Source organism: Lonchura striata, chromosome 1A (genome assembly GCF_050655825.1).
Source record: "Lonchura striata isolate lonStrDom1 chromosome 1A, ASM5065582v1, whole genome shotgun sequence".
Taxonomy (NCBI): domain Eukaryota; kingdom Metazoa; phylum Chordata; class Aves; order Passeriformes; family Estrildidae; genus Lonchura; species Lonchura striata.
The window spans coordinates 30,948,904-31,012,126 of NC_140741.1; the positions used below are offsets into that span (position 1 = coordinate 30,948,904).

At 33.7% G+C, this 63,223-nt stretch overlaps 1 long non-coding RNA gene across 1 annotated transcript; it reads left to right on the forward strand.

The window, feature by feature from the left end:
* The first annotated feature begins 18,397 nt into the window (after nt 1-18,397).
* On the forward strand, nt 18,398-39,213 carry LOC146763427 (uncharacterized). Its single transcript, XR_014952069.1, has 3 exons — nt 18,398-30,702; nt 32,313-32,350; nt 32,757-39,213. It is a non-coding gene; the product is annotated as an uncharacterized LOC146763427 (long non-coding RNA).
* The last annotated feature ends 24,010 nt before the right edge of the window (nt 39,214-63,223 follow it).

The window sequence follows — 63,223 nt, forward strand, 5'->3', positions numbered from 1 at the left end:
CTCATACAGAAATCTTCAGATGAACCTCTGGGTTCACAGTTCTTACTAAGACTGCAAACAGCCCAGCTGAAATAGAGCTTAAATAATACTACTGTTGTGGCTGCTCTCCTAGAAAAGAGCAATGAATTTTGCAGTGCTAAGACTAATAATCATAAAGACAGTCTACATACTTATACCTGCTACAAGCCATAGCTCCAGAGATCTACAGGACTTAAAAAACTAAATCATCATTTGGTGCATAATTAGTCAAGGATGTATTACATTTTAGTCTAAAAATAATTTTATATCACAATAATCATTATCTAGAAAGAGGGAAAGAGAGAGCAAAACTCATGAGAAAAATATTACTAATGAAACTTTATGCACCACTGAAGGCTTCTCATTATTACAGTTATGAAGGTGATATAAAAATAGAAATAGAATGGAATAGATTTTATCTCTGCTGATGGATATGTCACTAAATTAATAATAGTGCTAAAACTAGGAATAATGTTTTTTGAAAAAATTTGCTATATAGCTAAGCATGTGTGTAAAATCAGTAACAATTTCATTAATAGCTATTTAATCCAAATACTTATATATTATGATTACTTCATCAACTAATGCTTCATAAAGATAGTAAACAATCAGTTTTTCTACATGCTTAAGTACAAAATATTCTGCTGTAGCAGTAAAATGATTTTACTGCCTAAATGCTTTTCTACATTTTTGATATGAGCTGTGTTTGTTAAATCTCTTGCTTGATTCTAAGAAATCACTTTTAATATGGCATTAGAAAGAGAAACAATTTATCTATTAATTAGTGAAACTCCAGTATTTTCCATTAAAAGTTTTGAGCTCTCTTGCTAAATTAATAGATGAGATTAATAAAAGCTACTGAAACAATGCCATTTCTACCTGATTTGAAAAAGCAAAATTAGAGAATAAAACAGCTTAAAGGCTAATTTCAATATTTTCTCAGCACTTCTGTTTTTCATTTTGAACTATTGCTTCATTTAGAAGTTCTGTGAGAATTATAAGCAAGAAAGGAAAACATTACAAAAAAAATCTTGTTCTGGGAAAAAAAGATTTAATTATATACAAACCAAAATATTTTCAGGTTTTAACTTCATTTGGAAAATGAAAACATTTTTCACTTTTGCCTGAAAATGTTTGAAATTCAAGACCTTCAGCAAATCAGATGGAAATAAATTCAGCTATACCTCCACTGATATGCTACCTTTTTCTAACATAGCTTTCTTTTAAGATAAAATGTAGAATTATGACTTTAGCTGAGATTGTTTTTGCCGTAAAATGAGGTGTACTAAAGTTACTCAACTGTCCCTCTACAGCCACATAATTTAATAGAAGGATGTGTTATTGAAAGAGGAAATTTAGGAGAGGAAGACTGACAAAAAAAAGTTTATATTCCTTGGTCATGATGTGAAATTCTTATGGTAGTTTCTTGGACAGTGTGAGGAAGAACTGAGTTTAGAAACCTCTCATCCTACGTATCTTCAAGATGAAAAGCAAGGATGATCAAACCTCAGTTTCATATGTATTTTTGTAACTCACCTACATTTAAAAACTAGAAAACTATTACTTTTTTTACATGGGTTGGATAGTTTTAGAAATGAGCCAGAAGATTATTACAAACTGTATTGTCAAATTGCATAATATAATACAAATTATCTTTATACTTACATTGATTAAAGAGAGTACATCTATCACATTCTTCTTTTCAAATACATTGTTAAACCTTTGTAAAAAGTTTAGAATTCCAATTTTAGTCAAATCTATTAAATCCACCGAACATTTATTTTTCAGCTGTTATGAAAAGAAACATATTACATTTTCTGAGGTAGCCCACCAGTAGCCCACAACTCAGGGGTAAACCAACTTATGGGGGACCTTGTAGGAGGGAACAATGGAACAAACCATTTAACTACAGCTTAACAAAATAAACAAGAACCACAACAGTTTTCTACTTGACTTACTCATTTGAGCTTTAATTTGACAGTAACATTAAAAAAAAAAAAAAAGCTGCATTTCATTTTCCAAAATTATTTTTCCTAATGAAGATATCAACATATTTTATATTTTTTAATGACTGAAGTCATTGATGGAATATCCTTAAGACTGCACAGCTGAGTAATTACCTATGGTATAAATATTCTGAAATTCAATTCAATCACGTTTTATTTGTCCACAGGGAAAAAAAAGACAACAAAACAAAACACAAGAAAGTGGATGAAAACAGGTGCTGTTCATATTCCACTGGTAAAGCAGAGTGTTTTAACATTGAAAAGTTTTGTAGGTCTACTCCTTAAATTAATGATGTCTACAATTTGAAGCAATGATTGTCATTGCAATGCCTATGAAATATCAGAGTCAAGCTAAGAAGAAAGTGCTCTCAAGAGCACGGCTCAAAGAGTGCATAGGAAGAACTATTCCAGCCCCTTGCTCTTAATCTGGGACATGCATATGCTAGTGACAGGTAGATTCTTCAACAAATGTGTTGATCTCCCTATTGTTTTAAACAGCAGAGAAACACAAAACATTTTTCTCACCCTTTTAACCCTGAGGATAATTTTTTACATCCAGGTTTCTTATGTAGATCTTATCTTTCCTTGTTAAACAATTTACAGTATCATAATACTGTAACAGTGAGACTATTTGCCTGAGGATCTTCTACAGCTTGAAAGATTTTAAAGGAATTTTTCCAAAATTATTATCATCATATTCTCTTCAAAGTCCTAGCTCTTTACAAAGAAAATAGTTATCATCCCAAGGTACATGCACTGGAATGATTTAAGGAACTATATTATAAAAACATAAACTACAAAACATTGCTTCATACACTGTGACTATTCCATCTGACTCAGGCATCTAGATGAAAACCTTTAAATGAATTAAATTAGTCTTAGAATCTAAAATACCCAGTGGTGCCAATGGCAAAGTCATTCAAAAATACCTTTTAACCACTGTTTTTCTCTCTGCTTTTTACCCTTTAATAATAACAGCAGTAATCATATACATGCAAAGGTATCAACTGATTATTATTTCAGATAATAAAAATAATGCAAGAACTTGAATATCAAGCTGTCCCTTTTAGGAGAAAAAGTGAAAACAGTTAAGTGACAGTATCTGAAAGCTGATAATTCCAATTTGCTTTGGACTTGGGGGGGTAGAGCAATGTGTCTTTTTCAACCATACCGCTCATCATAATCAGAGGAAGATATAGGTATCTGGGATTTTTTACCTGTCTATACTTAGAATTTGCTGCACAACAACAGATAATTTCTTTAAAAATCCTGAATTGTTACAGTCTTGCAATAGGGGAATTTTTTATACAAGTAATTGAATACTGTGAGCTAAATTCTCAGTCACTGTCTAGATGGTGAAAGTTTCCTTTGCAAGGGTTCTTACAGTGGTGTGCTCAGCTGGATTGGGTGAGATTCCCCACTCTGCTGTTCTGCTCAGTTCTCAATTCTCCTAATCTCAAATTCTCCTAACCAGCTGGTTTGTACTCATACACGAGCACTCTGGCTCAGACACAATCTGTCCCCCTGCTGTTGATTTAAACCACATACAAACAAGCTAACTATGCTAATCCTATGCAAAAGCTTGTCTTGACCATTTTTTATTTGTAAAGGTCTTATCTATGTAGGATTTGGTCAGTCCTGCAGCAATAACCTTTCTAGGAGTCCTCAGAAAGTCCAGTTTTTTCCACAGAATTTAAATCAACACATTGAAATATATAATTCAGTGTAAACAATTCAGGTTCTGCCTGAGGAAATCTTCAAGTCAGTCCAGAATTCCTACCTGGAGAACTCTTGCACCAGCTAATCCAATGCTTTGTTGCAAGGCAGCCAGCATTTCTGCCTCCTCGTGGGGCAGTCCATCACTCATCATCCCTATCTTGTCTGTGCAGATGAGTGACTAATGAATTTGTGGATCACCTGGGGAATCAATGGCCTGAGTGCAGCAGATGTGTGCACATAGCCCCAGCCCTGATAACCAGCCGCATCGCTTTTACAACATGACCAACTGAAATTTAACTTTCATGTCTCCTAAACTCCATGATTCTTAGCACAAATACTATTAGAATTTCAAGTTACACTGGTAAAATAAAAAACTTTACTTATTTTTCCTTACAATAATGAAACCAATTTTCTTAAACACCTTTTAAAAATTTAAAGAGGACCTCCAAAATAAACTGCTTAAAAATTACATTTGTATTTCCAAATTCCTGTTTAGGAAATAAAATTTCCTATTCCAAATTTCCTGTTTAGGAAAATTCTAAGTTATTTCTAGTTCATGAGCATCTGAGTGCATTTGATGCCCACACTATTAGGGTTTCAACCCATTAACCATCTTTAATTTCAAAACCACTTTGGTTGATTAATTTTCTCCTTCAGGCTACCTCAGATATCTTGCTCAGTTTCAGCCTTTTCTGGTTGCATCACTGTAGACATCTAGAATATAGGCACCTCAAAGTACATTTCGTTTAACTTCCTTTTTTTTCCTGAGCAGTACTAATCTGCACAGTCTAGCGCGTGGTCCTCCACTTATTCCACGGGTCACACATCCCCATTATCTCAATCCCTTCTCTACTTTTAACATGGTAATTTGCATTTATTCCTTTGACAAACCCTTGCCATGTGCTGCTTACCTTCACTGGCAATTGTCTAAGCCACCTTTCTCTCTCTAGTTCTGTGAATCTTTAATTGTCTTTATTCTAACCTTTATATTGCAAAATGTATAATTCTTTTTTTTGCCAGTATAGCATTTCTTTTTGTAAAAGATGACTTTGGTTCAGGTTTAACCTGATATTCCTTTCCCACTCCCAGATCTATAATGTGTTTCTTTAGTTCAGGAATTATTTATTAAAGATTTTTATCAAACTGTTTATTTATACTAACTTGTGTTAAATTATTGTGTACATTAACTCGATGATTTGAATGGCTGAAAGATCATTCAGATAATGAAAGTATTCCTGATAAAAGTCAGCTGGATTGTCTTTGGGGACTAGTTGGCATTTTTTTGGGTAAGAGAAGGTTATTTAACTTTTGTTCATCTGAAATCAGAAAAAAGAGAGGGAAGGGAAGGGAAGGGAAGGGAAGGGAAGGGAAGGGAAGGGAAGGGAAGGGAAGGGAAGGGAAGGGAAGGGAAGGGAAGGGAAGGGAAGGGAAGGGAAGGGAAGGGAAGGGAAGGGAAAGGCATATTTATCTTTTTAGATCCCTGACATTGATACTGTTTTAATCTTAGGGTTAAATTTAGAATGGAGGAATTTAATGTTATTTGTACATTTAATTTTTAAACTATTTATCATTTTCATGAAAATATTCTGCAACAGTCTATACTGTAAGCTGTACAGAAAATTAATAAAGATCCTTAGTGCCTGTGATATAATTTGAAAAAATACATAAGTGAATAAATATGTTTACCTTGACATTAAATTAAATTTTGTGTAACATCTTGCATCACATTTTATTTTTTGGCATTTTTGTTAATCCCAACTGGCTTCTTAACAGATTGAAACTTTTCATTATACAGAAATCCATTAAGTTAGTATTACACAATTTTGACAATTATAGCTATTTTCTCCATGACATGTGCCGCTCACTCCTATTAATATGTAGTTAAGCAAGTACTAAGTGGATATTATATTTTTGTATGAAGTATACAAACACTTAGAATCATTTGTGAATGTTGTCTTTGGAGGATGCTATTTTATTTTCTATTTTAAATTTCATTTAAATTATAAGTGTCTTTATGATCTATTCTCATACTGTCTGTAAAGCAAAATGGAGCCTTCTGAAGAGTTCCTTCTCAATTCTTGGGGATTTGCATCAGTCTTCTGAAAAATCATATAAAAAAAATGACCGTTATTCAGCCAAAATTCCCCTTAAAATGGTCATTGATGTTAATTAGTTTCAGTTTTGACTTGAGTATTCATTCAGGCTTTAATGGATGTTTTTATCTGAAGATTTGGTAAAAGGTGGAACGTTATCCTTGATCATATTTTTCCCTGACTTCAGATTACAGAGGATTTAGGTCTTGTAGTTTGATGTTCAACTTTCCCTCGCTGTATTGCAAAGACATGAAATCTTTGATGGTGGCATATGGTAGGAAGGACAGCAAATTCTGATTGAAAAGAAGAAAATGTACCCATATTTCCAAAAAAAACCCGAGTGCCATCTATTTTGTGCCTGTTAGTTTGTTGGGACTTTTTAAAATTTGCTATAGGAAAATTTTGCTGCTGTTTCCATATTTAACTTATATATGTCTGGTTTGTTTAGACAAGATGTTCCTAGAAGAAATTGTATTTTATTGCCTCCAGTACAACTCAGTGTCTAGTATAATGAATGCATCTTTCACTTCACCTGGGTTTGCCCTTTGCTGCAACAGCAAACCTCTTACTCTGTGAATCCCACTGTAGTAACTCTGTTTTGTTACAGGTCATGGATCTTCAACCATGCTTTTAAAGGCTGGGTAAGAGCATGCTGCATTGTGATGATAAACTACACCTGAGAGGAGTACTTCATGAGATTCTGCCTTAAACCTCCCCTTTCTTCTGCCTGGATATATCCTGCTGACAATTTTTTTCTCTGACAACAACATAGAATAGAAATGGTGCTTGATGTAGTGAGGAAAAGCAGAGCAGGTTATGTGTTTGTATTCGTTGTGATGTGACATCCTGGGATTTCTGCTCCATAGGAGAGGTATGCTATGCTGGCTCTGGATCATGTGCAGATCTAGGATCACCCACACCTCTAACATATGACTGCCACGACCCTCCCAACACATCTGACAGCAACGTGAACAGAAACCAAAAAGGTCCCTTCTTCCTGATTTTTAAATTAAGTATCAGGATTAGGACATGCTGATAATAAATGATACTACCTACTTGAATATTGATGGGAAAATGTCACCAGTCCAATAATTGTATGCAGTGCCATTGTGATGAGCTTTTTGATACAGAAAATTAAGAATGGAAAAGTAGACGATTCTTGTAGATAGGAGAAAAAAATTATGGTGGAGAACTCTATCATGAAAAGCATTTGTGGTTCTTAAAAAGGAAAAGACAGCTGATAATGGCAAGAATAGAATAACAATTTTTTTTATTATTATTATTTCAGATGAGAGAATAAATGTGGTTATTTTATAAGTGCAACATATAGATAATATAATATTATTAGTGATATTATTATTAATAAATAATAATATATAATAATATTACTGATAATATTAACAATAGTATTTCAGTAAATATTACTGTTATCTTGTGAGACTTCAGCTACTTTGTGAATCACTTGGCTCAAGAGTCTTAACTTTCTGCAAGTAGTTTAATTTTCTAAATTGACATTATAACAAGTGATGAATGACTGATACCTTTGTTGAGAGACTGTACAGAAGCTTATCTAATATTCTGCTTACTCTTTTCAATCAAAATGTTTTGAATTTTCCATTGAGGCCAAGGAGGAAGCTGTTCTTTCTGATAAGTGTAGCAACACATATTTATCTTTTTTTTTTTAACATTATATTGAAAAGTTGCATACCTTCCCACCAACTATGACATGAAAGAAGATCTACAATAGCTGATTCCCAGCTGTTTCAGTATTTTTTTTTTTTTTTTTTTTTTTTTTTTTGTTTCAGGCACTGTATGACCTGGTCCTTGCCTCACACTATGCAGTTTCATAACAATTTCAATAAGATATTTTTATACAAAGTTTTTATTTTCTGATGGTGTTTTTATCCAACCAGATTTTTAGATTCAAGTCATATTTATTTCTGTGTTCAGCCTTATTACAATACCATATCTTAATGAAAAAGTTAAGAGGCTTGATTATAAATAATTAAGTAATGAGGCAGCACAAATTTCTCTTTTTTAAATGTTCATAAATAATATTTAATTGTTAGAAAAGATACTTAGCTTCTTTGAGTTTTAACTGATTTCTCTTTGCTGTTTTTCTAGAATCAAGCACCTTCTTCACAAATGTGAGAGTAAATTAGCTGTGAGGTAAGAATAGGAAACTCCATCTTTCATTCCAGAATTGGTGGAGTGTGCAGCTGAGAGTGCCAGGCTTGCCAAATGCAAGTGTCAGCCTCGTAGTCTTTAATATGGAAAAGGGTGATATAGGAAGAAGAAGGGAGGATTTGTTTTCAGCTCTTCTCTATGCATTTTAGTCCTAAACAGTTTCATATAAGATGAATAAACCATTTTTATAGTCTGACTAGAATGAGTAACATATCCAAAAGGTACATTAAGTGTCCTTGATTCATGTAAGCTTGATGAAAGTGATTTAGTACTGAAGTGCTCAGTTGTAAAATCTGTTTTTCCTGAGCCAATGATTAAAGTAAAGAATTTAGTGTCTAAAGCATTTACTATGTACAAATTATATATATAACAGTATTGCAAATGCTGCAGGGAAACCTCTATTATTAATGCAAGACCTTATGGATCTTATTTTGTTGTACTCATTGAATCATTGAAAAAAATACCTCTGTCCTTAAAAATACATTATTATTTATGGGATTGTCTTACACAGCTATCTTTAAATTCCTCTCTTTACACTCTTCACTTTTTTCTAACAAATATGTCTGCTTTTCTGTTTGTATTTTATTTCATCTTCTTTTTTTTGTATTTGTATAATATTTTCATTGCTACTGGCACTGTTCTTTTACTACAGTCTTTTTCTTATTTAAGCACTAGAGAAGACAGGGATTATGCCTAAGAGCTGTTTCAGTTTTTACTTGCCTATTCAGATAAGGATTCACTCCTTTCACTGAAGTGAGTTGGCATATAAATACAGTATCCCCACCACACTCTTGACTCTAGTATGAGACAGGATTGAAAAAAGAGAAACGAATAAGAGGCACTAAAAGAGCCTATCATTCCCAGTACTCCTGAGAATGTCACTTCAAAGCTACATCACTACAGCTGCTCTTTGGAATCCACCAGTGAGTGCATGGACTTCTATATGTCCAAATCAGCTCCTGATTAACAGAGAAAAAAATTATTTATCAGGCACTCTTTCAGTTACATAGCAAAAACATCTGCTTAGTGTCATGAGTAAGAAATTACTGAGGGTGTCAGTAAATGATCAAATCTACTCTGAATTATTTTTTACCTCTACTGTCAGAGAGAATCACTTACTACAGTGATTTTTCAATGGACGAAAGGATAATTTGGCTGGTGAGTTTGTAACTAAATAAGTCCATAATTTCAAAGACTGTAAGCCACTTTAATAAGCAACACTCTGACTCATGTTGTAAGAATATCTAGTAAATGGATACAACATTTTCAGGAATGAGATTGTTCACACAATAAAAATATTTCTTGAAAAATTTCAGTTTATAAATGAGATAAACTTTGGGAGATCTCTCAATAATATACTATATTTAGGTTAAATTCATGAGGAGATTTTTTTATTCACCCATTTAAAATATAAAAATGTGAATTTTTGTTAAAAAGAACAAAGTTCACAGGAATTTATTTTGATAGATGCCATTTTCACTCTCACAAGTTAGCAACAAAACCTTTGAGTTTTTTGCAGTGACTTTTTAGCCACCAGTCAGTGGCTTGTTCCCTGGAAAACCTCAGGCATGTCTGATTTGAGAAGAACAGTTTACTTTAATCTGATGAGTAGCACTAGCTGTGCTCCATGGAAAAGTCCCTAGATATGTGTTTAACTTCAGGTTTCAGAAATACTTTATGTAGTCTGAAAGCACAAAGTTTAAAGCATTGTGACTTCAGAAAAAAATTACAACAAAATTTAATAATATAAAGTATCCATTATCTATGATATAAAATAATGTATAATATATTAATCAGTCATTAAGTAATTATTATTAATCATGGTATCATAGAATGATCTGGGTTGAAAGGGAGCTTAAAATTATCTAGTTCCAAAGCCCCTGCCATGGGTGGGAATTCTAGTAATCTACTGATGTATTAAGTATACTTTAATACATTTTACTAATTAATCAAATATTTTCTTAATTTATATTTATTCTATGTTAATAGAAAATAATTATATAATTTGATAAAACAATTTGCTATATAATATATATAATTTTCTTAGCATAAAATAACATTCCATTTCTATATAGAATAGTATATATATTATATATATTATACCAGATTCTTCTATATGAAATATTATTAATTAATGCAGGGGAGGAACTAGAAGCTTTGATCCACTCTGAGAGCTATGACACCATTGACATAAGCAAAACAAAATGGGATGAATTCTGCAACTGGTGTGCTGTGATGGACAGTCACAGGCTCCTCAGGAGGGACAAGCAAGGCAGAGGAGGTGCAGAATTCAAGTGAGGGATTTGATTGTGTGGGGCTCACAACTGGTGATGACAGCTGAGAGACTTTGTGTAAGGATAAAGGGAAAAGACAATAAAGTCTGCCTGGTCCTTGCCTGTATGGGTGACTTTTATGTCCCAGATGTCAACTGGGAACATCATACTTTTGTAACAAACAGGTCCAGGAAATCCCTGAAATATGCTGAAAAGAAGTTTTTAGTGCAGCTGCTAAGAGAACCAGCTGGAAAGGATTTGTCCTAGATTTATTGTTTGCAAACAGAGAGGGACTCATGGGTTAAAATGGGTGGACACCTGGATCACAAAGATCATGAGGTAGTTGAGCTTGAAATCATGGGTGAGAGGAAAAAGTTTTGCCAAAAACTTTCACCCTAGGTGTGGGCAGAGATGACTTTGGGCTGCTAAAGGAACTAGTTAGTAAGGTCCCTGGTTATCAACCTTCGAAGTTATTGATGTCTATAAATGATTGTTACTTTTTAAGAGACATCTGTTAGGAGTTTGGGAGAAGACAATCCCAAAGTGTCAGAGGTCAATGAAAAAGGGCAGGAGCCCAGCTTGGCTGAACAAGGGTCTTCTTCTTGAACTTAGGTGGAAAAGGAAACTGTATGGACATTTGAAGTAAGAACAGGCAGGGCAGAAGGAATGCAGTGATATTTTTCACAACTATTGGGAGATAATTTGTATGGCTACTGCTTGGTTAGAATTCTCTTGTCCTGTGAAGGGCAGAAAGGGTTGTTAAAAATATTAACAGCGAAAGTTACAAAGTAAAACTATATGTAAAGAAAAACTAACAAAATAAGTAAAGATTTTAGCATAACCTATTTAAACCTGCCCCAGTTCCTGTAACAGTTATTTGCCTAATTTTTCAACTGTGTGGCCTGATATACAAATGGTCCCAGTAGAAAACATGTTGGACAGCAGCTGCATCTCTGTCATTTACAGGGGGAGATGAGTGGACTGTGTCCAAAACGCTATTATGCAGCTGCAACAAAGTGGGGTTGGCTATTTAATAGCATGACATGTGAGTGCTCATTTTCATATTTTCCTTTTGGTATGTTACTCTTCCCATGAGATAACTGACTTCACTCTCCAACAATTCCCAATACTCGAGTAACTATACCATTTCACTATTTGGTGTAAATGACAACTGATAGTAATTATAATCAGATAATCAGTGAAAATGAAAATAGTGAGATAAATACACTGTATTGAAATGTTTATCATGCAACTTTAATTTAAAATATCATTTGTAGGAGACAATATTTTATTTCAAATTTTATTTTCTACAATTTTGATCTGATTGTTTTATTTATGTCAGGTTATGATTTTACATTCTTTCTGGACAGTGTCAATCAGCATTGTGGTCACTTAAACATTATGAAAATAATCATGTGCTAGTAGGTAAAGGAAGTTCAACTTTTTATTACTTTTCTGATACAATTGGCACTTAGAACCACAGGGAATTATATGCTATAGAACATTATTTTCTTAAAGTGCAATTTTCTCAGCTTCTGTGTTGTACTTTTTGATTTCAAATAAAATTTTTTCTCTAAATATGTACAATATTTATGTAGTGAAAACACCTCAGAAGTCAACATCTCAGATGCTATTCTGTGTTTACAGCTGTATCAACAGATGGACTTACTTTTAACTTAATCCTTAATGTCACATACCATAATTATCTAATGTAAATCTGAATAGTGGATCACTGTACTATTCTATGTCACCTCAAAATCTGAGTATGTGATACATAAATACATGAGTTTGATCCATATCCTAATTCCTCAGCCTGACAACTTTTGACTTTGTGTTGTAAGCCACCCATGAAACTCAAACATTCATCAGAAGTCCATTATCTGCTATTCTACAATCTTATTTTCCTTCTTTCTAGACCTTCTTTATCTTCTTTTTATTTATATAGCTCCCAAATGGACAGAATCAGTTATGTAACCTGTTTCATCTCAGAATTCCTTAAGGAAATTCAGAATGCTTTAAATAACATCTATCTTATTAGTATTAAAATTAATATTATTAAATTAATAAACATTAATAATGAACTCATAAACCTCATAAACTAGGCATAATATTAAAAGAGGTGAAGTATGAAATATTTTGAAAGGATGATTTTATGTTAATGTTTATATTGTCAGCAATCCACTCATTACAATATTGTTGAGGGTTTTAATATGATTCTTCCAAGCTGGCTGTTAAATTACTTGATTACTTTTTCTAAATCATCAAACACTTCTTTAGAGAAAATTCCACTGTATCAAGACAAGAGATATTAATAATCTGAGATATGATACATACCTGGAACCCATGAGATTAATACTTAATACTATATAATCAGGTAAAGCTGAGTCATCCATACCCAAGGTGAGAGCCCTAGATGCAGAATAATTCTGGGCTTCATTAGGTGATAATGGAAAAGAAAAATAGCACCTTGAAAATTCAGTACACACAGAACACTCTTTAGAGAAAGTTCTAGAGAATAAAGAATATAAAATGGAAAAAAAAAAAAGGAAAACAGGGAAGATTTAAGAGTCCTTCTAACCAACTCAGAAATTAAATTACCTTGTGCAAAAATATTCAGAAATTTAAACACACTTGTCAGGAGGCTTAAGAACCAAAGATCTGGCAAAGCTGAAATAAAATAAAACAAGGGATAAGTAACCTAAAGATAAATTAGGAATGAAACCTCAGAAAATTTAAAATGGGAGGAGATTCATATTAAACATGTAAGTTAGAGAATCACAGAGAAGGTCAAGTAAAAATATTAAAGGATAATCAGCAGAAGTGGCTTCTTTGAGTGGCTTAGTTTTCCTCTTTTAAGTCACTGCTTACAAGAGCAAATGAACTTGCTTGTGATAAACAGTAAATTGCATCCTAAGTGAGTATATTACAATGTAGTTTATTAACTCTTGATTGGACTCTACTGGCTTCAGATCCACTGTTTTCCATTATTCAAAATAAAATTATAAAGTCTTTCAAATTTAACAGATATAGATTGCAGAAGACAGTGAAATACACAATTACACTTCTGAATTTGTGTAGTGGTTTAGCTTTAGCCCCAGGCATAACTAAATACCATGCAGACGCTTGTTCACTGGCCCCCTGGTGGGATGAGTTGAGGTAAGAAGAGTTTAAAAACGGAAATAAAGATAATAATAAATATAATAATAAAAACATTATTATTATTGGTAGTGGTAATAGTAATAGTAATTAAAACAAAGAGCAGAGAAAAAGAGCAGAGAAAAAGAGTAAAACCCCAAGGAAAAACTAGTGATGTCCAATGCATTGGCTCCCCATCTGCTGAAACCAATGCCCAACCTGTCCCCAAGCAATGTTTGCCCCTTCTAATCAGCTTCCACTGAGTTTATATACTGAGCATTCATGGTACAGAATATCCATTTGACCAGTTCAGGCCACCTGTCCTGCTACTGCTCTCTCACAACTTGTGCACCTGCCCACCATCACAACATGGAAAACTCAAAAGCCCTTAAGCCCTTGAGCACTTCTCAGGAACAAACACATCAGTGTGTTATTATTCTCATACTAAATCCAAAACACAGCACTGTAGCAGCTACTAAGTAAAAATTTAACTCTATCCCAGCTGAAACTCTCCAAGGAGAGTTGCTAAATCTTTAATTATTTAGACTGTTGGAGAGATAAAGCCTAAAGCTACAGTTGTGGTTAATTGAAACTCTAAGTTCCATACAAAAAATGAAATGTTGTGAGTGGAAAGAAAATTGAGCTAAGAAAAGCAGAATTCATCTTACATATCTGAACCTGGAAATCTAAGCAATTATTGAGGGTTTAGTATACATCAGTACTGTCTTTTTACCAAACACACTAGTGAACCTCAAGTGCTTTTGTGATCAGTAGGGAATCTTCAGATTAGCAGATTCTTAAAACTCAATGATTTACTGCTGCTTACAGTGGAGCATTCTGTCCTGAAGAAATGTAACTTTGAGAACAGTGAAGTAGGGGTTGATTTGCATTGCTGTGTCAAAGGCCAAAGAGATTTTCTGAATAACTGTTATAAAACCATCAGCGATAATCAGAATCAGTAATTGTATTGATATGTCTAATCCTAAAGGATGGTGCATGGTTCATCAAGGTTTAAACACACATAAGTTCATCAAATCTTTCAGAACTCTCTTTGAACCTACTCTAAGGATGGAACATGACACAGTTGAGCAGCCAATACTTGCTCATATAATTATTTTATGTACTTCTATTTTTAAAAAGGAGGCAATAGGTAATAGACAACAACAATTACCTTCCAAATCTCATAATTAGTTAACACACATTAATGAAGGCTTTCTGAATAATTGCGCTAGTATGAAGGGAAAATGCTAATATATACACGTGTCAATATCTCATGCTAAAATATTGCTCTAAGTATTATCAAAATTGCCAATGTATTTAAAATACAATACCCATATGACAGAACAAACTGCTTTTTCTCAGAATATCTCCCAGTTGTAATGTCTAAATAGAAAAAAAAGAACATAATCTAATGAATATTGATCTAAAGATGGAAAGAGACTTCTCAGAAAAAAGCTATTTGCTATGTTTCTAGAAGGATTCTGTAATACTGCATGTGATGATCAAAAGTAGCTGCTAAATTAAAAGAAGAAACTTGAAATATTTTACTGATATGAACAATTCCTGTAATTAAAAGAAAGACAGGCTACAAAATTACTTTAGAGTTAGGGTTCAAATAATTCAATAGACATTGCTTTTTAAAACTGTATTTGCAATTGCCAAATAATTGCATCCTATTGTAGGCAATGAGGTGAAAATTAACATTACTATGCATTGGAATGTGACAGATTCTGAACTCATGGCATTTATCAGGATTGAGAGAAGACTAATTTTGTTAATTATAAATGAGGCAAAATTTTCTCTTACAAGAGAGGTGGACATGAAACAAGTCCTATATCAGTCTAGATAAGTGAAATTTAAAATTAATGGAAGTTTTTTATTTGTTTTCCTTTTTTGTATTGATTGCTATGAATTAATGTGCACATGCGGAAAGTCTACATCCAAATGATCAAATAAATGTATTTCCATGCAGAATACATCTTTTTAAAAGATAATATAGCCCTCCCCCTCTCAATCATTCTTCCTGGGCACCCTCGTTCAGAGATTCCACAAAGTTTCTTTTAAACACAAGTTGGAAATGTAAGATAGATATCAAAGATAGCATGATAGATACTTAGGTCAGAGGAGTTACTCAGCTAACCAACAAAGTGTTCACCACCTCCATGCAATAAGGCAGCTGGAGGGTCTTTGCAGACATCTCAGCTGTCAGGGCGGTCAGGCAGGGCACCTTTGAGTGGACTGATACGCATTGCTGCTGAGCTGCTGTTTTCTGACTCACTGCTTGGATGTTTCTTCCTTAGGATTTCATATATTTTCCTATCAGTGTTTTCCCTCTCCTACCCTTGAACTATCCCTGTATCAGCAATCTTATCTCTCTCATCTTACATAGCTCTATGCTATGTACTTTTTCACAGTCCTTTTTCACAGTCCTTTTTCACAACTTGGCAATTTTCATGTTTGAGTCAAGGTCATGGACTTGGACCATATCAAAATTATATAAAATACCCAAAGCCTCAATTCCCATACAATTCGATTCCTAGGTCTTGTAACTTCCCATTGGTTTGGTATTTTTGACCTTGACATCTAATAAGGTATTCAATTTCTCTTTGAATTTATGTATTATTTTCAGGCATCTAAGGCATCCTATGGTAAGGAGTTTTGCAGTTTGACTGCATTTTAAGTAAATGAAAGTAATTCCATTAAGTTTTGTCACCTTTTCTCTGAATCTTTTTGAATCTACAATATTGTTTTTGAGATTAAGCAATTTGAATGATATTTTGTTTCTAAATGATGATACTCTGTATTGTGTGAGAGATGATGATACAACAGATTTACTCATGTAAATGTAGGTAAATGCTGCCACTTGAGATGCCTTTTCAAGACTTTGAGTCTTGGCCTGGAAGAAGGAGCACTGAAATCAATAATAGCTAAGCCTATGTAGAAAAGAATAATCATCATGAAACCTACAAGATAATCATGACTGACCTTGATCATCCAGAACTAATTCATAATGGCTTAAGGTAATCCTTACCTACATTTTATCTTGAACTCACAGAAAAGTGCTGATCTCTGTTATCCAGTACAAGGCATGAGACATGCCTGTCTCAGACGAGAAAGATATTCCTTTAGAGCTGTTCTATTTGCTATCATTAATACCATCCTTAATCATAAGACAGAACCCAAATCTTGTTCAGCTCAAACTGCAGATCAAATTATAATCTTCCTTTAGAAGTTTAAGTCAGAATTTAAAGGGCTCTCTTTCAAAACAGCAAGACTATATGTTGTATAAAACAAACAAAAGTTTGCCTAGATATCTCTTTTGTTATTATAATGTCTGCCTCACTGTTTTCATGCTCCCAGGCTTCTGGATTAAAACCAATTAAAAATATGAGAAAAATAATTTGAACTTAAAAATTAATTTAATCATATTCTAAGAAGAAGGTAGATGTTAATAAAAGAAATTTTAATGAAAGAAAATCCTCTACAGGAATTGAACTCACACCTTTCATAACACTGTTAGTTACCCTATTCACAAGGCAATAGTAAGTGAGAAGCACAACAGAATCAGGTGTTGTATTAGCCAACAGAGGATGCTCTTTGATCCTTATGAAAGTAATAAAAATATATTGAGAGGATCAAAGTAATTAAAATTTTCCATGACTATAGAATGTAGATGAAATGTATTCCCTTGGTCATTCCAAGGACTATCTGTGTGTAATTTAATGACATTCAGAGGAAATACAGCATACATCTGCTCCTCAGTGGCAAAAAACACCTGATAAGAAAGAAAATGTCTTTTTTTTCCAGTTTCAGTTTTGTAAATTCTGTCTAGGATAATGATAAGTATATGATTAGCAGAGACAGTCTTCCCAAAATACCAATAACATTCAAATGTTTGGATTATTCATTCCTGCAATGTCTGCATAAGATATTTAAAACTACACACAATTCAAACCACTGGGAACAATATTTAACTGAGAAAAGTGTATCTCAATGACATAACAAGTCTCTTCCATTACTAAAGCCTTTTTTTTTTTTTTTTTTGCATATCTTACAGGGCTTACTCTCAAAGTCAGAGCTTGTCACTATTAAGTAAGAAAAGACAGAGACTCATGAGAAGGCTGATTGGCATAATAATAAACCATATATTTGGAATTGTTCCTTTTTATAAGCTGTTCTGATCCAGGTACATTTGTTCATTTAGTTAATACATTTCACTTGATTGGCTAATTAACAAGACACCCTTCTAATAAACAATCTTTGACATAAACAAGAAAACAGACAGTAGGAAAATACCACCTACAGGTTGTTTATGATAATAAGTTATCATTGTTTATCTTCAACTCCCTAAAGTCTCTCAGTCCAATTCTGGGAAAACTTACTTAATTTTCTCACTCTCTGACCAGGCTGTCACATCCACAAGAGATCTTTTCACATTGTCAAAAAATTGCCTCATTGCTTAACCCACGTTATTTTGAGTGAATGGCTTTTATAATGAATATCCTTTATTTCAGAGCTTGAACTATAATGTTAACACATATAGAAAATAAAGTGACAGGTCCAGAGATGAGTATCTGTACTTATAAACATCCAATAAGCATCCAGGTGGAAGATTGAGTGACAGCATCAAAGGATTCCCTCAGCTAATAATTTTTATTATGTGAAAAAAATGTATAATTTCAATGTAAGCATCTAAGGTGCTTACAAGGTGACACTTTTCATTTTGAACTTTCTGAATAATCTTTAAAGAAAAACATGCTTCCTAAGGCTGGTGCAGAGGTTGTACTACTCTTAACTCTCCAGAGAATCTGTAGAATGATTAGCCGTATGCCCAAATTTAATTGAGATTAATTACTTTGTCCACACCACCCCATTCCTGAGTGTGTAAATAAACTTTTTAGAATACATTCTGTAGTTTTTAATGAGATCTAACTTATTTATCCATAAATCCAGAGTGAATTAATACATAAATCCAGAGTCAATAGAGTCATCAGTCAAATATTTACTCCAACCAAATATTTAACTGTTAAAATCAGGGTAACTGTTCTTCAGCTTTGACTAGGAAACCACCCATTGAATGAAGAATTCATTTTACAAAATTAGAAAAATAAGGCTTGAGTTTAGGTTATCACAGTCACATTTGTGTTGAGACTGTTACTTAGAAACTGCTACTAAGAGAAAAACTTTTGTTAGTGCATCACCCATATACCAGAATTAAAATAAAAGCCTTCTCATGCTTCAATTTTTTTCATTGAAAATAAACAGAAAACCTGCAATATTATGGGTATATGTAGGTTTTGCTATATATATTTATTTGCTAATTTTTTAAAATAACATTTTTCAAAGAGGTCTACTCTTGTCAGCTAAAGGTTTTGAGGGACTATCTGTTCCTTTTTCATCAGTTTGACAAAAGATACTATCTCCTTGCAAAACATCTTAGAAACATAATGCATTTTTCTAGAAATACTCATAAATTATTTTTTTCTGTTGCTTTCTTGTTCTGGGCTTTTTGCTAGATTGATAAATATTGTTCACTACAGTTATCTTGGGTCAGAGCTTTAAAAGGGATCTTATAGCTGTTCAGAAACCCAGTTTACTAAGTGTACGTGTTTCAAGCATATCAGTCATGAAGTCTGTAAAGGCAAGTAAGGACATCACTCCCTACATCCTCACGATGAAAAATATAGATGTATGTTTGATTAACATTTCTTCTGCAGATAGAGTATAATTTATTATTGGAGTGAAACCAACAGGAGTGAGGATGGGATGAGTAGATAATTTCTGTCTTGAATATTGTTGAAAGTTCTTTTTTTCAAAAATATGACATTTGCATTCTCAATAAATAATGAGCTTTTTTGTTCCATGGGAATGTATTGTTGGAATTGTATTTCTGAGTTGATAGCAGTGTGACTAATCACTAGGGTGCTGACTGTAGAGAAGGAGTAAAATCTTTGTATCAGTATTGCTTTCTTCTCTTAGGGTGATAGCCTCTTTCCAGGGGCAGCAGCAGACAATGCTAGCAGATAATGATGGCATTCTTATCCTTTCTTGTCCTAAAACCCACTTTGTAGCAGCAGACCAGAAGCCCAGTTGTCAGTTAATAGCATAGAAAGAAAAGAGTTTAAAGGTCATGCTTTTCTGTGTGGCATGTACAATAAAATCATAACTCAACATGCAGTGTCCAACACAGGTCAGTGACTCAAAAACACTATCATGAGTAAGACTTTACACTATTCAAAACACTTCAAATCTCCACGTTAAGGCTGATTTTGCTTTCCTAGCAAGTATTTGTAAATAGTTTGAATTTGGCCTTTTTTTCTTTTCACAAAGAGCAACATAATCTTGGGGAAATCAGATGAAGGACTAGAAAGTGGTAGCACTCAGAAAAGAACGATATTGCAGGTATAACAGCAGGCAGACTCAGGGCCTAGAGAACAGGAGGAAAAGCAAACTCTTGGGACACATAACCCCTCAAATCCTGGAAGCTAGAATAAAGACAAAGACAACTGAGGAAACTTCTAATTTTTATGACATTATTTTTTAAAAGTTGGTCATAAATTTAAAGTGACAAAGAAAGTTTATCCTCTAAACATAATGGAATAAAGTGACTCTGGCTGGTGTTTTTCAAATTATTCAATATCTCTTTGGGAGCGTGTATGTAATTTATTCCTAGGCACACCTGCGGTTTGGCTTGCTTCATTGTGCTTTAATTATCAATATTTAGAAGAAAATCATGATATGAACCAAGAGAATTAACTTCACATTAAAGTCTTTATTCCTCTATGGTTAGATGATATCTTTTAGATAAATAAGGAAGATTAAATAAGCTAAATATAGAAAGCATTACAGGTAGAAATTAAATTTATCTGACTATAGCTATTGTTATACCTTTTTGCAGTCTGGAAAGTGTTGTACTCATATATGTAAATTTCCTTTGTGATATGGTTGTGTTCACCAATGACTTGACACAGTTTTTATATATTTTTAAACATCAATGATTTTAACTCAACAAATAGAAGTTTTAGCACTAGACAAATGAAAGAACAAGTGAGAGTATTTTATAAGTCACATATTACTCTGGGCTGTGAGATCTGTTGTCTGCCAAATGAGAACAAAGCACAAATTCCCTGTTTCTCTTCTAGCTCATTTCCTACTGGTTCTGTTTAGGTTTCCTACTTTTGGGGAATCAAATGTCCAATTGCCTTTTATCTTGTTAATATTCCACAACATCATAGTTGCTGTCCCAGTTAAACCTAACAGCTCAGACTTCAGAGCACTCATCTTTCTGCCCAGTGTGTAGGGATATTATCACTCATTGACACAGCATGGGCCTCTTGCACAACACAGCTACCATATAAATGTAAAATGTACACCTTAGATCTTGTTATTTTTTGTGTGTCTGATTTTTAGAAAAACTAAATAACTGCAATGGTAAATCTATCTAATGCAAAAAACATGTTTGAAAACACAGTATGTGGTTTGTAATAGAATAAACTTTACGAAAAAAGAGCTTTCTAAATGTCAGTATTTGTTGAAATACAGTAGAAAAACCCCTTGGGAACCACAAATTGTGTTGTATTTTAAAAAATGCATGAATTTGCTTATAAATACTTTTAAAATTATGATGATTGTCAAACTGAAAGCATGCTTGCAGCTCCTTTGAAAATAGTGGTTTGGGCAGTTGGTGCTCTGTAGCTATCAGATATTTAGTTGAAACATCTCTCTGTATGGAATACTCATTGTTACTTACAAGTTTTGTTTTGCTTGATTGTTTGTTTGGTGGTGGTAGTGTGTTATTTTCAGTTTAAAGAACATTTAAAAGATCTATTATTTTTAGGATTAAGATAAATGTTTGATTCAGATAAAACTTACTAATCATCTTTCACAGAGAGTTTTTAGTCTCCTGTTATTAGTGTTTCATTAGAGAATGTCTGCTTTTCATCCTATACCATCAGAAGGGATCACAGAAGCCTCCAACAGAGCCTGTTGCCCTTATCAGGTTCAGAGTGTGCATTGAAGCACAGTGAGCTCTCAATAGCCCCTAGACACACACCAGCACTCACTTCTGAATCTGTTTATGACCCTGGGAACTTTTCAGCTTAGGGAATTCCTCCTTTCAGCCCCTCAGAATCTGGGCTGATATAATGTGCATACAGGTATATGATTGCCCTCTTTTCATCTGGGATAGAGTTAATTTTCTTTTTAGTAGCTGGTATAGTGCTGTGTTTTGAATGGTGCATTAGAATGATGATACCACACTTGAGTTTTGCTTGTTGCTGAGTAGTGCTTACCCTAAATGAAGGATTTTTCACATCATCTGTGAATGAGCAAGTGAAAAATAAGCCAAAAGAGAGCACTGCTAGAAAAGGTGACCAAAAAGATACCTGGCCAAAGGGATACTCCCTACATTAGCATGTCATGCCCAGTATATAGACTGAGTTGGTCAGGAAATGCTGCTGGTCACGGTTCAGGGATGGCCTAGCATAGGTCAGTGGAGGTGAGAAATTTTATTATAGATCTCTTATATTTTGGGGGGATTTATTCCTCTCTCTCTAGTCTTTTAATTATTATTAATAATATTATTATTTTGGTTTTTTTCAATTATTAAACTGTTCTTATCTCAAACCAAGAAGTTGGGTTTTTTTCTGATTCCCCTCCCTACCGATCAGGGAGTGAATAAGTGAGCAGCTGTGCAGTACTTAGTTGCTTTCTGGAGTAGAAACACAGCAATGGTGCACACAAAGAAACTAAATGCAAGATTAAGTAGACCTTCTGTAATGTCAACCCACCCAGCCTTAAGGATTGTTGTGTTGTGGGGAGCAATTAATCAAGAAACTGATCTCAGTTAGGAGCATTATCCAATAGGAATCATTTGGAATAGCTCATTAGCCTTATAACACGGGAGTGCCCAACATTTTTGACTTTGTTTAATCACTTTCTGTTTATGTTTAAGCTTTAAATATTTTTCCCATTAACTCTTAGTTCAGAATGTTTTGTACATGCACCTTTGTTAATCCATATAATTACCTTTTATATCTATATATAAGTATTTACAAATGCAAAAGTAGATATAAATGTATCTAAAATTTATTAATATGTAAGTATTAAATTTTATAAATATTTGTGTACTTACTTACGCATATGTGTGTATGGAATATTCTGTATATTTTCAGACATGAGACCTTCCTGATCTGAAGGCAAAAATGGGAACCATCAGGGAGTAAATGGACATGACAGTTTCAACAAATGGAAACTTGCCAACTACAAAGTCATATGAAAATGTATGGACTATGATACTGACAAAAGTGACAGCTGCTGTTTTTTCTTGATAAAGTGGAAATTGTGGCTTGTATGAAAATATTTGAGTTTGTGACTTTGTCAAAAATCAAAATTCCCTGTCAAATACTAAGCAACACTGAAAAAAAACCAAAGCTGGACATGCGTAAGCTGTGGGACCCAATGTGATAGAAGCGTCCCTGCTGAGGGACCTGGCACTGAAAAGCCACTCTCAGTTGTTAAAGGTCGTGGCAAGTGGAGGAGGCTCTTGAGGCTTGGAGGAAAGTAATGATCATTGTCATCTTCAAGAAGGGTAAGAAGGAGGATCTGGGGATCCTCTACTGAACTAAAGAGTCTCACCTCATTCCCCAGGAAGGTGGTGAAGCAAATAATCCTGGAAACCTTTACTAAAATATGAATGAGACAGTGGCTCTTGGGTGTTGTCAGTGTGGATTTATGAAGGGGAAAGCATGCCTAAGCAACCTGATAATCACCTTCTATGATGAAATGGCTGGCAAGGTGGATGAGGGCAGAGTGATAGCCGCTGTATAACCTGATTGCAGCAAGGTTTTCCACAATGTCATAATATTTCATTGACAAAATCTTGAATTCCACACTCATTAAAGGGACAGCGAAATTATTTTTAAGCTGCCTGAACTGCCCAGATCAAAGGTGGATCCATTAGTGGAGCAAAGTTCAGCTGGAGGGCAGACACTAATGCTGTGCCCTAGGGGACAAGGCTGGACCAATACTTTTTCACTTAATTAATTATGTGAATAATGGGATATACTGCACCCAAAATGAGTTTTCAGAAGATACAAAAGTGGGAATGTTGGTTAGATCAGATTACTTTGCTGGCATTCAAAAGGATCTCAACAGGCAGAGAAGAATCTCACAATCTTCAACAGAAGGAAATATCAAGTATATCTCAAGGTGGCAGTATCTGGTGAGGCCTTTGCAGAAAAAGACCTAGTGATCCTGACAGGCACCAAGTTGAATGTCTGACTTTTTGGCCAACAGCCTCCTGGGCTGCATAAGGAAAAGTGTTCCTTACAGGCTGAGGAAGGTTCACCTCTGTTCAGGACTTGTGAAACACTTTTGAAGTACAATTCTCAGTCCTTGTTTTGCCAGTTCAAGACATGGATGGAGACAGTCCAATGAAGGACCACAAAGATAATAATCTTTGCTGATAACTATATGAGGAGAAGCTGAAACACCCAGATCTGTTTAGCCTGGAGACAAAAAGGCTCAAGAGGTATCTTACTCATGTATAAATACCTGCTGGGGGAATCGATACCTTTGATATGTGACAAAAATCATTGCATGGCTATGAACACAGAGACAAAACAAAACAAAAAAAAGGAAATGTAAATTAATATAAAATCACCTTGGGGTTGGGAGGTATGTGTTACAAAAGAGAACAACACTCTCAGACAGGCTAACTTGTATCAACATGAAGAGATTCAGAAAAACAGGCAGGGCAAGTTAATTTAATTTGTTCTTACTGCTTTTGGCTTTATCTGCTCTGTTTCTTCAAGCTACCTCTCCCAACAGAAGGGAAGGTCTCCTGCTCTGGAGGTGGGATCAACTTTGTGTATTATGCACCTCTTCTTATCAATGGCTCCAACTGGTTTTCTTGCAAAACTTAAAAGACACATTTTATTTTACATCCTTCCCTCCATCATTATTAGTTGGGAACATACTCTTTTTTCCTCCTCACATTCATAGCTTTTCCTCTGTTTCACTACTCTTGTTTTTTTAAATATTATTATTCCTTCCTGAAAGATAAAAATCCATCTAAATAAAAAGCTATCCAAAGCACCATTAAAACTGAGGATTTCATAACTGATGTCCTTCCTACTCTCCCCTTATTCCCTCCTAATTCTTTCCTTTTTTTTTTACCTTCTCTCATATGATTGCATTTATGTGCAAAAAAACTCTCCAGGGGCAAAGATTATAGCTAATTTATCTGCTTGTATAATATCCCAGAGTACTGACAGATTAAACAACAGTACCCTAGGGTAGACAAGGCACTTTAAGATAGGAAAAGAAATTTTGCAAAAATATTGCTGTTTTTATAGAGTGGTCAGAAAGAGAGCTGCTGTTTTGTCACTGTAATGTAATGACAGATCTCCTACTATGTTTAGTATTTGAAGGTCACAGAGCAGAATTTATTTTAAAGTTCTTAAGATATGTTACTCCTGAATTCTTTCTATAAATATCTGCTTTCCCATATTGAAGACCTGCAATAGATTTTAATTTTAACCATGTAAGAAGTATGTTTTTGCAATGATTTCAAAGAAAGGAGACTTTTTAAAGCCTTGATATAATAGCCTGAACTTCACTCTGTGACCTAGGTTTTGTTCTTCATGTGTGAAAAAATACCAGGTAAAATATTACTTGTTTCTACTAGTCCCATGAAATGATAGCTTATGTCTTCCAGCAATTGCTATAAACTCAGACAAAAAAGAAAAGGGAAGGATAATTTTCTTAACTCCCACAAATCAAATTGACACCAATGACATCAATAGTATTATGAAAAATTTTGATATTTTAGCATACTTAAAGTAAACTGCGGCTAGGATGGAATAAATCAGTAATAAATTCACAAAGCCATCCTAAAGATAATTTTTTTTTAATAGTATTTAAGTCAAAAGGCAAACTTATAGAGAAAATGTATTATTTACAAAGAAAATAATAATATACACTTATATTTTCTCATCATCACAAATTATGAACCAGAAGTAATCAAGAAAATCAATGGAATGTCATAAAAAGCATATGGAAATTCAATTTACTTCTATTTAGGTCACAAAAACCACAAGAGGATGTCTTTGCTTAAGATGGAAGCTATCATCCTCATATGCTGTATTCATTGACCACAATCAATCTAACAATTACATTAAATATTAAAGAACAGATAAATCTGAAAAAACTGTACTTAATTTATCATCTAGGGAGCGCTCTTTGTTTGCAGTTTCCATAGTTAGAGGTGAAGATTCTTAGTGAGTCTTTAAAGTAAGAGATTAAAATAACCCACAACAATCCACAGAAACAAAAGCAGAAAAAATAGACTGTGGGTTAAGATGAGAAACTATGGGCCTAGAGTATGTTTAAATAGTAAGATGTGTCAGTGAGGACTTTGCTTTAAATATCTTTGATGAAAGGAAAAAAGAACAAAAACACAAAAGGGAAATTTTGTCATAAAATGACAATACAGAAGCTATTATTATTTTGTACGTAAGCGAAGTAAACCAAGTCAGATTCATAGCACTACTTCACAACTGGCTTCCTTTTAGGCAGGCTTTTTTATGAACTATAAAAAAAAGGTAATACAAAAGGAGGTTTTTTAAACATTTCAGATGTGAAGAAATGCTTTTCAACAATTACATTGATGATTAGCACTCATTTGGCCATTTACACTGCTGCCAGCCTTGGAACGTGTATTCATATTCTCATGGAACTGGTATTGCTCACAAGCATATTTTCAGAATCAGGTCTTTTTTTTTTTTTTTTTTTTTTTTGCTTTAATTTATTTGAGATTGTAAGAACAAAGGGAAGCTTTGCTGTCAAATTAAATGCCAGCATTTCAACCCCATTTTTACCTGTTACTCTATTTAATCTACAGTAATATTTTCTGATTTAAGCCCACTTTGTCTTACTTTCCTCCCCTGTTCCTGTACCCTTACTGGGGCCTCCTCATTGCCTGCTTTGGCAGCAGTAGGCATCATCGATTGCTCTGGGCATAAATCTCAGGCTGTGCTAAGGCTGATTCACCAGGGCTGTCCTCTTTGTCACATGCCTCCTGCCATGCTTGAGCAGCTCACTGCTGGCACACACTGCTGGAAACCTGGGCCATGGGGTCAGACGTGTGTGCACTTCTGGAACGCAGGAGCTTGCTCTGCCCGCTTTGGGCTCCTCTGACACAAACCAGCTCTCACCTGAGATTTATGCCTGCTTCCTGCAGGCTCTTTTCACTTTGCCACTTTGACTCAAGGTGGCATTTAGCACTCAAGGCTAGGTTTTAACTGACTGGTTCATAGTTAGGACAGACGGGATTTCTCTATGCACGTATCTCTTCTAGGCAGTATCCATATTTTAATTTTCTAACTGAGCCGTTTACAGCATCCTTAAATGACCAGTGCTAATTATTTTTATGTACTTTAGATAAGTGCCTGGAAGACTTTTACTTTAGCCTCACAATCACATGTAGAAGATGTGCACAGATGTATGACTCCTGTTTGGTTTTTCCTCTTTATGATACGATGTCCAAAGTATCCTATACCTTTTTTTTTCTTTATTTAGTTATACAAAATTTTAATTAAATACAAAAATAAATCCTAGTAGAGACAGCTTCTACAATAGAGACAGGAAAATAGAACAGTGTTCTATAAAAAGAATATTTAGGTACACACACATGCTCATAGATACACAGATAAACACACATAAATGTATAAATTGATAAAAACACAGAGCATACTCACTAGTTTCTCCTGAGATGATTTATCCGCTCCAAAAATCCATGCACAGAATAAATGCAGGGAAGAATAGTTTTTTAAAAAACAAAGAAACCAAAAGATATATAAAACACTTAAAATTTTGTTTCTCATTTTTATTTTGCTCCTCTCTAGTTTTTTTACGTTTTACCAAATATTTCACTTTTTATTTTTTTGAGTCTGTCTTCTACTTTTTTTTAATCCCATGTCGTTTTTCTTCTTGTTACTGATTCTTAACTTCTACTATTCCACGTCCCCATGAAACTGACTGTCCTGTGCCAGAATTTGGTTGAAGGCTCGAGACAGTCATACTGTATCAGCTTCTAAGTAAAATATCAAGAGTTTTGTGGTTTAGAATTTTAGAAGACATTGTCAAAAAGTACCATGAAACTGTGCTAGCCAAAATTTAAAATTATTTCAAGGTTTACAGTGCAGTCTTCATTTTAAGTAATCTAGAAAAACAAGTTTTGGCTCAGTTAACTGCAGTGTTTCATAAAGCTTGGACTTGTACACATCTTTGAAATTGGTGTCTTCAAACATAAAGCAAGCCTTAGAAATGTATTTGAGTGATGTATGATGGATATTCAGAATTCTATGAATATTATAATGTAAAGATATCAGAAAATAATATGCAACGTCTAAGAGGCTCAGAGTAAGGGGAAAGATTACATTTTATCACCAAACAATCCCCATACTATGTCTCTGCTATAAGATAACTGTAATTACTTACCCGTACAACATTTTTGAAATGTACTTACAAAAGTCAAGTATTCATATAAGATACTTAAATCAATGTATTGCTGTCACAATTTGTGTAATACTTCAAATTATATTAAAAAAAAGCAAAAGCAGTTTCAAATGCTATAAAAATGACTAGTGCACAGTAATCTAGATACAATGGAAGATTTACAATATTATCACCTTCTTTACCTTGCATGTTTCATAATAAATTTCTGATTATTCCTTGTCTTTTGAATTAATCTCTGGAAACAGAATTAATTTTACTTGCAGTCTTTGATTTTTCTTTATGTCTTCCTCATATATCCTCCTTATACTGGTATGTTCTTACAATATTTTCTTTTCTGGTGCTATTGCATTTTGTTTACCTACATTTTAGAGGCTATTTCTTATTTTGTACTAGAGCATTTACCATTATTTTAATACCATTATTGTCACTTGAACAATGGAGTTTTTCAATGGAGTTCACTCTTTGAACTTCAAGGAGCTAGATGAAGCAAGTATGTTCTTACTACTCATGTTAGTCTGATGATATCCTCTGAAAGTGAATGGTGAAGTGCCATTGGTTCCAGTGACAGTAAAATTAGAATATTTGCTTTCAGAAATAACTGAAACTCCTCATAGTAAGCTAATTCTATTATTAAAAAGATAAGCATACTTGATCTTTCACCTGTGAAATATACTAATGTTAGTGCAAGTCCCTTATCAGTCAGTGTCAAATTACAGACTCATACTCAAAATGAGTAAGATGTTGAAACAAGTATCTGTTATTCAACAAATAAATTCTGTTCTATATATCATTAATTTTTTCTGTTGTTCTACCATGCCGTGTAAGTACTTTTTTATTCCCTCATGCAATCTTTAATTTTGTACAATCCTTACTAAAACCACTGTTATTGTGCTTCAGGCATTATAATAAAACATGCTTTAAATGTTTCCTAAAGACTCTGTGTTTTAATTTGAATTAAAAGTTTTTTTCAGCTATGAATTTTCATGATTATTCCAGGATTTTGTTTGCCTGAATTTGATCAAACAGTGGCATCCAGTGGAAAAAGGGGAAGAATATTAATAACCTATGTGAAATCAAAAATATTTTTTTAATTTATAAGTAGGAGTATGGCAGGATTATTAAACTGATTCAATCTTTGCTGCAGTAAGAACATGACTTTAGTCACTGCTTGATTCCCCTAGTTTTTGCTGGACTCTTTTCATTTTATGAAAGCACAATTTGAATCATTATCAGTTTCTGACAATTGCTTCTGCTACTGCTATCTTCCCTGAACAAAAGGTACACCATTGAGTACAACCAACTAATGTCTTGATGAGAAATTGGACAATTAATGTCCTCAAAATCTATTTTTTTCTGGATTTAATGTACATTAAAATACATCATGCCTCACTCAAGCTATATTTATGTTAGCTGACTAGAAATTATTAACACTTCAATTTAAAATAAAAATAAAATCATCAGAAATTCTAAGGACAGAAGCAAGAATAATGAAAGAATTAAATGTCTGGGAAAGATTAATGTCTCCAAGATCTTCAAACTCACTTTATAGATGTAGACTTCCCACACACCGCCCTTCACCTTTGTCCCACATTTCTACTTGTTGGAAGCTCTCTGCTAGTAAACATTGATCTAATCAGCCTATGGAACTTTACATATACTAGGCAAGAAAAAAATATAAAAGAAAAAAAGAGAAAAATTATTACTTAAAAGAAATTATGCAAATGATTTTCATTGTTAGATACACAGTTTTCCCAGTTTCCATTTGAATATGGTCAGTACCAGTGTCCTGCACAAATTTCATATGGTAAAATACTGATTGCATTCACATAAACTGAGTTTATAAACTTTGGATTAAATTGTAAGTAGCCAATGTCTGCTTGATGTTAAGTTGGTAAATGCTTGTTCAGTACAGTTATCACTGTTATTTCATTTGTCTAGATGAAGGTTTGATGACAGCAAAATAAGAGAAACCATTGCCACCATAATTGGTGATGGATGGTGACAGGATTTTTAACCAGAGAGCCCAATTTACTGGCAGGAGGAGACAGACAGTAATGACAGATTTGGATAGGGAGGCATATATTTGTGCATAATTGCAGTCTTTATCAATTGGTGCAGATGTCAGTGGTAATTCTTATTACCCAGGAGAGTTCCACTTGGAAGACAGGAACTAGAGAAGTAGAAGATTATAGATGCTGGGATGCCCGACACAGGAAGAATGATGTCTGAACTCCAATTATTTCAGAAGGCTAATTAATTTCTTTATTATACTAAATTATACTATAACTTTACTACACTATATTACACTAACAAGAACTATCACAAACTAACTATAACACTAATAAGAAAAACCTGTGACTCTCTGCCCAGAGTCCCGACACAGCTGTGGATCCAATTGGACAATGAATCCAAGCACCATCCACCAGAATTCAATCAAGCAATCACCTTGGGTAAACAATCTCCAGAGCACATTCCACATGGGCACAAACAGGGAGCAGCGAATGAGATAAGAATTGTTTTGATTCTCTTTTCTCTGCTTTTCTCACAGCTTCTGTCAGGAGAAATCCTGAGAAAACTAAGTAGTCTCTCTCTGTCCAGAGGGCACGTGAATACCACAGAAGATTCTCTCACAGATTTCACACAGGCACAGACACACAGAAGTTACTGACAGAAAATCATATGAGTATTTAATTTTAAATGGAGAATTTTAAGATAGTGATTTCTAGATCATATTTGTGTTTAGTAAGTCAGGTAAGTCATCTTAAAACTATAGGCAAGAAATACAGACACTATAAAAGGAGGAGACCTGCCCAGGGTTAGAAATTAAAATATGAGAAACAAATGAGGAACAAATCTGACTTGTCTCTACCTTATATGATCTTTTAATCATTATTTGGTTAAAAAGTCAAAGATCATCTAGAGATTATTTACTTTTTCAGATGTAAAGGTTTAGGTAGGTTTTTTGGTGGTTTTTTTTTTTTTTTTGTTATCTTTTTTCAAGAAGGGCTTTCAATCTCAGGAAATAAAAAAAAAAAAAAATCCAAGCTCCTGAAACAAAAAAACCCAAAATACAGAAATTGAACAAACCTGAAAGCATCTCACAATCACTCAGTCTTGCCACTGCCAGCAAAATTCCTAAAATTTTGCAAAAATTTTGCAAAACCACAGTACTGCAGTTTGTCAAACTTCTTTTGTCTAGATGAGTTATGACTGGGTTTGGTTTTAAATCTATTTTTAAGAATTTAATTATTTGTAGCTTCAATGTTTTCTAAAGATAAGGTTTCTGCATCTACTTTGTTTTACATATATTTATCTTTGTATGATGCAATAATAGATTTTTTTCTCTACTGTAGCAGGAGTTTATTTGTGTTTTTAAGTGTTAGGTGGATGATAGATAAAAGGAATTTAAAAATTAAAAAACAAACAAAATATAATAAAATTTTCAGCTAAACACATCTTAATATGCCTAGTATCAGATAAAATTATTCTTTTGAAGATGAAATATTAAGGACCCAAGCTTTTTAAAGAACTCAGAAGTTACTAAAATGCTCTCTGAGCAATCAAAGCCAGACATAAAGTAAACATAATTTAATATGAAAATGACTGATAAAATAGTTCTTCCAAATGAGAAATTACTTTAAGATTCTTTATTAACAAGCCATCACAATTTAGGTATGTTGACATAACCCATACAAGATTTTGAAGGAGTTAAAATTAAAAGCACTATGAGTTAATCTTAAGAAGGAATGGGACATTTGAAATTTAATGTCCCTGTTGTAACACTTCTTTCTTGGCAGTCGGAGAGATGGTTCCCCTATATTTTATGATACTCCTAATATTTTATGATACTGTACATTTTATTTCTTTGAATGACATGAAATTAAAAAGGAAGTGGGCTTGCATAGTAGAAAATCATCAGTTGTTGACACCAGCTTTGGCCCACTTTGATTCTAATACTGAAAATACAAAATTACAGACAGTTTCATTTTCACCTAACAATCTTTGTTGGGCTTAGGAAGATGAGGAACAGAAGTCACAATTCTGTTTAGTCATTGAAAAAATAGAATTAAAAAAACAAAAACAAGAAAAATCAGTCTGTCTGTAGATCTGACAAGTATAATCCACTTTAACTATTCAAGATACTTCTGGGAGGAAGAGAGATTTCACAGAGAAAGAGAAAGAGCTGCCTGGTGCTTTAGGAGAATGCTGAAATTCTCATGTCCTACTCATAATGCTTTTTCAAAAGCCACAAGAGCAACATTCTGTGCTCCGAGGTACTACCTTGTAGTACCCTTGGCCCTTTGGGCCAATACAGACTTCCCATCACATTTTCACTATTCTGTTTCTCTTTGTCTCCCCAGCTGTAGAGGCCTTGATATTCCTGTACTTCTGCTCTTATGTAAGTACTTCTCTCTTGCTCTGTTCTGAGTGGTCATGATAGCTATTCTGTAACAAAATTCAAATTAAGATGGGGATGGAGGGAGGGTAAGAGAGGGAGAGGATGGGGCAGACAGGAAGAAAAGGTGAATTAAAGAAATTATGAATTTTCACTTTTTGTTCTGTCTCTTCATTTTAATTTTGTAGTGAAAACACTGCAATCTGGATTTCCTCTTTGAAAGTTTACAGCAATTCTGTACTTTGCGGGGAGGTTTCTTCTAATTAATTGTCTACAGTTTCTGCATGATTTATTTATCTTATTCATCATAACCTAATTGCTTCCCCCCAAGAGCTAGTTGACAGAACTGTCAATTTCTTTATGTCCTTCTGTTAGCCTGACTCACTGATTCATCATCTGCTTTCTTCAGATCCACTCAGCACCATTTTTGATGGGCTGGCAAGAAGGAAGATCTGTCACATTGCCAGCATATTTTTCATTCTTCAGATCTACCCTTTCCAGCTCTGTGACTGAAGAGGGTTTATAGATGTTTAGCTGACTGTCCATGATCAGCAAAAACCATGAATTTAAAATGTGTTCTGCCTCAGCATACTCAGCATTTTCTATTTGAAACATCAGCCAGTGGTAAACTGGCAGTGTTATACAACAATTACCCTTTCCCTTCCCTTCCCTTCCCTTCCCTTCCCTTCCCTTCCCTTCCCTTCCCTTCCCTTCCCTTCCCTTCCCTTCCCTTCCCTTCCCTTATCACTTTTACGCTATGTATGACAAGCAGGAGACATGGAGCTGGGTTTAGAGTATGTTTAAGCACCATTCTAAATGACTGCACTGTGTAAGATTTTGGAAAGGGCTCACAAATGCAAAAGAGCAAGCTTCCAAACCCTGAACACATTTGTGAACTGAGCCAGCAAACAAGTTTTGAAACAATGCAATTATACATGCCTGATGGAGAAGACTAACCCACACAGATTTATGCTGCGCTTCCTCACAAACATGTTTGATTAATTTTTCTTTACTTCTATTCCCCTTAGTTGTGTGTTCCCATAAACTTGAGTTCTCAATCATTTTTACATCTTGTGCTTGTACTGCTGCTTGCATTGTAAGGCAGTCTTGTGTTGTTTATTATTCAGATGTAACAGAGATCTGAAAAAAAAAAAAGTCATTTTTACGTACTGTGCAATATATCTCCTTAGACTTCAGAGCAATAATATAAAATATGCAAATAGAAGAAAGTTAAAATCAAAAATATGTGAAAGTTGTTTATTTCTTTCTTGAAGCAGATCTAGGGAGAAATAAAGAAAAAATGACACTGCTGTTAATAATATTTACTACAAAAAAAATTTAACAGATATCATCTCATGAGATTTTTTTTCCCTGTAATTATTTGAAAAACTAAGTACACTTATCTTGCCTTACTGAATTACAGATACTGCAGCAAAGAATCCTGTAGGCATTCAGCCACTCAAAGCTTCAGATGTGCCATTCCCACAAGTCAATTATGTTAAACAGGCCAATGAGTAGCACCCAGGAAAAGGAGTTTTTCTCAAATTTTCTTCTGTATCTAAGTACTAAATTCAGAACTCCAACTGGGTACTTTGGAGAACTTAGTGTCTAAAAACTCCTCTGGGAGCTATACAATTAAATCTTAAAATAAAAGATTATTTTTATGGATGCACTTGTCAGATATTTCTTCTCTAAAAACCCTTGTTTTCAGCCTTTTTCAGCTAATAATAATGGTGAGTGAAATGTGTTTTTCAGATAGCTTTGCCATGTATTCTCACAGTTAATATAGCTTAGGAGTTCAAAACAGGATTTTGGTATTTTCATAAACATAATTGGGTAAGAAAAATGTCCCTTCAAATTTTAAATTGAAAATACAGATGCACAACAGATGTTGCTGACATTTCTGTAGAAGCTATGAGCTTTGTTCATGAAACATCACAGTTTATTTGATTGATGTCCATTGATATAATTGTGTTCCAAATTTTCATGAGTCTTTTTTTTTTTTTTCTCAGTGAGAAAGAAGTTTTAGTAAAAAAGAAATAGAAATAGACACAGAGGTAAGACTGCAATTATTCACCAATTGGATGATCAGTTTTGAAGATTTCAGGAATGCAAATTTCAAGAATTTTCCAAAATTTTCAGATTTCTCTTCTAAGCATATTTAGCAGATCTCAGTTTCTTTTTGGAATTAGGTTTGCTTTCTGTTTATTATTTCAAGGCAAAAAAAAAATCAAAAGAAAATGGAAATCAATCATGTATTTACCACTGTCTATGGACAGGTCAGGATTCAACAGTATATTTAAAACATGATAAATAACAGAGATAATATTGAAACACAGAGTCCTTCTAGAAAGAAGGCTCCAGTTAGCCACTGTTCATTTAGAGAAATATTCAGCTACCCAGCATATGAAAATATTAGTAAATTATTGAGACTAAAATTGTGGAAACAACATGAGTCACACAAAAAATGTTAAAGCGATTAACCTCCCCTTACTTTAAAGTTTTTCATATTTACTATTATATATATTTTTTGTTGTGAGTTATTTCTGATCATATGTTTGTGAATGAAATTAAATTATGATATTTAGGAGACCCTAGTTACTAAAATGTGTATTTGCAATTATCTTTTTTTATTGATTTCTTTTTAAATTATGGTCTTATACTATAAAATAAATCAAAATTCATAATCTAAATAGCATAATATGTCTTTCATAGTTAGCTTCACTACCTGATTTTCATTTATGCAAATAATAATGAGCTTTTCCAGTTTTTTAATGATTTGTTAATTTCAATAAAACCTGAGACTAAAACCTATGGTTAATTGTAAGTTTTATGCAAGTGAAAAAAATATTCTTGAACTTTATACACACAAAATTTAAAAATTAAGATAATACTTTTTTTTCATTTTATTTTATTTTATTTTATTTTATTTTATTTTGGTAGAAATATGTGTGTCATTCTAAGCATATATTACATTGTAATAAACCTCTCTGTAAATATTGACAGAACCTGTCAGTTCTAGACCACAACTTAAGCTGAAGGTTTTCAAGTAAGATCCAATTACTCTTTCTTCCATCTCTGTTGCTTTGACAGACTTGCTTGATTAGCAAAGAAGTGTGTGCCCCATTGCAAAAAAATCTCCATACTAATATGCATTTTCCTACTCCTGAATAACTGGGGAATAGAAAAATTAGATGGTATGTTGTTAGCAACAGTAAAATGAATATCTCTTGAGTATTGCTTTAAATTGATTTATTTTTAGTATACAGGGCTCTTGTCCCGAAAATAATTTGGTTTTTTCATCTGTTTATCTGTAACTCCTATATTATGATGGAAACTCTCTGGGTATAATTTGACTCGTGAGTTCCACTGACTTGTGATTCTAGTGAAAATTAGAAAAAATCATGACTAACCATTTTTGATCATTTTATATTAGTTTTCTTTGTTCTGAGTACTTTTGCTTAAATTCGGTTCTCTTCAAGGGAATTAGCTATGCTTATATAGGACTGAAAACCAAGATCTGAGTTAAGTTCCAGTGTAACAATGATAAATGCTCAGACATAATGAGTTTGTGTGGCCAGGTTTTGACAGCTGGAGCATTATGTGATGGCTTCCCTGAGAAGCTGCACGAGTGTTTCTCCATGTTCTGCAGAGCCAGTGCCGCCTCTGGCTGGGGCCATACCAATCAGGAATCACAGTGATGGCTCTGGGATGAGCTTGTCTGTGAGATGCTTGTGAGCACTGTCTCGTGTGGGAGGCACCCTGTGCTGGAGCAGGGGAAGAGCCCCTTTTTCCAAGCAGCAGCAGGAATAACATGGGATGAAATGACCATAATCATCCAGGTCCCCATTCCCTGTCTCCCTGTACTGCTGGAGGGGAGGAGGTAGAGCCCGGGAAAGAGGGAGGAGTGGGGAAAAGGTGTTGTTTTAAAGATGTTTTATACTTCTCATTATTCTGCTCTTTCTTAATAATAATTTCATTACTATCCCCAGGTTCAGTCTGTTTTGTCTGCGATGATATTTGATGAGTGATCTCTCTCTGGCTTTATATCAACTCACAAATCTTTCACTATATTTTCTCTGCCCAGTCCACTTGCAGAGGAAAATGAGCACCTCTTGTGGGTATCTGGTTTCCATCCAGAGTCAATGCACCCTTGTAACTCCCTATACACTCTTGTAACCTTCAAACACCTCTGACTATATAAACTTTTGGAATTTATTGGTTAATAGAGGAAAACTCAACAACTTTTTTTTCTTTTGGGTTCAATTAACAAAACTATATTACAATGTTTTCAATGCATTTTTTTTTCAATGTTTTCAATGTAATTTTTCACTTTAATTTTTTTTTTCACTACTCTTGTTTCTTTTCACTACACCTTAGGATTCACAAAACCCTAAGAAGATTTCTAAAGCTTTCTCACTATCTGTGAATCCCTATCCCAGAATTTCTTTATTTGTACCTGACAAATGAGCTCTCTGGAGATCCAAATCTCATAAGAGAAAAAAATAGAGGAAAATGCTAAGGCAGAGTTAAAACACTGAAATAATTCTAATTATCTGTAACTATTGTACAATCCTGCCTCAGCTGCAGCAAACATATGAAGTGGCACACAAAAAGATTGTTTTTCTTCTAATAATTCTCGTTTGAGCATCAACACTACCTGAGGTTAATGGGCCTGGGAGTCAGATTTCCTCCAATTCATGTGTAGTAGGCCTGCATTCAGGCATCTGTGTATGTGGATAAGATACCTGAGCACAAGGTGTCTTCATTCTTGGTATGAGATGTTCAAAAAAGGCATCACTACAGTCAGTGAAACTCCGAGAAAGAGCCATTGGATCACCTTAGATAGTAAAATAGACTTTTATTTACCTTAGCACAGGGGTAGTGCCATTTTACAAATCTTTTTGCCCAAAAAAGCAGAAGTAAATCTCCAAAGGTTTCTTTGCTGCAAATTCATTATTGCCAGTTCCCTATCAATTCTTAGTGGGTTTTTGACTCATACTAAATGCCTCTGTGTGAGTAGCCACATTGTGTTTTGACATTATTTTAGGTGCTTCCTTCTAGGTTGAAGTGCATTTCTTCTTTAAGAACTGCATCGTCATTTGTGGAACTACAAAAAATATGGCCTCAATGGGTAATAGCTAAAGAAAGATTAAGCTGTGAGATATATTACATGCAATATAAGGTCAACAACAGCCTTTTAGTAGCTCTGCATTATTCCTCATAGTCCCAGCATATGTGCATTTATCTGTGTCTTAAGTGTTTAAATATAGTTACACTATGTTGGCAAAAGAGAGAAGTGGATTAGGTTATGAATTATAACCTGAACATCTTTCTACTCTTACTTAGGTATGGTTAAGAAATAATTTATGGTGAGGTGAAAATATCCTAACAATTCTTTACTTAAAAAAATTCTCTAGTGTTTGACTAAAATAAGACAAGAACCTAAGACTAGATATATTAAAAAACAATTTTTGATGCCCTTTGGCACTGCATAGAAATAGACATGATTTATTTCACTCTCTTATTTAACCACTTGGTATTTTGAATTACAGATCAAAACGTGATTTTTCATTTTTTTTTTTTTCCAGTAAATTTTTCTGGAGCAAGTGTGACTAATTCAGATCACACATAATAAATAGATGACCCATTTAAAGAAAAAGAAAAGGTACATGAAATCTGGAGACAAATCCAAATGTCTTACTTTTAAAACAATTCCATAAATTAAAGTATCTTTATTTCAGTGTAAAAAGTCAATAAAACAAATATTTCATCATATTTGTAGTTCCTTTGTTTATGATGTTAGGTCATATGTCACTGAACATCCAATGACAAAACATTGAATACAGAAATTTAAAGTAGTAAATATCTGTAAAAAACACCCATTATGCATTTATTTGCAGCTAGAAGGAAAACAATCAATTAAAAAAATGGTATTCACAGCTGAAATTAAATGGTGAACTGGCAAGGTGCTATTGGGTAAGTGTCACAGTTATTCATGGTCTTGCAATTGGGTGAGAGTGTGTCTGCATTTTAATTAGTAGACACTGCTAACTTCTAACTTACAAAATATGGAACATTTCTGCCCATGTGTCATTATGCTTTTATAAATATAACAAGTCGGCATTCTTATTTCTTAATTTCTACCAGACAGACAGACAGAGTATTTATTTTCCTTCCAGACAAAAGCTTTCAATTACAGTATTGCTGGGGATCACTTTCAGTATCACACTCAATGGGTGGATCTCACTGAGTTCAAATTTTGCAGTTTTGAATAAACTTGCCAATATAATTAAAATATTTCCCAAAAAGATATTAAGGAAATTTCCCCATCAGACTGTTCAGGAGTCTCTCTGGCAGTCAGAAGGAGGTAAATGCCTGACCCAGTATGTTATGAATATGCAGAAGGGGTTTGAAGGGTGGAGAAAGTATGTACAATAGCACCAGCCAAGCTTGCCTGAAATACAAGTGTATGACTCACAACCTGGGGTGCAGTGTTAGTCAAGAGATGCAGTTCGAGAAGCAGATTGTGCTCATTTTAACCAGTCATGTTAAATTTCTTAAACCCTTAAAAATAAAAGTAATAATAATTTTCTCATTAGTAATTCTTGTGAAATCATAGCTGACAATAATTTTTTATTTTATTTTTAAACTGATTTTTAATTATGATGGTTTAGTTTTTTATTTTATAAGTTCCTTAAATAAGATATGTTTCTTTAAATATTTACCAAAATTCTAATTTTAAAAATTGTATTTCTTTCTATTTTGCAGATTCTGGATACTTCATAGTGTAGGATTTTTCATATATACTAAATTTCAGTAATAATTATTAATAGTTGGTCATTGCTTTTATATGAGTCAATCCTTTAATTGTGCATAAGGAGACTCCAAAAATGTACCTCTTTTTCTAGTTTTCTTCTAGAAATTGAGTTTCATTTGATTTAGTTTGTCTCATGTCTGGAAAGTTTTTTATTATCTATGAAAAAAAATCTAAGGCAATGTTTGTTTAGCCTGATGAAGAGAAGGCTCACGGAAGCCCATATTCTAGCATAAGTGTTAGGGGCTTGTAAGAAAAGTGAAGAAAGATGTTTTACCTGGGGTGATAGAGAAAGGACAAAGGACAACAGTTTTAAAGTGAAAAATTTAGGTTTACAGTTCCTTCAGATAAGGAATTAATTCTTGACCAAGAGGGTTATGAGGCACTGGAACATGTTGCCCTGGGAGGTTGTAGATGCACCATCATCAGAAGTGTTGAAGGTCAGGTAAAGTGGGGTTTGAGCACACATATTTAACAAAAGTCCATGGCTGCGTTATCTCTTTCAGCCTTTGGGAGTGTTGAAGAAGTGCATAGTGGTGGTGGTGGTGTGGGTGTGGTAAGTGGATGAATTTGATGATCTTTAAAGATAGCTTCCAACCCAAGCCCTTACATGATCCTGTGGTTTTGTCTGATAAGAATTCTGGCTGATAAGAACTCCGTTTGATAAGACAGTTCATATAGGGCAATCTCGGAATAGTTTAGTTTTTCTGCAGGAAATATAATGGGATTTAAAGGTGATTACTATAGATTTACATGTCAAACTTTGTCTCTGAAAGAACAGATGCTTAGATCCTACCGCAATTCACAAAAAAACCCCCAAAAAACCAAAAAAAACCCCAAAAAACAAAAAACACAAAAACCACGAGACCATGATTCTCTCATCTACAAAAAATGTTGCATTCAGTGTCTACAGTCTGCCTCACTATGAAGTTATAACCTCATCTGTACGTTAGTCTTCTAAGCTTGAGAGGTTTTTATATGAATCATGTTGTTAGTAAATCTACTTTAGTTATAGATTCTGATAATACTTTTAAAAATCTAAATAAATAAAAACCGTATTGAAGCATTTTCCTGACTCTTTTTCTTTTTTTACAATTTGAACCTATAATAGAAAAGTTGATCAATACTTTTATTAGGCGATTTTACCTCATCAAAATGTACTTTAATATTTTCTGATGTAGAACCTACTCTGTAGTCTAGATGCAAATATGATGAAAGGAGCTTTTTCTTTCCCAAACTGACCTAATATTACAGCATATTTTATCATGATGTTGCCTAAAAGAGTTTAAATATGTGTTCATCTGGTATTGGGAATATATTATATTATAGCAATTTTTGTCTATCCAGGTTACAATAATTATTTTCTTACATAATTTATTTACTTATAATTGGAAGTAATTTCACCAAAAAAAAATGTTAAATAAAAGGCAAAAAAAATGGTTTATATCTGGTGTGTTTAATTTTTCTTTTTTAATGAGAAAGTGACCCCTTGCACTCTCCTTCACTGTGGGATAATTACTATCTGCTGTTACTAACACTTCCAGAAATAAATGATCTAGTCAGGATCAGAATTAACAAGCATGGCTGATCAAGCCACTATGAGCATGGCTTCCTTACAGTCAGTTTCAGCTGATGTTGTTCTCAGTCTCAATTAGGCACTACTTTAGAACATTTACTTACTGAATATTTAATTGCTGATCAGCAATTGCTAGAGCAGTTTGAAGAGCTGTAGCAAAAACTCTCAACTAGAATAGGGAAATGTACCTGTCACATTGAGTAGAGACCCTGGTGATGTATATAATGGTAACTTAATAAATTGATGACACTCTACTGAACTGGAATAATGCAATTTAACAATTTTTTCAAAGGAAAAGTAACATGACTTGTTACCATCATATTTTGATTTTAAAATGTAACAAATTGAAAATTAAGGCAAATCATTGTTTCTATTCTATTCAATGACATTTGCTGTAACTATAATCTAGGAGCTTAATATCTCAATGTCATAAATCCCCTTTAAAAATTCTTCTTCCATATGATATATTAGTTTCAGATTGATAATTAATGAATATTTACTCTTTTGATGGGAGTGACAGCATAATACATTATTAAAAACACGTCTGGGGAAAAAAGAAGAAAGAAATGTTTGTTTCTGACTTCAAATTTTTTATCTTTATACCATTTTGTATCTTTATACCATGATTTTAATTTATTCATCATAGTACTGAAAAACAAGCAGCACATTAGGGTTGAGGACCAGAGCAACACAAATACAGAATCATGCCAAAGAGGCTGACAAAGCTGCCTTGGTGATTTTGAAATCACTACACACTATTCACATATAATCTAGTGACAAAAATAGAGTGTTACAACTTTAAAGGGTACATGTGAAAGTTAGTCTGAAATAGAAACTGTCTGATTTTACAAACACACTGCTTTTTGGTCTGATGTTATGATTTTTATGAGGCTTAAACTACTATTAGTAGTTGCTATTATATTACAAGTCTAAATCTATTTCTTTCAGTGACTGAGAGACAATTTTTCTAACAAGGAATAGGGCTAGAAAACTTCAGATCATTCAGATATAATTGCATTTATCAAATGTTATGCATTTTTATCAAAATAAAACAATATAATACCAGTCTCAAAAAGAAAAAAAAAAAAAACACAAGAATAAATCTTCTACAAAAATTTCAGCGTTCCCAGAAAAATATTTAAGAAAAGGAAAAATAGACTATTTGGTGTTATAGGTAGGTTTCAAATTCTTTAGTCTGAAAAAGAGAAGAAATATCTAGAAGACATGACATATCTAGAAGACATGATATATCTAGAGATAGTAAATATGGACCACTTTCTTCCTGCTTCTACTGATGGGAGAATTATGGGAAGGACTATCAGAGGAAAATAACAGGTAACACAAAAGTTAGACCATATCTTGAACTTATCCCTGCCCTGAGCAGGTGGTTGAATTAAACTTTCAATTTTTCTAAGATTTGATAAGATACTCAAAAATATAAGCTATGGAGACCTTGTCTCAGAATGCTGAGAAAATTGAAAGCATATTTGAGTTTAAGGAAAGGTGAGACAATTCTAGTAAATAAAGCTGTTGAAGTTTCCTAAATGGTTGGAAAACAGTTTGATTTAGGAAGTTGCAATTTACTAGATAGTACTCAGAAAAAAAAAAAATAAACTACCCTGTTTTGGATGTTGTTTTATAGCCTAGGCATTGCTTATGCATACTGTTGGGGAAAAAAAATGTTCAGATCATACAGACCTTTCATTTTAACCACTGATATAGCTATAATGTGGTTATTCATGTGTTATTACATGTTACCTTTTTTAGGACCACTATTAGAAGTATTACTTCTATTAAAGGTCCTAAGTTTGTAAGAATATCTACATGGTTACTATTAAAATGTCTCATTTCTCACAACTTTTTAAGCTTTTACTTTCTCTTCTTATTTCTTTTAATTCTTTTTTTTTTTTTTTAATGTCAGCAGGTATTATTGTGAGGAATCACAACAAGCTCTGTACACTCTTATCTCATTAGCATGAAGTACATTTCTTCAGCATTCATTACGATTCCTTTCACTGAAGTTGCCTAAAATACAAGGCATCCTATCTAAATTAGTTCCATAGCTTTTCTCCACAGACAATAGAGAGAGACAGATAGCTTCTCTGTATCAGGTGAAGGAATTTTTTTTTCTGTGCAGAGCTTTCTGGTACTTTCTTTCTGTCGACTGTTTGGTTATCCTGGGACAAAACTGATGCAGATTTCCTCCTCAGTTTCTATTATTACAATCCATTTATCCAGATGGCAGATAACTGCATTGATGATTAAACATGTTTCTTCCTTGAATCTTGTTACTACCTTCAGTTGCCTGCTATGTAAGGTATAACAATCCGTTTTCCAAGGGGGTTGTATATTTCAGAACACCCCCTGGAAATTAGACTATGAATAGAGATGTTGCTGTGCTGCTGTGTCTGCTGTGCTGCTTTTTACCCAGGGGTAGACTTTCCACTCATTGTGCTTATTGCACATGAGCCACGTGCTCCTGGTTGCCACCTGTGCTGCTTGTGCTGCTGCATGGTAGTGGTGGTGGCCTCTGCTGCAGTAGAAACTTCCCCCTTGCACTGCAACAGCTGAGGAAACAGCTGAGAAAGTTGGCACAGACGTGGCTCTTAGTAAACCTCTGAAAGGGTTGGAGGTCATAGCTCCCCACGTACTAGAACCTTAGTTAAATGTTGGAATCTGTGGTATTGATGATTCCGAGATTGTAAGAAGTCTCTGTCAGCCCCACTGCAAAGGAAGAAGTCATAATTGGTCTGTGCTGGTTTCAAGGTTGTTTATTCTGTTTATCTCTAACATGTTCTGCTGCCCTGCCGCAGCTCTGTCCTGCAGGGCAGCGTGTGGGGCTCTGCCCTCAGTGGGATGTTACAAACATTAAATACCAGAAACTCCCTGTGCTGTATTTACAATAATGTGCCAATATCTGTCACCTACATTGAACAGTGTGTCCCCAGCCTAAGCCAATAGAAAAATGCCAACACTACAGTGAAACATGGAGGGCATGAAGAAGGAGAAAAAGGACAAGACACACCCAATTTCCTCCATCTTGTCCTTTTTGTACCCCTTATCTTGAATGCTCAAATTTTACTTTTGCACCTGTGCCACACTTAATTATTACTTGTATCTATCTAACACTCAGAGCTTGTAATTCATCCTGTAAGACTGAAAACTCCTTTCCATGGACAGAGATCAGAGACTGTCTCTGGGGGCTCTGTACAGGGGGGTTCTGACCCCCTGGCAGGGTACCAGGCCTGCCAGGGCAGCCAGAGGGATGCCCTATACTCCCACAGTTAAAGACTTAGCCTGTACTCAAGTAGCCCCTGGAATCATCAGGCCAGTGCATTAAAAACCATTTGAAAACTTAACAAGCTCTTAGGTATGCATAAGACTTTGCATTTATTATGGGAAAGAACTCTGAAAATGAGACATAAAATTATTTGAAACTGACAGGTAATGAAGTGGATTGAATACATTTTTATCAGTATATCTTATGGCAAATTAATTAAGTAATAATGTAGCAATAGAGAACTGTCTGTTACATATTAAAAGTTGGCTTAAAATAATTAGCACATTATAGAAACTACTTATATTCCCAGTAATGATTATGACAAAAGTGCCATTAACTTACCAAGAACAAAAAATTGTCCAGTAGCAGTAAAAGTAGCAGAACAATATTTTTAAAGTTAAAATGAAATAACTTAGAGATTAATATGCAAGTACGGAAAAACAACAGAATTAGTAAACTCCTGCATAGTTATGAATGTTCCATTTCAAGCTAAATTGAAGGCTAAGGTGATGATAATAAATCTTTCACATCTGCTTCACTAATTGGAACATGACAAGCAGCCAGACTCCACACTAGGTTGCAGAACAGTCACATTGGCTTCAAGAGGGAATTGAAAGGCATCTGAAATCTCAACTTTGCCATGGTTTTTAGAATCATCCATCGCCAGCCTGAGAAAGGAAGAAAAATAAATAGGACGAATGTGACCAAGATGGCATTGACATAGCATATTTTTCAGGCAATCATCCTTACTGAAGTGCCTTCTTTTGGCAGATTAGCCAGATGGAACAAGGATATTCTGCCTGAGTGTCTTGAAAGGTGAAGAGGACTGCCCCTAAAGTGTATAATTTTGAATGCTGATGTTTGCACCTTGCAGTATATTTCTGGATAGCAGTTGTCAAGATATGTCAAATTAATTTTTATTTCTTTAGAAGCTTTCTGGTTTTTTTTTTTTGTTTTTGTTTTTGGTTTTTTTTTTTAATTTGTTATTTTTATCCTGTATGTAACTATGCAAACTGGATGATAGTTGCAGACATATTCAAATACACATATATGACACCAGTTTGAAAAGAAATTTTCTTTTGCTTTTATTCAACAGTACTTCTCTATATATCAAAATTATGCTGTCTTTAAGAAATTCTTTCTGTGTAATTTGTGGAATTGTTTCCTCACAGTTTTCTGTGTAACTCACAATGTTCTGTAAAGAGATTGCTCTGGGACCAGGGTGGTGTCCCACTGGGAGAGAGAGGTTGTGTGCACTGGGTGTGGTTTTATGGAATGGGGTTGGTAGGAGGGGACTCAATAGTGTCACAATATTTGCAGCAGGGTCTAAGACTGGAAAGCTTCTAAAAACAACAGGTTTGCTTGCTGAAGAGCCAAAATATAGCCTTTGAACCAATGAATAAGAATATTTTATCTTAGGTCTTGTGGCCTAAGAACCAATTTAAATTGCCAGACTGGAAAGGAACACTGGGCAAAAAGGTAAAGAAGGCAAAGGGAAATGTAATTTCCAAGCTTTCTAAGGAATGAATTTCACTCCATACCTCTGAGTTAAAATAATATTGAATTTCATGAAGAACATGATTTAAATTCTGATGCAGATGAAAGTTTAGAGATTAAGACATTATATCCTCTGATATTGTATAAAAACAATGTATTATGTTTGAGATGCCACTTCATAAATATGTTTAAAATATAGCCTGTATAGGCCTATTTAAAATATAGCAGTTTTTTCTCCTCTTTTTCTACAGAAGAACCTAAAATATCTCCCATGTTTTAGTCTGAGACTAGTACCTAAGTTTTCAAGTTTTACTTCTTCATAATTTCAATAAAATTAGTCATTTTACTTACTTGACCCGTATTACCACCATATATTTTGAATAAGGAAAAATAAGGGCAATTTATAAGAGCAATTTAAAAAGCCTTTATAATTTTACAGGTATCTTTAATTTTTTTTAATTTGTTTTTTCCTAGGAGAGTGCAACCTTACATGATTTTTAAATTTTTTACTTAGAAACCAGAAACTGACCACTATACATATAATAGAATATTTATACTATTTTTAAAGATTTGGTTTTATCTGGTTTCTTTTTCTAGATATGTGAGAGAGTTTTAAAATTAATAAAAATATTATGATTTCATAATGAAAGCAAATGAATTTAATATTATATGTACATTTCGTGTTCATTAGTGAAATGTACATTGATGGAGATTGAGTTTAAGCAGAGTCTAACAAACAAGTTAAACTTCCTGATTTTCACGCAATAGGAATACATTAAATAATTTTGAACTTACATAATTCATAATGTCCCTTAAATTCAAGTATTATTTCCATCAAGTATTATTTCAATTTATTAACAAGTCTGGCTTATATTGGAAGTCTTAATCTCTTTCTTTCAGTGACTCAGAGACAAGTTTTCTAACAAGGAATAGGGCTAGAAACTTTAGATCATTCAGATATAATTAAATTTATCAAATGTTATGTACTTTTATCAAAATAAAACAGTATAATACCAGTCTCAAAAAGAAATAAGAAAAAATACTTAGGAGAATACTTATGCGAATAAATGTTTTATAAAAATTTCAGAGTAAATTTAAATACCAAATTCTGGAGAAAATGTAATGTATGTGATTTATTAAAATTCAGAAGATCTAATAGAAGGCATTGAAAGTGACTGTGCCTAAAGCATGCAATATAAGTCAAATTATCATCAGATTTAAAATGCAGGGTTTTAAAATTTTTAGTCTCAGTTTCTCCCTTTGCTTATTTTTCTATCAGTGACATGTTTAAAATCTGATGTAGATATTCAGAAAATATTTTTATAAGTGAATCTTTAAACACTGCATTTGTTTCAATTAATGTAATTGCAAACAAAAAAAAATTTATGATCATTATTTCTTTAAACTTTTCATATTGATATAAAAAAACTTGAGTGATAGTATAAATATTACAGAAGAGTTAATTTTCTTCTTTTCTTCATCTCAGTTAAAAATTCTAAGAATCTCTACTGTACGTTCTTTGGGTATTTTTCAGATTTATTTTTATGTCTATGTTATCATTTTTATTACTCTGAAGGTTACCTTAATATATAAGTTAAATATTTTAGATTAAAATTATCCTGCTGGTATTACCAGACAAAAATCAACCTTAAAACAATCTAAGCTTGTGCATTTTCATATTGATTAAAGCCTATATGCTTTACCTTGCTAATAAGGGTGCTATATTTCTGGTACAACAGAAAATGTTAGCAAGAGAATTATTATGGCTTAAAAATCTACAATAGACATCTCATAATGCAAAAAGAAAACTTAATTCCCAACATTGAAAAAATATAGGAAGTACTCCAGAGAATAGGAAGATAGAAATACGAACATCATCTTGATTGTTACACTAAATCAGAACTATTGACTTTCAAGTAAATGCTTTTTTTTATCAGCTTTACCAGGCACTGCATATATAAATCTAATTATTTCTTCTACTGAACTTTAATGCAAAAGCACATGCAAAAAATAAAACCACAAGGGTACTAAGAACTTTGCTGAAATTATTGAAGAGAGAAAATTTAATGCTTAGACTGAAACTTAAATTATATTTGCAGCAGGAGAAGTTCAGGTTGGACATTATGAGTAATTTCTTCTTAAAAGATGATAAAGTATGGTCTGATTAGGGAGGTTGAGGAGTCACCATCCCTGGAGATGTTTAAGGAAAAACTGGACATGGCACTCAGTGCCATGGTCTAGTTGACAAGGTGGTGTTCAATCATAGGTTGGACTTGATAATCTCAGATCTCTTTTCTAACCTACTTGGTTCTATGGTCCTGTGATTTTATCCTTCCCTCATCCTATTATCATAACTTTTTGATTAGCCAAATCTGCTTATTGCTTTGGGACATTAACTTTTGCTCTATCCAGGATTATTAAAATGATGTGTGCTGCATAGAACAAGGATGACTTTGGCATTAACAGAGATTTGAACTATAATCAGTGACCCAGGTTGCCCTTAAAGCAAATAGGACACCATGAATGTGAATAATCTCTTATGTAAATTTTATTATCTTAAATAGATGCTGGTAGTCAATCTGAAATATCTATTATTGTATATAATTTCAAGGCCTCCTTTTCTAACATTTGAATGCTTTCTGCAACTCACTGCCTCAAAAGTGTTTATGAGAGACACAATGCATAAGGATAGTAAAAGATGAATTTTTATGGTCTGATAGACCTGCAGCTGAGACCAGAAACTAAAAAAAAATCCCTTATGCATGTATTAGCTAGAATTCTATGTTTAAGCACTACTCTTTTGCTGTGAATGCTACTTTTAAAAACTAATGTTGAGCAGCTTAATTCTTCTTCAGAAAGGACATAGTCAGTTGAACAAAATGAATATAACTACCCAGTTCTTGTTATCTCACAGCAAAAAGAGAACACATCCTTAAGGACTCACTGAATATTAGAAAACTTCCTATTGCTCTGCTCTATTCCTGTAATTGTATCAAGGAAGCCATGGTGCTACAAACTTCTAACATATTGAATGAACTTTTAACATGTTAAAAAAACTTTGCAGAATTGTGGAAGAGTAAAGAGGTGTGTTGTGCTTTTAAAAGGTTGCCTTTATTTAAGATTATCTAAAATGCAATGTATGCATATTACTACGCAGTGAAATCATATGTATGGGAAAATTTACACATGGATTGCTAAAACTAATCACTGTACTAAAATAAAATACCTGTCTTCCCCCCACTCTCCCCCTCCTTCTGCCCCTCCTTCCCCAGGACAGAATATTACATTTTTATTGTTGCAGGATTCTACTTGCTTTTAAAATTGCTCATATACTTGTTGGATTATTTGTCTCTTCGTTTACATTATGCTTATAGGCAGCAGAATATAAACATATGTTAAGGTGCAAATAGCTTTCTGTCTAAAACTTATTATTTAATTTATATAATTTAAAGTCCTAGCCAGGCTTTAACCTCCCTACTGTCACTGTTTCTTTAACTACTGATTAAAAGCTATTACCATAAGCTGTGTATTTGGTGACTGCTACAAAATAGCCATACAAGACACTAAATATCAACTGCATTTGAAGTAATGAGCAGAATGTATGTAAAGATTGTGCCATATGCCATTGCATTAAGCTTTTCACTTTGAGGACCTAAGTTTGGTATTGTAGAGTGAAAAAGCCTTCAGTTTTTTGATGCATTTTGTGACACACACTATTAATTTTATTTTCCAGTAATGGTCATTCTTCACCAGCAATTAATTTATTCTACATATTTTAAAATCCTGAAAGGCCCTTTGATCCCAACTCCCTGTTTGAGGCATATTTTAAGAATAGCTGATAATTTAATGTGTTGCTTTCTAACAACCATGGGAACATATATTTTGAATGTGCAGTAAATGTTGGTATGCTTTTAAAGAGTCAGTCAGTCAATTTGTATCTAAATTGGGTGTCACAGTGGGAGAATTAAAACTGTATATTGTATTATTAATAGAATGGAAATATCTAGAAATGTATGGTAGGAGGAGGTCAAAATGAGACTGAAGTTAATAGTACAATAATGATTAAGCTCTTTAGATGCTCAAAGAAACAGCGAAATCACTCTTTTACTTTGTCTATATAAACAATGAAAATTACCCAAATGTAAATATTCATGATAGTGTTTATGTAGAGTTGCAATTCATTAAGATGGCTAAAGAAGCTGGTTTGTTTTTATATGTTTTAAAGACTATGTATTATGGCAGGGAAAATATTAGGGTATCTTAGGAGGCTGAACATCTTATGTTTGCACATGTCTCAGACAATAATTTTCCTGTCAAAACAAAGGAAGAATTTGTGTCTGCTATGGGATACTGAAAATATAATCACCTGAGCTTTAGTTCAGACTACTAAACTGGAATGATGACACCTTTTTGTGAAAGCTAGTTTTGACCTCCTTCAGAACCATTGCCCATTGATCTCTCTCAGTAACAAATGTTCATTTACTTACCAGGTACACTTTAATTAGTTCTGCACCTTCCATCTCATTTTGAAAGGAAATGTGATCTTCTGCTCTGAATTTTATAGGACAAGTTTTGTTTCTTTATGAACATGTGGGCAACATCTGTCTCACATCTGAGTAGATTAGATTATGTTTGGTTCCACTGGTAGAGAAACACTGAAGTTCATACAGCTCTATTTATATAACCCCTTTGAAAGACTGATCTCATATTTCTGACAAAGCACTATCTAAAAGAAACATATTTCATTGTGTTGAAGAATAAATTTCTTCAATAATAAAAAAGTTGTTTAAGTATTCTTTCATGAGTAACTTCTTCCAGTTATTGTTTAAATTTTGAAAATGTAAATGATAAAGCTATCTGGAACTTTGGGCAGGACTGACTCTCACTGGCTTAGGTTGTATTCAGTGATTCTGGATAAATTTAATTGAATTTACAAAAGCAGCAGACATTCTCAATTTCATTGGATCATTCTTTATTTATTAGCATTATGAATATAGCAAGAAGCATGCATTGCTGAACAAAGATAACTGCAGAGTGTTTACTTAACTGCAGACAATTATGTGTGTCTCAGCAAAGCTGCAGCACAACAAAAATCTGTGACATGCCTCAAACTGAGCTGTGCATGCACATTGTGAATCACTGGGATGATCCTTGCTGATGCACTGTGTTCCATCATGCTGCAGCAAATTATTGTCTGTCTGCTGCATCACAGAAGGCACTAAATTGCTGCTGGACTTAAATACATGCCTGCATGAAAAAATGCTAGGCTACAAGCTGACAGCCTTCTCCAAAATGTTACAGTACAAAACAGGAAAAACACACTGTCATATCAGTGAAAGGGAGTGCTCTTGGATGAGGATTTGGGGTTTCCTTTCACACTCAATCACTGTGGCTTTGATTTTTATGAAAAAATATCAGGCAGCTGAGAAAAGAGGAACAGTATTAGCTGTATGAATGTCACAAATTTCATTACAAAAAGCTCCATATCTACCTGATAACTAATCACTTATAAAAAGATTATCACAATAACTTTCAAGCAATTATTTATTTTATTATGATAATGGAGGAAGAAGTGTTTTGAGTTCACTTTCTGTTTGATATGTTGAGAGAAACATTTTATTTGTATCTTAGCATTACAGACCATGCTTATAACCTGCAATGTAATGAAAAATATCATAGTCTAAAAATAACATATGTAAGAAAATATTTTATTTGCAGTTTTCATAGTCTGATTTACCCAGATACATTCTTTGTTCTTTTGAATGATAACAGTGATTTAAAAGTATAACATGTGAAAAACATGTGATTCAATAAATTTAATATTGTCTGGTCAGAATTTTATTGTATTTCTTATTTTATTTAAATAAATAAAAATAGATTTTTTTTGCCTCAAAACATCACCTCCATGTTTCATAATGTCATCCTGATGTAGTTAATTAAACTTATATTAAATTTCATTCTCTTTACTGTTTCTATGGTAAATACATGCAAGCAGCTTTTGCAATATTCATAGAGTTAAAACATTGGTATTCCTATGAATGCCATAGCATATTATTTCAGAGATGTTCTTTTTTGCTTCAATGTATTAAATTGCATGCATTGACAGTGTAGAGAGGAAAAAAGTCAAAAGAAATGTTTCCATTCAAGCAACTGAGAGCTGTATATCTATAATATATTTGTAACTGTAAAATCTATCAGCCATGAATAGTTTAAGGAAACAAATACTTCTTCCATAAGTAAACAGAATGAGAAAAGTAATATAAGTGTGTGAAGGAGCTGCTCTCTGAACCATGTTCAGATATTTCTAGCCTCTCATTAAAATTATCCCCTACAAAAATGTTCCTCAAATCCTTTACAATTTCAGAAGTTTACAGTTTTGAAGTATTAATTGTTTTAAGGACTTATGATGATTTTCATATTTCTAGAGCTAAGAACTGATATTATAACTCATTGATGTAAAAAGACCCACAGATTATTAGATTGATTATGGTATAATTAATCCAAAGTTGTATCTGATAGACTAGAAATTTCCTTTCAAGAATTTGATTGCAGTGCAACACATATCTGAAAGCATACAGAGTGCATCATCTCAGTGCTCATCTTCCAGATAAAGAATAAAAGGATACTGAAAATGCATGCATGTAAATGAGTAGAAAAGCACTATGACTACATGCAAGGCTGAGACTTTGGAAGAGATACAGAATATGGAATTGGAAGCATGCATTTGAATTTGAATATCCAATAAATGTGGTTTTTTTCCTTTTAATTACTATACATTTAGTAGAGAGGGTGAATCAGACAAAAAAAAGATATATTAAAAATATTATTTTTTGGTCTCTGTATAAATTTCAGGGTGAAACTTTTTCTGTTCTTTTTGTTTAAGTGCCAGAAGGAGCAAGCACTGTGCAAAACTGTAAAAATTTCAAAAGTGATGAAAACTATCAGCTTCAGATTGTCTTTTAGGTTTAAGCTATAGGATATTTCTGTGAGGTGCAAATTCATATTTTGTACTTTTGTGGATTTGTTAGGTTTGAGAGCCCAAGAAATTAGGAATTTATCAGATGCATGCAGTTGTATAAGGAAGAGTTCTCTCAGACATGACTGAATCTGAATACATCAATGAAACTGTGAAATCTTCTTTAGTTACAGTAAATGCTCATTTAGTCACAGTGGTAAATCTTGGAGTCAATATGGTAAGCACTGTAAAAGTAATATGGTAAATCAAAGCATAATAAATACAGTGATAAACTACTTACATTAAAAAAGATGACAGAGTTGTTTTGTCTGTAAAACTATTGCCCATTTGAAGTTAGCAAATACCTTAGCCAATGCTAGAACAAATTTATATTTAGCCCATGAAAAATGCAGTTAAAGTATAGAAAGCTTATTAAGGAAATGTGATGCTCACACTGAAAAACAAGAAAAAAATCCTTCTATCAGAGAAAAATCCTCATTGGGACATCAACAGCATATTTCCCTGTACTCTTGAAAGATATGACATGTCTCTAAACACTCATCATAAGTGGGGAGGGGGGGGGGAAATTGTGACAGGAACTGCTGTTTTCTTCAATGAAGCCTTTTCTTCAACTTTCACAGAGGAAAAAAGGATAAGAGCTCTTCAAAAATGCAGTAAAAATTTCATCTCAAGAGCTGAAAAAACAACCCGGCAGGGAAAAACACCTTTAACACTGGTTGTAGTAAGAAGGACTTTGAAAGAGAAAGAGTTTGGGCTGACACAATGAAAAGATGTCAATAATAAAGATTGTGTTATCTGTAATTTCTTAAGTTACTTATTCCTTCTTACCTTAAGTGAATCCTTGAAGTCTGTTTATTTTACTTTTTTCCTCTGCTAGCACTTTGGAGTACTTTATCAAATACTGACATCTATCAGACATACTGAAACAAGTGAAACTCCTATTATTCTCTTTTTAAGTGAGAGAAATATTTTTACAGTAAAAAAATGTATTATTTGTTTTTGAGGGCTGTTCAAAGCAGCGGGGGTTTGAGTGAGAGGTGAAACTGGTGCTAAGCTGTCAGATCTCTACATTTTGGAAAGTGCTAATTTCCACAACTATTTGAGTGAAGGAAAGAAGGCAAAGCTTCCAGAGGATCTCACAATAGCCTTGGGGAGTAAAGAGGTTGTTTTGGGAACAGGCTATGGCTGGTAATGTTTATTTTATTGGCCTGCAGTGAACTGTTTTTTAGGAGAAAGCCAGTACACAAAAATTACACTTGTGTGTAGAATTAGATTACTCCAGTTCCAGGAGCTACTTTCCAAATGACAGACATTTGCAACAGATCAAGATGCCTTGGAAGTGGAACAAATAGAGAGAGGAAAGTGAAATGACTGACTGGGGAGCAGACACCCAAAAAAGAACCTGGGGATCCTGATAGACAGAAAATTGAGTGTAAGTCTGTAGAATGCCCTTGCAGTGATGAAAGCTGCCTGAATAAAAACAACAGTGGGTCCAGAAGTTATTACTCCCTTCAACTTGCCACCCCTGTAGTATGTCCTGGTTCAGCTCTACCAGCAAAAGACAGAGATTGAGAACTGGGGAGAAACCAGTGAAGGACCAGCAAGATGGTTAGGGAGATGGAGAACATCACATTTAAGAAAGGAACTGGGTATGTTTACACTGGAAAGTCAATAAAATTTTGCTGCCTAAAAGGGAATTAAGGTGAAAGTTAAGCCAGCCCTTACAGAAAACTACAATTAAGTGATAGGGAAGGTTGCTTTACTAGAAGATGTGTTAAGTAAGCATCATAAGAGATTGCCTAGAAAATGGAGAATCACTGTCTGCAGGGGTTTTCAGAGCTTGGCTGTGGAAGGCCCTCAGAAGCTTAGTCTAGTCTTGAAGATATCCCAGATTTCTGAGCAGGACCATGACAAAGGTCCAATTCTAATATAGGTCTTTCTATGACTCTGTGATCACACTTTGTGCACACTAATTTTAAAAATAAGGCAATGCAGAGGGATGACAGATACAGAAAAACACCTAGACAGAAAATGTAGTTCAGAGGGAGTGATTTTATTATAAATATTATTGTAAAAGGGCATATATCACCTCAATTATTGATAAAAGTTGCTTTCTCTTTGATTTGTGCTTTGTTCAGAGTAGCAGGACTCAGTACATGACTTTTAAATAAATATGATTACAACAACGAAGAGGAGGGGAGGGGAGGGGAGGGGAGGGGAGGGGAGGGGAGGGGAGGGGAAAGGAAGAGGAAGAGGAAGAGGAAGAGGAAGAGGAAGAGGAAGAGGAAGAGGAAGAGGAAGAGGAAGAGGAAGAGGAGGAAGAGGAAGAGAAGAGGAGAAGCAGTGGGCTGAGCACCATTTTCTCCCATAACTGAGTTCAATTTATACAGCTTGACTTCTAACCAGCTTCTTGTTACCAAAAGATATAACAATACTCTTTCTGCGATGTTGCAATGCTGGAAAACATGAAGCAGTAACAAAGCCATAATAGTATAAACTGAACACGTAGTGCTGCTATTCTGGAACACTAAAAATGTATAAATCCTTGTGTTTGCTCAAGATCGTCAAGTCATGAAATTGGATCTCGACGATAAATCTGTTACCAGAAGCAGAAAGTGACCAGGTGCTAAAGCATAATGAAAACGTCTGAAAGATCATGTGGTCATAAGATGGAAATATTCACCTGAGCATCAGAATTGAAGCAGTGCTAACCACCAGTAAAAAAAGCAAACCTCTGATGTATTCTGTGGACATACAGAATAGTCTGCTTAGCTACATGGTGGTCCAGCTACAACTGTAATTCTTTGAAAGTGTTCTGGAGTCAGTGTATATGAACATCTGAGGCAGAATTATTGCGAGTTCTGAAAATATCTGCTCATTCGGAAAAGGATATATGACTATATACATGTCAAAGAGTGTAATGAGAAAAGAAAATAGTACAAAATTAATTCATCTTGTGACAAAGATTATAATGGAAGTGGAGATTAGCTCTGTGGAATAAAATAGTCTGGTATTTAATTCTGTACTTACATGTCTTAAAATAGACATGTACAATCCAGAACACCAGTTTTAATGTTTATATTTCTACTTCCTCCAATTTTTACGTGATTCTGCCTTCAGGAAAAATATGAAGCCAAGCAAATGGCTACCATAAAAACCTCTCCTTCAAGCTATATAATTTCATAAATATTGTTAACCAAATTTTCTTAAAAATATGTTTAAACTATTATTGCCTTTTTATGCTATGGCCATTTTTAGTCAAGTGGTGCAATTTCAAAGCAAGAACAAGTATCAAACCTACATTTGCACCACAAGTAAAAAAAAAAAAAAAAGGTGCTTGTGATTTTCTTAATTGATCTACTAAAATCAGCCTATCTTACATTATTTAAAAGTACTGATCATAAAGCTAAAGTGACCCAAGCAAGACTTATGTATTAATTAAATATGCTTTTCATGGTAGAACTATATAATTTTGTACATTAGAAGGCTTTTCTATAAGTCATAAATCATTGTTAGCCATTTTTCATGACTTAGCTGAAATACAAATTAAAGTTGTTTTTAATATTTTAAACATATTTCTGTAGGGTCGAGCAAAATTTGAAATGGTGAAACCTAAAGTTCACAGATAGGGAGAAAAAAATGAAACCAACAGAACCCTCTAAGAGATATTTTTAACACCTTCTATCTTCACAGTAGATATCTCAAAAGATATGTTTACAGACAACAAAAGTAGACAAGAAAATAGACAAAAAACTAATCATACCATTTGTATTTAATTATGCAATTTTGCTCCCAGATATATGTTTCATACTGCTTGCAAGACTCCAGTGGCTATGACCCTTGGGGTTTAATGAACTGGGCCCAGTCAGCTCGGTGTATATTATATTTTGTGACATGCTTGCTTTTCATGAAAACACCCTGCAAGTTGTGCCAATTACCATCCAACAACTGCTGTAGTAGCAATCTAGTAAATCACCAAAAGGAGCATCTGTCTCCAGAGAATGTCTTCCAGCTGTTCATGTAAAACATTTTTGGGTTTAGAATTGACAGAAAATCTGAGCTTGAGGGAACACTATGGATCTGTTAAAAATGCTAATGATATAAATACAGAACTGATTTTAAAATTATTAGATATTGCAGCTCTTAAAAAAATGCTTTTGATATCACAGAAAAAAAATAAAAGAAAAAATATCTCAATCTTTAAAGGAAAACCATGGCCAAATAGCTCAATATTAGTAATTGATTTAAAAATTGTTTTTTTCCTAATGTCTGAAAGACAGATCTTTATGATTGTGGTATCCATGTGTGTATTACTTCTTATGAGGCATATGTTCCAAACCACATGGAAGTAAGGGAAAGGTTAAGGGAAGAAAAATAGTAAGTCTGACCTTGTCCTTTGGTCCAAAGAAGTTCTGTAAATTAACTAAATGAAAAAGTAAAAAAAGTATGATGCTTGCCCTGTACTAAATATGCTTGATATACAATAAGAAACAAAATTTATTAATGTGCAATATAATGAAGATATAGAACAGATGAACCTTATCGAGACCATAGGTTCTTCTTTTCAACTTAAGAAATCACCTTTAACTTTCATCACAAAGATTCAGGTTTTAATGAAACCAGTCACATATGTCTAATTCCTTGTTGTGACTGTATTAACTGCAAGTTACTACTGTTAACTCCTGTATTAAGTACAAGTTTCTGGAAACCAAGTTCTTCCTTTACATTGTGCCAACTCTTGCATTTACCAGCTTATTTCTTAGTATTTTGTATATTGTTGCAAAATTTTATCAGGATTTTAAAGTTCTTCCTGAAACAAACAAAAGAAGATGGAGGAAGGAAGGCAAATGCAATACATCTTAGATAGCAACAGAGTTTTATTTATATCTCCTGAAAAATATGTATTTGCTGCAATTATAAGGACTGCCTGAATATTTTTTACTTCTCTGTGTCATGCCAGTGACTGCATGATTTTATATTTGTATTCTGCTCTAGAAAAGTCAAAAAGGTTCAGGACAAACCTCGAAAGTCTATTGAAACTGTGTGCTAGTGGATAGGACCATGGATAGATCCGTGGATAGGCCACAGATCTCGGGGAGTTACAAAGAAAAACTGCTAGTATAAGCAGGAAAAGAAGACCATCCATCTCATAGGACATCTCATTTCCACAGACTCATTTTAAGAAAAGTTGTCAGGAAGGGACTGACTGTAGCAACCATATGAAAAGCAATAGGATTCACTTTCCTAAGCCACAGTTATCATTAAAAATAATATTTCAAATATCCATTTTGCAGATCTCACTGGGTGGGAGTTTGTAAAAGCCAGAAGATAAGATGATAACTGAAATTTAATCCACAGAAAAAATTATTCCTTCATTCTAAAAGCTGGTGCCTTTGTTTGTGTGTATTGTGTTTGTTTTAAGGGCAACTACAAGTAAGATTTTAGCCCATCCCATCTATCTGGGCTAGTCATAATTTGGCCATCAAAACTGAGGAAAAAACTAATTGTTGCTGAGGAATGCAAACAATATTGATAACTTCAGATAATACACTTCCTACTAAATGTATACACATGTATAAATCCTTCTCTTAGGCTTAACAACTAAAGTGTCTTTTTTTTGTTTTCTAATGTGTGAAATGTCAAGCAAGCACCTTGCTTTACCTTGGAAAGTATATGTACTTCCAGGAGCACACTTTACAGTCCTGCCAAATGGTGCATGCAGTAATGTACTCGAGCACGATTTTATTCAGACAGACATTTTGAGAAACTCAAGTGTTTGCTCAGCTAAAGGAAACAGAGAGACCTTTAGGCAGCTCTTTGTGTCCTGTACTCTCAGTGAAGAAATCCTTTTCTGCTTAGCATAGCACCCTTTTTTTCTTGAGGGGACGCTGTACTGGGAACAAGGATGCAAAGAACCTGCTACAAGGATATTAGAGAAGCAGCAAAGGGTGTATTCAGAACAAAAAAAGAATAAGAAAAATAAGAAGAATATCCTGCACTTTAGAAAATGCATGTAAAAATACTTGAAAAAATACTAAATTCATGGTGTAAGAAGGAAATATAAATGCTGCCAGCTACGGTCTATAAAGTCGAAAGCAGAAATGCTGCTGTAAAGCAAAAAGAGCAGAGCCTCAGGCACTTTGCTCACTTTGTGGAGACAGTACCCCCAGGCTCAAGAAGGCAAGTTTTGTGTCTACCAGATATCTTGAGAGGCAGAGGATAGTTCTTCCACCTAGAGATCATTTTATCAGGTAGAAGAAAGGAAGTTAGATATAAAAACAAAGCTAGTGCTTAACCATTTTAAGAGCAGAAAAAGTCACTGGACAGAAGACAGGAAGCCTTGTATTGCTCTGATGAGCAGGGCAAGAGTGAAGGAGACCATTTGGATCTAATGCCCCCTTCTCTGAAGCAGAGGCTTCCTGAGAGCCTTGTGTTCAAGGTTTTAAAGCCACAGTCTAAAACATCAAGCATATAAAATAATGACTGCAAAGGAGGACAAGAGAAGGACCTGTAATCTTTTTGCTATACTCTTTTCATCATAAAGTGTAAATATCTTCTATTCTATGATTTTGCTCATTAAAAACCTCACAGACCTGAAATTTCACCTCACCTTTTCGTAACAGTGTTGGATCCCTTGGAGGTGGATGCTCATTTTTTGGAAGAAAGTCAGTCAGGTGGAACATTCTAGGCAGAAATTTTTCTTTGAGAGTGAGAGAGTTGCTTTAAGGACAAGACAGTTTCTTTATTCTAATATATTCCTTTTTCTGGTGCCAGTGACTCTTTTGATTCTTTATCAAAGTCACAGACAGAACATTCTTATAACTGACTGTTATTTAATCCTCTAAAGGAGATGCCTTTAATATTTAAATCATATTAATGTACCACATTATATTTTTTTACCATCTGCATTAGCCAATAGCTATTCTCAATTAAAACTGGAGATTATGAGGGGTTGTTTTTATTATAAGGGTACTCTAATTTAATATTCTATTTTTAACTCCTCAGAAGAAAAAAACCCTTCACACTGAAGCAATTTCTATTCATAAGTAGCTCTATGAATCTAAAGAGAGATCTTCCAATGATGTTCCTTTTGCAGTGTGTTTTGTTCTATTTAACATTCCATTATATATTTAAAATTTATATATAATGGAAGGCATATGTCATCATCTGAGTGTCATTGCCAAACATCTACTGGGCAAATGTTAAAGACAGCTTGCCAGGTTATCTGAAAAAGTTTTTGGGGCTTATAATGCTATTTGATACTGAATGTGTATTTGTAACACATTTGCTAACATATGGTGTGCTAGAAAAACCATTTGGGAATCCCTGGGTACAGCAAGAAATGAATATTTTTACTAAGAAATTCTGGGATATGGATATTGAGGTTGTCAGTTTTCTGTATGTTGCTATTTCAAATGGGAAGGCCAAAATGCAGCCTGGGACAGCTATTGCTGTTTTCACGTGTGCCTGTCTTTGTGCTCACATGACCCAAATACGACTTGTTTTCCAGTGTAAAGCTCTTCATGGTTATTTCCTAAAATTTTTTCCTAAGTTATTGTTATGTCCAATAAAATATCATAAAACATTTTGATTCTTAATTTTATTAGTGGGAGGAAAAAAAAGTCTTATAAATACCTGAATTGTATACTGGAATAAAAGCCCTTCACATTGTAGGCTGTAGCTGCATGTGATTACAATTATAATGCTCAGAGAGATAACCCAAAATAGCTGGAGCCTCTAGCACTATCCCTTGGGAATATTATATGTAATTATATTATTTGTAATGTGGTTCTCTAATTACCCAGAAGGACTCTATATATGCCCTGCTATAAACTGTTATTTGACCAATCACATTACTTTAATTGGCTGTAACTTTATCTGTTGTGTTAGGAATGCCTATTTTCTGTAATATAAGTGTGAATTCTGCTTTTACATCCTTCTTAAAGTCTTTTCTTCTGATTTTAGTTTCACCTGTGACTGTGTATTAGATGTTTTCTCTTCATGCATTAAGTCCCTAAATCTTTATTTTTTGTCTGTCCTGAGAATCATCTCTTTCAGTATTCTTGTCCTCTAAACTAACCTCTAATTTACATTTCCCATCCATGTTCTTCAATACAGGCCAGTTTTCTCCTTGATTGTACTTGGACATCTATTGACTTGTATCTCTATTGACCAGACCCTTTCTTAGGGTTCAAATTCTTCTTATTTCTTCTGTCTTTCTTAGATTGAAACTGACCACCAACAGCTTCCTCTGCTATTCCCTGATCTGTACTTTGCTCCTTAATAAGCACTTAGTCATGAACTATTTGAGTATTTTTTCCTCAGCGTCAGCTCTGAATCCATCTGTAACTCCAGTGACACTTCCTTGTCAGCAATATCAATTACAGGAGCATCTTTAATTTGCTCTTCTTTATCTGTCCCAAAGTTGCAAGACTCAGCCAATTCTGACAAGGGCTTAACAAATGTTTGGTATTATGAATTGAAGTGAATAAAAACACTAACTATATTTAAAGATTCCCTGGCAGAGGATCTTCCAGCAACAGTTCTCAAATAGGAAATGCTCTAAAGAACTCTTTCACTGGGATGGATGATTTATATGATTATTTTTATTTGCAGAATAGTGAATTAATTTGACAAAGAAAGTCAGAATGGTACACATATGCACAAAATTTCCATCTTGCAATGCAGGCAGAGTATTAGTGAATCTGTTTATATATGCTCTGGTTAAGATGTTTCTGCCTCAGAGCCGCCTAATGAGAGTCACAGCAGATCCACAAAACCTTTGTTTTCAGAGTGGAAACTAATTCAAGGAGCACTTGAAATAACAAGATTTTTTAAAATTTTCAGTTATATTATGATCTTATCTTAGTTTTAATGTAGATATATATTATATAATTTTTTTGTATTATATTTTCATTTTCTTTTATAGCATTGATGTAATTAATACCTAGGCAGGAAGTAATCACCATTGCTTCTTTTATGTTGTCAATATGATTACTGAATATGATTATATCCCTTGATTTGCAATAATTTAAGCTCAATTATAAGTTTCTGAATAATTTACTTTCTCCATAAGCCACATAGCATGCAATGTCAGAATAAATGAGAGGTAATATCTACATTATTGTTCCATGCCAGTCTCTACAATGAGGCATTATTACATAAAAACTATTAATAAAAGTATTATATATCTAATTTATTAATCAATAAATTCTTCACAAGTCAAGAAAATCCATATAAAAAGGGGGACATTATTACTGTGTGAGACCACCACCTTTTAAAATCTTAAAAGCCTTCAGGTTTTGAATGTGTTTCCTTTCTCCTATATACCTTTGTATTGCAGAATTACAGAACAGTTATATTCCTTGTGTAGGTGTGGAAGCAACAGAAATTATAATTTAATATTTACAGCAAAAAAAAGTGAAGAGAAAGAACAGGCAAAAGTAATCCAAACCCAAAAGCCCCAATTTCAATGTCCATATAAGACATAAACAAGCAGTTTCATTATTAAATGACAAATTATACATCAATTACAATATTTTGCCATTTTATATTGGAAAGAACTAAGAATTGACAGCTAATAAAATTTTTCCATAATGTGGGCACTGATAATGGTTATAGAAGAACCACAGGACTAGGCAAAAAATGACTGTTCCTCTGCCATCTGTCATATAGATTAAAAAAAACTAAAGCTAGTTTTTTTGCTTGTCAAAAAGGATTTCACCTAAAATAATTTTAAATGTTAGGATGAATCAACATTTAAAAGAAATAACATATGATCTAATAACTGGACATTCATTTCAATGAGTGAAAAAGGAAATGGGTCTCTTGTTTTATTAGTATCACATTTTAGGGTTAGTAGACAATAATGACCCTCACAACTATAGGTAAAATTGTCAGAAGGGCAGTAGATGGGGAAAAAAGTAGCCAGGGTAAGTGTATCTATCTATCTATCTATCTATCTATCTATCTATCTATCTATCACACATAAACAAACATATGTGTAAGTATTTATATATCAATATCTAATAGAATATGACTAAAAAAATGTGTAATGTAATAGTGACTGCACTATTGCATTACACATTTTTTTATTTATATTCTATTACATATTAATTTAGGTTAATTTAGGTTTTGCAAACCAGTGTCATATTTTGTTAACAATCACACTGATGCAGCTGTAGTACATCAGTTCTGGATACAGTACAGCAGCAGATATCTCTGTGATTCTGTAAAGACCCATCCATGTACTTCAGTTAAAAGCATCAGAAAAGTGTACTTGCAAAGCCAGAGACAAGTTCTATAGTGAGTATCTGGACCTTAGATGCTGTCTGCTGTTCTTGACTCTGACAAGCATTTCTGTGTCTTCGACTGGAAAATATGTCAGGTGAAACTGATGAAGTGCATCTTAGAAATATTATATATAAATATATAGTATATATATAACTATATATATAACTATATATATAACTATATATAAATATATAGTTCTGATATGAATATCAGAACTTTCTTCTTTTTTTTCTTTTTTTTTTTTTTTGGTCACAAATTATATAAAACCAGAAGTACTTCTGTCAAAAGTCTCGGGGTTTTTTGGGTCTGAATATTTCAATGTCTCCCTCTGTTTACCTTCAGTGAAGACAAACAGCTGTACCAGCAAACTAGCTAAAGGTTATCAGATTCTCCATCATTAAATCAGTTACATGGAGAAGAGAGTTTGCAATTATTTT